The 72,089-nt window shown below is 38.2% G+C and overlaps 4 protein-coding genes across 6 annotated transcripts; 3 read left to right on the top strand and 1 right to left on the bottom strand.

Moving 5' to 3' along the window:
* Window positions 1-15,941: 15,941 nt before the first annotated feature.
* LOC104106207 (uncharacterized) lies at window positions 15,942-54,840 on the bottom strand. 3 transcript variants are annotated; one of them, XM_070177342.1, is made up of 6 exons: window positions 54,449-54,818; window positions 53,916-54,157; window positions 53,574-53,675; window positions 52,748-52,889; window positions 52,574-52,620; window positions 15,942-16,396 (listed from the first exon to the last, which is right to left on the bottom strand). In XM_070177342.1, exons 2-6 carry the CDS (start codon window positions 53,919-53,921, stop codon window positions 16,178-16,180), a joined length of 516 nt encoding a protein of 171 aa, XP_070033443.1. In that variant the 5' UTR covers window positions 53,922-54,157; window positions 54,449-54,818; the 3' UTR covers window positions 15,942-16,177. The 3 variants fall into 3 exon arrangements, with proteins under 3 accessions (XP_070033443.1, XP_070033444.1, XP_070033442.1); XM_070177343.1 differs by having other exon boundaries at window positions 53,916-54,094; XM_070177341.1 differs by lacking the exon at window positions 53,916-54,157 and having other exon boundaries at window positions 54,449-54,840.
* On the top strand, window positions 30,769-32,157 carry LOC104114544 (uncharacterized). Its single transcript, XM_070177339.1, has 3 exons — window positions 30,769-31,435; window positions 31,523-31,641; window positions 31,727-32,157. Exons 1-3 carry the CDS (start codon window positions 30,793-30,795, stop codon window positions 32,135-32,137), a joined length of 1,173 nt encoding a protein of 390 aa, XP_070033440.1. The 5' UTR covers window positions 30,769-30,792; the 3' UTR covers window positions 32,138-32,157.
* Window positions 40,469-41,414, top strand: LOC138893312 (uncharacterized). The gene is made up of 2 exons (XM_070177340.1): window positions 40,469-40,548; window positions 40,629-41,414. Exons 1-2 carry the CDS (start codon window positions 40,509-40,511, stop codon window positions 41,339-41,341), a joined length of 753 nt encoding a protein of 250 aa, XP_070033441.1. The 5' UTR covers window positions 40,469-40,508; the 3' UTR covers window positions 41,342-41,414.
* Window positions 46,249-48,078, top strand: LOC138893451 (uncharacterized). Its single transcript, XM_070178059.1, has 3 exons — window positions 46,249-46,647; window positions 46,769-47,375; window positions 47,456-48,078. The coding sequence occupies exons 1-3, from the start codon at window positions 46,336-46,338 to the stop codon at window positions 48,076-48,078; spliced, it is 1,542 nt and encodes a 513-aa protein (XP_070034160.1). The 5' UTR covers window positions 46,249-46,335.
* Window positions 54,841-72,089: the final 17,249 nt, after the last annotated feature.

The following is a 72,089-nucleotide window of genomic DNA, read 5'->3' as shown; positions in this document are numbered from 1 at the left end:
ATAGTTGAAAAGAAAAAACGCACCTCCTAATCTTACTAATTCGTGCTAGTGGAGAAGTAGAAGTGCTTAATTGAAGAAAGGGCTATGTTTTGTATAGTTTGTGGCGAGTGAATTGGTTGAGAAGAAAATGTGCTCGATTCTTGAGTCTAGTGTATTAAAGTGCTTAGGAGGGTTAGTCACTATTCCTAAATGTATCCTACCTGTCTCTTAGCCTACATTACAACCCATAAAGTCCTAATTGATCCTAGGCTTGGCTAGCTTAGATTAGTAGAGATGTACACTACGGGCAAGCTTATGGTACGACCATGGGATGCACATTAATTCTCTATGAGAGTGAGTGAATTTTGTTCAATTGTGTGATGTCCTTAATTTATGTTCAAAGTCATATTTGAATGTGTGGACTATTTCTATATTCATTGTCTTGTTTGTTGGTGAGGGCACATGATCTCATGACGGATTGGTAATATTGTGAACTTCTCTTGTTGGGTGAGTGCGCGAGTTGGGGATGCTTAGTGGTAACGAGTCGGCTCTTGAGGTAGGGTGGTTATGGATAGGTTGTTTGAATTAGTTAAATTGAATGTTTATACTTGGTCATGTGTAAAACGGGGAGAATGTGAAATTCGTATGTTCATGCTTGATTGCCAGTATCGATCATAGTCCAAGGTATTGTGTATGATTGAAAAATTAAATCTCCTCCATGGTTGTGTGTACGTTGTTGGGGTGTATTTTATAGTTCCATTGCTCGAGGGAGAGCAAGAGTCTAAGTGTGGGGTGTTGATATTCGGCTTAAAGTATGTATATTTATATGCATATTGCTTTGAATTTTACTCATGTTTCGTAGATTTCGGATGTGTAATGTAATAATTTGTGCTAATACGTGGTATTTTTATGTGTAGGAATCATCCGATGGCAATGTGGGATGAAGGTGTGTGATTTAAAGCAAAAAGGGGACGAAATGGAAAAAGGGCCAGAAAGTAGCGCTCAGTCTCGCGTGCGGCGCTACATGTGGCGCAGAAGTCAGCCTATAAAATTTTCCAACGTCAAGGCTAGCGCCCCATGCTACCCTGGGCGCTGGTGACGGGAACTTGTCCTATTTCGTTCGGGACTTGGTTATTTCCACCCAAGAAGCCCCCAACTCGTATAAAGCAATCCTAAACATATTTTAGAGGGGGAGACGTCACAATGAGAGAGAAACACAAGTACGCAACATTCGGGAGCACGAAATTCATCGATTCTTCCGTCCTTCATCTAGTATTCGTAGCTTTTATGTTTAAAATAATATTTTGATTATTGTTATGAACATGAGTGGCTAAGAATCTCATTATTCTGGGTTTATGGGACGTTCTTGACTATTGTAATTTGATGGTTGATTATTTTTCTTGATTTTATCATATTAATTATTTTGTTTAATCTTGCACTTAATTATTCTATTGCGTAGTTAACAATAGAGTACTATCTAGGAATTTATAGTTGAACGCAAAAGTGGGAACTGCAGACTGCATATATGTAACACCCCGAAAATATTTCGAAGTGTTTTAAGACCATTAAGAAAATTGGCGGGTGCTAATAATATTAATTCGGGTATGAACAAGACAGATAATTTGAGTGATATCAATTGATGATGATAATATATGTATGATGTGCATTAAGAATGGTGTATGGTCTAAGAAGAGCCCTAAGGCTAAGTCAAGTTGAAAATTATATGATGGGATAAAATTTCAAGTGAGTTTGCACAAGATCTAACTTCAAACGAACATAACTCTCATGTTAGGACGAGTTATATGGTTTATAACATATCAATTAAAACCCATTGAATCTAGTTTCCAACTCTTCAAACCGTTCGTCATTTGGATATGTATACAGAAAGTTATGGCCATTTTACTGGACCTGTATCAGATGCACGGCCAAATCCGCGGCCGTGCATATTTGAGAGTTTCTGCCTCCAATCCATGGCCACGGAAGTGGGAACTCATTAAATAACCCCAAGGCAGGGAATTGATAGGGGTTAAGTCATTTTGGCCAAATCTGATATTTTTAGAGTGAGAAAGAGTGTGTCCTAGAGTGAGAAGGTGTTCTTCAACAAATTTTCCTCTCATTCTTGCTCAAATCTTTGGAGATTAACAAGGAAAACTCACTAGATCTTCATCCTAGAGGTAAGAATTTACACCCTAACCCTCAATTCCGAATTTTGTGTAAAAATGGATAATTAGCAAGATAATATCTGGGCATGAGGGTTGTTTATTTTACATGCATATGTTATCAAAGAGTGTAGGAAGATTGTTGAGCTAAAAATGGTAAAGATTGGGTTGTGGGATGATGGAATCCTCCATTAAAGGACCTTGAAACCTTAATGCATAGCTAGTGTTTGATAAAATGCTCAAATGAGCTAGAACCATGATCATCTTCCTAATTTTGGTTCAATTTATTATATTTCTAAAATAGATTGAAGTTGCTAAGAATTCCGGGACATTTAGAGTGTAAGGAAGCTCAAGTGAGGTATGTTGGCTAAACCCTTCTTTAAGAATTGGAATTCCCATTATCCTTGTAAATTCCGAGATGTTGATTATATATTGAGTATTCCGATAAGTTCTGTGATGAAGATATATGTTCAATCCGTGTTTCAAATGCTCTGATCATATTGCATTATAAATTGAGGATGTGTTCCAAACTACGGATTATATATCCACATGTTATAATTTCTAGTCATGATTTATGTGAAAGTTGTTATGCCATGTTGTGTAGAGATTGTAATTGTGATACACCTCCACCCGCATACATTGGAGTGAGGCGGCATGACCGCTTTTTGTGGGGATTATGATATAGAGATTGTGATTGTGATACACCTCCACCCGTATATATTGGGGTGAGGCGGCATGACCGCTTTGTGTGGGGATTATGGTATAGAGATTGTGATTGTGATACACCTCCACCCGCATACATTGGGGTGAGGCGGCATGACCGCTTTGTGTGGGGATTATGGTATAGAGATTGTGATTGTGATACACTTCCACCCGCATACATTGGGCTGAGGCGGCATGACTGCTTTGTGTGGGGATTATGGTATAGAGATTGTGATTGTGATACACCTCCACCCACATATATATTGGGATGAGGCGGCATGACTGCTTTGTGTAGGGATTATGGTATTGTGGGACTGCACCTCCACCCGCTTATATTTGGGCGAGGCGGTACGACCGCTTTGTGTATAGTTTTGGTATTGTTTTGGCACCACCACCCGCATACATTGGGGTGAGGTGGCATAGCCGCTTTGTGTAGGTTCTTGGTACTGTGGTTATACATCCACCCACATACATTGGGGTGAGGCGGCAGGGCTGCTTGATTAGAGTTATGATATTGTAGGTACACCCCCACCTACATACATCGGGTGAGGCGGCGGGGCCGCTTTGTGTGAATATGGTTACAGAGGATCTCATATTAAATGCTATAAATGTTATTGATAGCTTTTAATAAGCTTGCTATGGTTTAAACGGTTATCTATATTATTCTATTGCCGCCCTGGTTTATCATATTCATCTTGTATTTCTGAATTCTTAGATTGGTGTTTAGTTTTCATACTAGTACTATTCGACGGTGCTAACGTCCCTTTTTCTGGGGGCGTTGCATATTTAAATGGATGCAGGTGGTTCTACAGCAGGATATATTGATCAGTGATAGCAGTACACGTTCTTCCAGCTGACTTGGTGAGCCCCACTTCATCCTGGGGTCATGTATCTTTTATTCTTTGTGTATTCTGTTTGAGGTATAGCCGGGGCCTTGTTGCCAGTATTTTCATATTACTCTTCTATTCTACTTAGAGGCTCTGTAGACAGGTTGTGGGTTGTGGTTGATGTTGGGGAATTGAACTAGAAATGTTGGTATTTGGAAATCATGTTTTTCATTAATTCTATAAACTCGTAACATTTTGGAAATTATGAATGAAGCTGCTAATGGGAATGTAAAGGAAGTTGCTAATAAAATCTTTTCAGTGTTTGATTAATGAAGTACATCTCCTCTTTATTCATGGATGAGTTTGGGTAGAAGGAAATCTAACAGTCTTGCTCGGCCGGGTTCTCTCGGTTGAGCGCCGGTCGCGCTCCTCGGTTTAGGAGCGTGACAAACTTGGTATTAGAGCTTATGGTTTTAAAGTGTCCTAGGATGTCTCGGAGCCGTGTCTAGTAGAGTCCTTATTATCGGTGTGTTGTTGACCACATCTATAATTAGGATACTACATGGGCATTTAGGAATAATACCCTTCTTTGATATTCTGAATCGTGCGATGAAACTGGTTGTGAAACTGTTCTTCCTCCAACTCATGCGTTGAGGTTCAAGGTAAGTTTAAATGCTATTTTGGTTTATTCCATGAAATGTTGTCATGTGACATGACAAATGGGTAAAGGCATGAATATTAAACAGATGGCACATGTATCATGTTGAATGAATGGTATGGCCATATGAGACAAGTATATAGTGCCATGAGCATAGTTTATATGAGAAGAGAGCTAGAAGTGATTCCCCACCTCCAAAGAGGCATTGACGTGATAAATGAGACCTAAGCTTAACTAGTACAAGTGGATAGTGTGGGAACCATGTGTATGATTCTAAGATATAAATTTGTTATATAGGCACGTGATATATGAAAGGCATGGCTTGGAGAGTAATGATAAATGTGTAGGTATCTCACGGGAGACAAAAAGTTATGGAATGAGAGTCAATTGAATCCACAATGAGAAGATCCTAGCACTAGGAATGTTATAAAAATCTCAGGAATGTGCGAAGTTGTGATACACTCCAAAAAGGATATTGACACAAGGGATTTGGATCCCAGGTCTGTGTGGCTGAATAAGAGTAGAGAACTTATGAGGTTAATACCATGGGGACTTAAATATCCCTAGTAGTCAATCATATACAGGAGGACTAGAGATGTGGGACTTGTGTTCCTCAAATTGCTAAATTCAAAAGTTGTGTCGAAATGTGAAACATTCACCCCAAGTGGGGAGGGAAGGGCCATGGTGAGGCTACTTAAGTTCAATGAAATGAGAGTTAGGCCATGTAACTATGATGTTTGGATATTTTGTTGAAGACATGTGTAGTCTATAAAAGTGGTAAAAGGTAACATGCTTCTCTGAGAGGATATGCAGATGATAAACCACTAGTACGAAAATAATGTGGAAGGTTAAGAAATGTAAATTCTTCGTGTGTGACAATAGACATGACATGGTCAACAATACTAGAAACTAAGAGTAAGGTTTGCAAAAAGGTTTTTATACTTGTTAGAAAGTCAGGGACAATGGAACCCAAGAAAGTACGACATGTCAAATGTGAAAGGCTTGCGAGTTCTTAGAATGAGTTAATCACGGATTTGCGATTTAGCTAAAATTCCAAGGCTTTAAGAAAGACAGAACGAGTGGGGGGATAAATGTGATGTTATAATAACCCAAGAGTGCATCGGGACTTGATGGAGAGTCTCTTAAGAATCTTACAAGCAAAGAAGTGTTAAGTGATACACAGATGAATACACTTTCCCACGGATATCCCCACAAGTGTCAAGAGGCGAGAAGAATTGGAAGAAAATCTATAAATTGAGATGGTCATGGTTATCGCAAAATAGTTCGTATCAGAAAGTGGACTCGCCTATAGTCCAAGTGTCAATAGAGGATATAAAGGATCAACTATAATGCAGCCGACTTGAGTGACACTGAATATCGACTAAAAGATTTAGAGGGAGTTCATGTCTAAATATTACATTGGTAAGTGAGACTACTGGTGATGAAGTGGTGGTGTGATAAACTCAACAAACCAGGCACAATGATACTACGAGTTCATGGGAGGCAGACAAGTGTGTAGCACAATGAGGTTGTCAACTATGCATTAAGGGGAAAAATGGGGTGGGAGTGAATGCTCCAGTCACGAAGGAAGTATAGTACTAACATATTGTCTAGACCAAAGGGTAAATGTTTGAAACAGATTGAGAGAGGATGAACACTTGTTACGAACCAAACATGTTTAATATGATAGCTCTTAGGCTGCAATACCAGGAAACAATATTGGTGACTACAATACTAGGAATAAGGTGAGTTACTCACCGAGGATGGAATCAGGTGGACTAAGTCCTACACTTATAAGGAAACAAAAACAAGAAGTCGGCGTTGAAGAATGTAGGAGGATCTCAAGTTTCAGAAAAGGCCCTGTTCGGGCTAAATATATATATATATATATATATATATATATATATATATATATATATATATATATATAATGAAAGGTGTCGATATGTGTTTTGGGAAGTGTTTAGCAGTAAAGAGAAATCGTGAGAATGTTCACGAGGGAAGTAGAGTGGTTTCTTAAAATCCTATAAGACTTATAATGAGGAAAAAGGGTGGCTAAGAAAGATCTGAGCACGATGTTACTTCACATATTGAGGCAATGCCATGCAGGTTGATGTTATCAGGGTGTGCGCGCAAGCTAGTAGATGTTATTCATTTGAAACAGATGGTCCCATAAGAAAACTGAACTAGTAATGTCTTTTGTTGAGAAATTTGCGAAAACAAGTTGCAAGTACTAATAATATTGTAACCGTATCAAGGAAAGTTTTGTAGAACTCAATTCCTAGGAGGTCATATGAAAGAGAAATTGGATATAGATGTTCCCCTAATGATGGAATATGGCAAGATAAGATGATCATTTATGCCTCTAGGCAACTCAAGAATCATGAGAAAAACAATCCAACACATGACTTAGGACTTGCGGCTATGATGTTTACATTAAAGATTTGGCGTCGTTAATTGTATGGGGTCCAGGTGGACATATTCACGGACCAAAAGATCTTTCAATATATTTGCAAATAGAAAAAATTGAATCTAAGGTATAAAAGATGGCTTGAGTTACGTAAGGATTACGACATCAATATTATATATCATACGGGGAAGCCAATGTTGTGGCGGATACTCTTAGCCAGAAATCTATGGATAGTTTGGCTCACTTGGAGGCATGTCAAAGGCCATTGGCCAAGGAAGTTCACCGATTGACTAGTTTGGGAGTTCGTCTTGCGGATTCTAGTGAAGGGGGGGTAATTGTGCAAAATAGGGCTGAATCATCACTTGTTGTGAAAGTCAAAGAGAAACAATACAACGATCCATTGTTGGCGCAATTGAAAGAGGGGATTCATAAACATAAGACCATGGCCTTTTCTCTTGGCATGGATGATGGTACACTAAGGTACCAAGGGCGACTATGTGTTCCAAATGTAGATGGTCTCCGTGAAAGAATTATGACTGAAGCTCGCACCTCTAGGTATTCCGTACACCCAAGTTCTACAAATATGTATCATGATCTTAAGGAAGTCTATTGGTGGAATAATATGAAGGGGAATGTGGCGGACTTTGTGGCAAGATGTATGAATTGTCAGCAAGTGAAGGCCGAACACCAAAGGCCCAGTGGGTTGGCACAGAATATAGAAATTCCAATGTAGAAGTGGGAAATGATTAATATGGACTTTGTGGTAGGATTACCTCGTACCCCTCGTAAGTTTGACTCAATTTGGGTGATTGTGGATAGACTCACAAAGTTAGCACACTTTGTGCTGGTTAAGTCTACCGACACAGCGGAGCAGTATGCTCAGTTATATATCAAAGAAATAGTCAGGTTGAATGGCACCCCACTTTCCATCACTTCTGATCGGGGGGCACAATTCACTGCTAATTTTTGGAAGAAATTTCAGCAAGGCTTGGGTACTCAGGTGAATCTTAGTATAGCCTTTCACCTGCAGACTTACGGGCAGGCAGAGCAGAATATTCAGACACTTGAGGATATGTTGCGTGCTTGTGTTCTAGACTTCAAAGATAGTTGGTATAATTTGCCTACAACAATAGTTATCATGCTAGCATTCAAATGGCACCGTTCGAGGCTTTATATGGAAGGAGATGTAGATCTCCCATTGGGTGATTCAAAATTGGGGAAGCAGAGTTGATAGGGCCAAACCTCGTACATCAGGCTATGGAAAATGTTAAAATCATTAAGGAGCGGTTGAAGACTACTCAGAGTCATCATAAATCCTATTCGGATGTTCGTCGTATGGATTTGGAGTTCAAAGAAGATGATTGGGTATTCTTGAAAGTTTTGCCCATTAAAGGCGTAATGCGATTTGGTAAGAAAGGGAAATTGAGTCCGAGGTATGTCGGACCGTACAAAATCATTCAGAGGATCGGTGAGGTGGCGTACAAGCTTGAGCTACCACCTGAGATGTCATTAGTATACCCGGTGTTTCATGTGTCTATGTTAAAGAGAGTAGTTGGAGACCCGACAGTCATTGTTCCGGTTGAGACTATGGAGGTTAATGAAGAATTGACTTATGAAGAAATTCCAGTTTCTATTATTGATCGGCAAGTCCGAAAGTTGAGAAATAAAGAAATTGCCTCCGTGAAAGTGCTATGGCGAAACCAACGGGTTGAAGAGGCTACTTGGGAGGCCGAGGAAGATATGAAGAAAAAGTACCCTTATTTGTTTGAATAGCTATGTAATCATTCTGTGAAATTGTTCCCTATGAATTACGTATCATTTGTACATCTTATGTTAAAGGTGTTCCTTTTGGTAGTATACTGCTCATGAGGCCACGGTTGGCATTGTTTTAATGGTATTTTGCATAATTGTTTAATGTATATGTTGTTAGGACTGGTTTTGGTGATTCTCTGACAGGTGGTTAGGCCCAATTGCAGAGGATACTCTACCGAAATTTCTAAAACTTTTGGGAATTAGCCAAATTTTGGGGCCTTAAGGAAGCTGAAATGTTGGAAGAATATCTAAGATCTATATGAAGTCAAGAAGGATTAAAGATAATGGTTAAGGTGAAAGGAGTATAATACTGAGCCTAATAATGACTTGTAAAACATTCGAGGACGAATGTTCTTAAGTGGGGGAGAATGTAACACCCCGGAAATATTTCAAAGTGTTTTAAGACCATTAAGAAGATTGGCGGGTGCTAATTATAGTAATTCGGGTATGAACAAGACTGATAATTTGAGTGATATCAATTGATGATGATAATATATGTATGAAGTACATTAAGAATGGTTTATGGTCTAAGAAGAGCCCTAAGGCTAAGTCAAGTTGAAAATTATATGATGGGATAAAATTTCAAGTGAGTTTGCACAAGATCTAACTTCAAATGAGCATAACTCTCAAGTTAGGACGAGTTATAAGGTGCACAACCAATCACATTAAATTAATTGAATCTAGTTTTTAACGCTTTAAACCGTTCATCATTTGGATATATATACTGAAAGTTATGGCCATTTTACTGGACCTATGTCAGATGCGCAGCCAAATCCGCGGCCGTGCATATTTGAGAGTTTCTGCCTCCAATCCGCGGCCAAATCCGTGGCCGCAGACGTGGGAACTCATTAAATAACCCCAAGGCCGGGAATATATATGGGTTAAGTCATTTTGGCCAAATCTGATATTTTTAGAGTGAGAGAGAGAGTGTCCTAGAGTGAGAAGGTGTTCTTCAACAAATTTTCCTTTGATTCTTGCTCAAATCTTTGGAGATTAACACGGAAAACTCACTAGATCTTCATCCTCGAGGTAAGATTCTACACCCTAACCTTCAATTTCGAATTTTTTGTAGAAATGGATAATTAGCAAGATAATATCTGGGCATGAGGGTTGTTTATTTTACATGCATGTGTTATCAAAGAGTGTAGGAAGATTGTTGAGCTAAAAATGGTAAAAATTGGGTTGTGGGATGATGGAATCCTCCATTAAAGGACCTTGAAACCTTAATGCACAGCTAATGTTTGATAAAATGCTCAAATGAGATAGAACCATGATCATCTTCCTAATTTTGGTTCAATTCGTTATATTTCTAAAATAGATTGAAGTTGCTAAGAATTCCGGAACATTTAGAGTGTAAGGAAGCTCAAGTGAGGTATATTGGCTAAACTCTTCTTTAAGAATTGGAATTTCCATTATCCTTGTAAGTTCTGAGATGTTGATTATAAATCAAGTATTCCTATAAGTTCTGTGATGAAGATATATGTTCAATCCGTGTTTCAAATGCTGTAATCATATTGCATTATAAATTGGGGATGTGTCCCAAACTATGGATTATGTATCCACATGTTCTAATTTCTAGTCATGATTTATGTGAAAGTTATTATGCCAAGTTGTGTAGAGATTGTGATTGTGATACACCTTTACCCGCATACATTGGGGTGAGGTGGCATGACCGCTTTGTGTGGGGATTATGGTATAGAGATTGTGATTGTGATACATCTCCACCCGCATACATTGGGGTGAGGCGGCATGACCACTTTGTGTGGGGATTATGGTATAGAGATTGTCATTGTGATACACCTCCACCCGCATACATTGGGGTGAGGCGGCATAACCGCTTTGTGTGGGGATTATGGTATAGAGATTGTGATTGTGATACACTTCCACCCGTATACATTGGGGTGAGGCGGCATGACCGCTTTGTGTGGGGATTATGGTATAGAGATTGTGATTGTGATACACCTCCACCCACATATATATTGGGGTGAGGCGGCAAGACCGCTTTGTGTAGGGATTATGGTATTGTGGGACTGCACCTCCACCCGCTTATATTGGGGTGAGGCGGTACGATCGTTTTGTGTATAGTTTTGGTATTGTTTTGGCACCACCACCCGCATACATTGGGGTGAGGCGGCATAGCCGCTTTGTGTAGGTTCTTGGTACTATGGTTATACATCCACCCGCATACATTGGGGTGAGGCGGCAGGGCCGCTTGATTAGAGTTGTGGTATTGTACGTACACCCCCACCTACATACATCGGGTGAGGCGGCGGGGCTGCTTTGTGTGAAGATGGTTACAGAGGATCTCATATTAAATCCTATAAATGTTATTGATACCTTTTAATAAGCTTGCTATGGTTTAAACGGTTATCTATATTATTCTATTGCCGCCCTGGTTCATCATATTCATCTTGTATTTCGAAATTCTTAGATTGGTGTTTAGTTTTCATACTTGTACTATTCGACGGTACTAATGTTCCTTTTGCCGGGGGCGCTGTATCTTTAAATGGATACAGGTAATTCTACAGCAGGATATATTGATCAGTGATAGCAGTACACGTTCTTCCCAGCTGACTTGGTGAGCCCCACTTCATCTCGGGGTCATGTATATTTTGTTCTTTGGGTATTCTGTTTGAGGTATAGCCGGGGGCTTGTTGCCGGTATTTTCATATTACTCTTCTATTCTACTTAGAGGCTCCGTAGACAGGTTGTGGGTTGTGGTTGATGTTGGGGAATTGAACTAGAAATGTTGGTATTTGGAAATCATATTTTTCATTAATTCTATAAACTCGTAACATTTTGGAAATTATGAATGAAGCTGCTAATGGGAATGTAAAGGAAGTTGTTAATAAAATCTTTTCAGTGTTTGATTAATGGAGTACATCTCCTCTTTATTCATGGATAGTTTGGGTAGAAGAAAATCTAACAGGCTTGCTCGGCCGAGTTCTCTCGGTTGAGCACCGGTCGCGCTCCTAGGTTTTGGGGCGTAGCAATATAGGATTGAACAGAGTAAGTTCTTGAATCCGGAAATCGGAGAATACATTCGCGATTAGGATTGACATATTCTAGTTGCCTTACTTGGTTATTTTTGCAGGAAATAAACATGCATTCTTGTCAAGTTTGACTCTATAGGCATATAGTATTAGGTTAGCTTGAATAGGCGAGCGAAGCGTCGAAAGAACTTCGCGAGCATAAAAAACCTTGCTAATCAACGGATTAGATAAGTCAAGTGATTACATCAACCGAAAAAACGCAATAGGAGAGACGTTAATGCCATAACCCTAGAATATCCCAATCTCATTGAATTCTTTCTAAGTGTTTTTTGCTTTACTTGCGATCTTATTCTTCACACTTGAGCATTAATTATATAAATAGCTTGGATCGGACAATAATTATATATAGACATAAATTTCTCTTTAAATTCCATGAATTAGAGGTTAAATCTCATAAATAATCATGTAATATAATTAAAAATTAATCAAAATCACCTACCCAATGGTTGTATGTGAACATCCCTCCTCAAAATCGCCTCCTACCGAGTATAGGGTTCTAAAATATGAAAATGAGATTAATTCTCGTTTTTTCAGCCCTTTTGTTCTGGTGCAAAAGTCGCAATTGCGACCCTTGGTTCGCAATTGCAAACCCTCAAAAATGCAAACAATGACTCGCAAATGCGGCGTCTGACAACCCAGGGAAATGTTGCAAATGTGACCTTACCCAGCCTAAGTCTTTCTGCGCAAATGCGATCAACGTGTCGCAAATGCGATAGCTGAGACCCCACTACCATGTTCACAATTGTGATGTTGGTGCTCACAATTGCGATAACTGGAGCACCAACACACCAGTAACCTGGAATGAGTTCAAACCAATCTGAAACACGTCTGAAACTTACCCTAACCTTCGGGGTTCCACACTAAACATCCACACAAGTCTAAAAATATCATACGAACTCGCTCGCAAGATCAAAACACCAAAATAACATCCGAAACCACGAATCGGACATCAAAACGCATGAAATTCAAAACAAATCTCAAAAATCTCTAAAATCACAACCAGTGTTTGATTCCTATCAAACCAACTCTGAATACACCAAATCTTGCAGACAAGTTCCAAATAGCAAACGGACCTATTTCAAGTCCCAAAAATAAAATCCAAACATGATAGCCATAAAGTCCACCTACGGTCAAACTTAAAGAAATCTCTAAACCTCAAATTTCCAACTTTCGGCAAAACAAGTCAAATCAACCTAGGGACTTCCGAAATCACGGTACGAATCTATCGGAGCCATCAAAATACCGTTCCGGAATCGTTTTAACAAAAGTCAAACCTAGGTCAACATTTCCAACTTAAACTTCTAAACCAAGAACCAAAGTGTCCAGATTATTTCAAAACCTCCACGAAAAGAAACTAGTCATCCCCGCAAGTCATAAAACCATAATTACACATACAGGAAGCTTCAAAAGGAGAAACGAAACTCAAATACACAAAACGACCAGTCGGGTCATTACATCAACTTGCATTGCGTTTGTTTTTGCGTTTTTGTAGATGGGATAGGTATGTATAAACTTGGGAAAGGCGGAGAATAAAAAATCACAAAAAATTCACGCCTGAATATCTATAAAAAAAAACAACATTAATGCTCGTTTTTTTTTTGGATCTGGGTCGAGTGATCTTGGGCTATACATTTGCAAACTTGTACTGGGCTATCCAGTTGCAACATCAGCTTATGGGCTATATTATTATGGCATTCCCTCAAATTAAAGTGCAGGGATTATTTATGCGAAAATAATAATAAAATAGTTCATTATTAGGTGATAAATAATTTTAAAAAATGTTACGTAAAGATTACTTGAAGTATATTTTTGTCCCTAGTACTTTTATTCCTATATTGCTAATAGGCCTATTCTTATCTTACATTCTATCTCTGCATAAGATAATACATAAACTTCCACGTAACTTTATACAAGTATTATTTTATTTTGCCAATCAAACACTACGTATCTATACTATATTAAAAATACGAAGGCGCTTAGCGAAATATCGTTCGTCATTTTTGCCCTTTAAAAATAGAGTTCATACTGTACAAAATAGTCATTTGACTATTTTTCTAATATATAGGAATAGTCATTCAATTATTTTTCTAATATTTAGGATTTTAAAGTTAACTAAAACTTTGAATATTAAAGTCATTCCTTAGTTGAACTGCATAAAAACTCCTAACATTTTGAAAAAAAAATTACTTTCGATCTTCTTACATGATAATTTCTTGTACTGATGCTTATTATAAGCTACAAATCTTGTAGCAGTTTGTAGTTTTCGGAAAAAAATACTCTCTCTGTTTCAATTTAGATGAGGTAGTTTGACTCAGCACGGAGTTTAAGAAAAGAAAATAAGACTTTTGAAACTTGTGGTCTTAAAAGCTTAAGGGGTAAAAGCTTTGTGGGGACATGACATTTGTATGGTTATAAACGCTTCTCATTAAGGATAAAATAGGTAAAATAAAAAGTTTAAACTTAAATTATTTTCAAATTTAGAAATGTGTCATTTATTTTGGAACATACTAAAAAGGAAAGTACCTCATCTAAATTGAAACAAAGGGAGTAGTTTGTATTTTTTGTTTAAGTTATAGAAGAAATAATAAAATAAAATAGTTTTGATATAAAGAAAGAGAGAAAAAGTGGTTCGTAAAAGCCAACAACACTAATTGTACAAACACAAAGCTTCATAATTAAACATTGATGACTTTTTAACTTTTTGAAAATAAGATTAAAATTTGGGATGCGCTAATATTAAGAGTTTGAAAAAAAAAATCTTTTTAATGTTGCTAACATATAAGTAAGTCTTTGAATGAACTATTTAGCAAAAGATTCAATTCATTTACAAATTCATCGTATTAGTAAAATTATTTGTAAAGTTGTCACAACTCTTAAGGGCCGTTTGGTTTAGAATCAAGTAATTATACGAATTAGTTATATCCCCACTAGCGGGGTCTGGGGAGGATAGTGTATACGCAAACTTTACCCCTACCCTAGGGTAGAGAAGCTGTTTCCGATAGACCCTCAGCTCCCTCCCTCTAGAACTCCCCACCTTACTCTTGGGTGACTCGAACTCATAACCTCTTGGTTGGAAGTGGAGGGTGCTCACCACCCGAGCAACCCACTCTTGTCCATGCTAAAGTCACCTAGAATATCCAAAATAGGGACATCACTCTTGAGCGGATTAGCCAAATTTTGAGGTTCTTTTTTTTTTCTACAAGTTTTTTTAGTGAGGTAAATGGTGGATAAGTATAAAAAGGCCATTTTATAATATTGGTAAAAAAATCATATTTTTCTTATTTAACCTACTTGTCATTTATATTTATCTTAATCAATCTAGTTACCCATATGTCTGTTATTCTAAAAGCACGAAATTTTTATGCTAAATATTCTCGATTTTTTTGCCTTTAGGAATAAATTTCACATTAGACAAAGTTATCATTTAGTTTTGAAAATTATATATGACTTTTAAATTAGCTGAAGTTTTGGCTATTAAATATATTTTAATTATTTGAACTATATAGAAACTTCAAATATTCAAGAATTTAAAGTCGCGTAAGATGGTAAGCTATAAAGGTTGATTTTATAGTAAGTTCATTTTTTATTTATAGTTTAAATTACAATTAGCAATCAAAACTCAAAATTCTATTTTCACACTTTATTTATCTATCAATATTTATACAATTACATAAGTACGAAACTTCAACACAAAATATTGATTGACTTTCTTACTCTCTGTAAGTAAATTCGATGTTGGACAAAACTGTAATTACAGTTAATTTTTAGGTCTTCATTATTTATTTTATTCGTTGTTTGGCCTTTCAGTGTCTCTTCCTCTAAATCATATTATTATTTATCGTTTTCAAGAATTTATAAATTCCTTTTTATTTCATCACACAATCAAATTATTTAATACTAATATTCATGTAATTTTCTTAAAATTATGTACTCAAACATAGTGTACACGCGCAAAACACTTATCTTAAAACTATATATATACCTACCTGACTTGATCTAATCCCTTCAATCGAAGAATACCAAATACTCTTGTAAATCTGGATAAAGAGAATCTTACCCTACCATTTAGATGGGAAACAAAATTCCATATATATGTGTGTGTATGTGTATATATATACCTACATGACTTAATCTAATCCCTTCAATCGAAGAATACCAAATACTCTTGTAAATCTGGATAAAGAGAATCTTACCCTACCATTTGATGGGAAACAAAATTCCATCTTCTGTACATCACTATATACCCAGTTTCATATTCATGCAAAAAGTACTTCACATTCCGCCATTTCCACTCCAGGGAAACAAGAAACTCCAAACTAGAAAAGATTCTTGCTAACACCATTAACATCAAAATGCATCGACATAATGGAATTAGTAAAATGCTAAATGCAGGCTTGGAATGTGAAAGTATTTCTACAATTGTTTTCGATACAGACATAGAATTTCATTTAAAACCAGGATACAAAACTCTACTTGAAGAACCAATGATCCTTGATTACACAATAGTAATAATAATAATAATCAATAAAAAGGATCTATCTTATCCAATGTCGACCAAGTACATGTCAACTGAGAAATTAGCTTTTCATGCTGCCAAAGAACCTAGACAGTGGCAAAGGACCATCAGCTTCTTCATCGTCACTGGTCGATTGCTTTGACTTCGACTGGTGCTTCTTTTCTTTCTTCCTTCTCTTGGACTTAGATCTTGATTTTCTGGATTCTCTATCATCATCGTCAGAACTTGAAGATTCAGAGGATGAACTTGAAGAGCTAGATTCGGAATATCTCCTTGAATGCTGAATTAGGTAAGTATATGTGTCATTGAGATGTTGACAATTTATTCAAATATAAATCGACAAGTCCACAGTAACTTGTAAATTCTTAAGCCAAAATGTACAAGTAATTAAGAAAAAGTTTGTGCGGTGTCTAACTTACAATAGCTCTACAAGCTAAAGCGCAGTAGACATTTCCATTATCTATTGTAATCTAGTGGAATAAAACATTGCGTTTAATTTCTCGTACTAATGTCTGCAAGTCTAAGATATTTTTCAGACTCAAATACCAATATAAGATTTAACTTTTCCTTTGTAATTGTTGAAGGTCAATACTTGTGAGGATAGAAAAAATGGAAAATACATCTGCCATTTCCTTCAATTGAGATCTTTTACACACAAAACCTTCAAGAAAAGAAAAACAAAATTCAAAATTTCAAAGCTTTAGTTCTTGTTAGTTAGTTAGTTGTTATGTAAATAAGCATAGTCCTACATGGACTATGCTTGTTTAAACGCAATGTTTTATTCCACTAGGAGAGCTACCATTTAAATGTCTTGGAGTGCCCTTGTCTTCTAAGAAACTGTCTATACAACAATGGATGCCATTGATTGAGAAGATCACTGCCAGACTTAACTGTTGGACAGACTGGACAGACTTAACTGTTGGACGGCCAAATTCCTATCATGCAGTGGAAGACTTCAGCTACTTAAGAGAGTGGTATTTGAAATGTAAACATACTGGGCGCAGGTGTTTCTATTGCCAAAGAAGATCATCAAATTAATTGTCACAGCCTGCAGAACTTTTCCATGGACAGGAAGCAGTGAACCATCTAGGAGAGCCTTGATAGCTTGGGATACAATTTGTATGCCAATGTCAGCAGGTGGGCTAAATGTTCTTGATATTTACTCCTAGAATAAGGCTGCCCTATGCAAGCTGCCGTGGGCTATAACTACAAAGAAGGATACTCTGTGGATCCAAGGGATCCATAGCTTCTACATTAAAGACCAAATAGTTATGGCTATGGGTACTCCTAAGTAGGCTTGTTGGCTCGTTAGGGAGATATTTGATACTAGGGACTGGTTCATCCAAAAAAGACCCACTGATGATTTGAGCAGCTACTATAAGCAAGGAAAATTCAGCATCAAGCAGCTCTATATTGAGACAAGGCCTCAATACCAGAAGAGTCCCCGGAAAAGATTAACCATAGGATCTAAAGCATTGCTAAAACATCAGTTCATTCTTTGGCTGGCATTACATAGAAGATTAGCCACAATTGATCGACTACAGAAATGGGGAATATCAGTAACAAGGGACTGTGTATTATGTGGAAAATACATTGAGGAGACAATGGAACATCTGATGTTTGAATGTGATTACTCCAGAATTATCTAGGCTACATTACTACAATGGATAGGAGAAAAACACCAGATAGGAAGTTGGGATGAGGAGATTGTATGGATAACAAGGAGGGCTACTACCAAAGTCAGAGGTGATATGCTAGTGTTTCTATTTGCAGCAGTGGTCTACTACACCTGGGCAGAGAGGAACCACAGAAGATTTCAAGGAAAGATGATAACCTGCACTCAGAGGATCAAAGATATTGTACTGGATTTGCACATCCGGGGCAGACAGAATTCAAATGGCAAAAAGAATTAGAAAGGCTACATAGCTTCCCTAGCTAGTTTAAATTGATTGCAAGGGTACACAACAAAGGCTAGGTACTCTTAGTAGCAGGAAAAAATGTTTGGTCTATTCTTTTTTTTTTAATCTGTTTTTTTATAGGTATTAGATAGGGTCTAGCTCTAGAGTCCAATTGAGCTAGCGGGTGTAAATACTTATACTTGGTTAAATAAAATTTGACAGTTTAACCAAAAAAAAAATAGTCCTACATGGAATAGGAGTAGCGTAGATATTGTGTATTGTTATAAATAGGAATACTTGTATTATAGTTAGGATACATCAATGACATAATATTTTCCCGTGTATTATTTCTCACATGGAACCAGAGTCGTGGTGGTGAGACACATGAGAACCAGAATACGGCAGAAAGTCATCGTGCCTCATTTTTCCGGTGACTTTTCACGACTGTCTAGCGTCATCTCTCTCCGTCAGTGTTGTGCAAAATCCAACACTACCACAAGATCGGTCATCATCCGGCGACCAAACCCCACTCAACCTCTCCGGCAGAAGTAGCCTCACGCGCCCTTACGCGCCGTCAGACGCTATGGTTCCGGCGAGTACGACTATTTCCAACCATTTTTTGGAGAAGTTCCTTGAGGACAGTTTGCTCGCCTACTAATTCCGACTCTACCCATTCATCACATTCCGACAACTTTTTTATTTTCCGACGATTGTTTCAGTTTCCGGCGACTACAGTGTATTTTTTCTGTTGCTTGTTCATTGTTTTTGTGACCTAACACAATTTTGGACCAACTTTGCCACCAATTTTGTGACTTCGTAATTATTTGATCCAATCATGTCTCTCGGACTTGATGCTTTTGGCTCCAAGAACAGTGGAGTTGGAAATTCAGCCTTTATGATTACTTCTCAACCCCTACTTGGAAGTTTAAATTATTTATCTTGGGCTTCGTCTTTAGAGTTGTGGTGTAAAGGTCAAGGTGTTCAAGATCACTTAACCAAAAAGGCTAGTAAGGGAGATGAAAAGGCCAAAGCACAATGGGAAAGATCGATGCTCAGTTATGTAGCATTTGTGGTGATCTATTAATTCCATATCGATGCCTTTGTTTCGTCCATTCCAAGTATGTCATTTAGTTTGGGAAAAGGCTCGTAGTTTATACACTAATGGCATATCTCATTTCTATGATGTGATATCGCGGATGACGAATTTGAAGAAACATGAATTGGATATGTCTACTTACTTGGGACAAGTACAGGAAGAATTTGAGAAGTTGATGCCAGTTTCTGCTAGTGTTGAAAAGCAACAAGAGCAACAACAAAAGATGTTTCTAGTTCTTACACTTGTTGGACTTCCTAATGACCTTGATTCAGTGCGTGACTAGATTCTGGCTAGTCCGACTGTCCCTACAGTTGATGAATTGTTCTCTCGATTACTTCGCCTTGCTGCAGTACCAAGTCACCCAATGATCTCATCACAGACACTTGACTCCTCTGTTCTTGCATCCAAGACAGTGGAAAATCGGGCATCTCAAACTATGGAGAATAGACGAGGAGGAGGTCGTTTTGGGAGATCTAGACCCAAGTGTTCTTATTGTCATAAACTTGGACACACTCGTGAAGTGTGCTATTCTTTACATGGTCGACCACCTAAAAATGCTTATGTTGCTCAGACTGAGACTAGACTACAGGTAACCAGGGATTTTCTTTATCTGAAGGGGAATATAATGAGTTCCATCCGTATCGAGCAAGTAAGCAAACATCTCTACAAGTAGCCTCGGTTGCTTAGACTGATACTTCTGTTGTTGGTAATTCTTTTGCTTGTATTTTCCAGTCTAGTACTCTTGGACCATGGATCATGGACTCAGGCGCTTCTTATCATATCTCTGGTAATAAATCACGTTTGTCAAATATTGTGTATTCACAGTCTCTTCCCATTGTTGCTTTAGCCAATGGGTTTCAAACTAAAGCAGAAGGAGTTGGACAAGCTAATCCCCTATTTTTTGTCACTCTAGATTCTGTTCTTTATGTCCCTGGCTGTCCTTTTAGTCTTGCATCTGTTAGTCGTTTGACTCGTGCTCTCCATTGTGGTACATAATTTATTGATGATTCTTTTATTATGCAGGACCGCCGTACGGGACAGACGATTGGCACAGGGCGCGAATCAGAAGACCTTTACTACCTTGACTCACTAAATCGCTCAACAGCATGTCTAGTTACAGATCCTCCAGACCTAATTCACAGACGTTTAGGACATCCGAGTTTATCCAAGTTTCAGAAGATGGTGCCTAGTTTGTCTAGTTTGTGAGTCGTGTCAGCTTGGGAAAAATACCTAAGCCTCTTTTCCACGTAGTGTTGAGAGTCATGCAGAGTTTGTTTCTCTTTTGTTCATTCTGATATATGGGGTCCTACAAGAGTTTGTTCAACCTTGAGAGTTCGTTATTTTGTTAGTTTCGTTGATGATTATTCAAGATGTACTTGGCTTTTCTTAATGAAAGATCGTTCTGAGTTGTTTCTAGAATTTTTGTGCTGTAATCAAAAATCAATTTGATGTTTCTATTCGCACTTTTCGTAGTGATAATGCCGTAGTATATTTATCCTCTCAGTTTCAACAGTTTATGACTTCTCAAGAAATTATTCATCACACATCTTGTATACCCCTCAGCAAAATAGGGTTGCAGAGAGAAAGAACAGGCACTTCGTTGAGACAGCTCTCACACTTCTTATTGAATCTCGTATTCCGTTGTGTTTTTGGGGCGATGCAGTTCTTACAGCATGTTATTTGATTAATCGGATACCTTCATCTCCCATCCAGAATCAGATTCTGTATCCAGTATTGTTTTCCCAGTCACCTTTATACTCTCTCCCCCCTCGTGTTTTTGGGAGCACATGTTTCGTTCATAACTTAGCCCATGGAAAAGATAAGTTAGCTCCTCGTGCTCTCAAGCGTGTCTTCCTTGGTTATTCTCGTGTTCAGGAGGGATATCGTTGTTACTCACTTGATCTTCGTAGGTAATTTATGTCAGTTGGCGTCACTTTTTTTGAGTCTAAACCTTTCTTTACCGCTTCTGACCACTTTGATATATTTGAGGTCTTACCTATACCGACCTTTGAGGAGTTTACTATAGCTCCTCCTCCACCTTCAGCCACAGAAGTCTTACCCATACCAACCGTTGAAGAGTCTAGTATTGCTCATCCTAGATCCCCAGTCACAGGAATACCACTCTTGACTTATTGTCGTCGTCCGCGCCCAGCATCAGGCCCAGCTGATTCACGTCATGCACCTGACCCTGCTCTTACTGCGGACTTGTCTCTTCCTAGTACACTGATTGCACTTTGGAAAGGTATACGGACTTGATCTTAATCCCCATTATGTCGGTTTAAGTTATCATCGTCTGTCATCACCCCATTATGTTTTTATATCTTCTTTGTCCTTTGTTTCCATCCCTAAGTCTACAGGTGAAGCATTGTTTCAACCAGGATGGCGACAAGCTATGATTGAAGAGATGTCTGCTTTACATACGAGTGGTACTTTGGAGCTTGTTCCTCTTCCTTCAGGTAAATCTATTGTTGGTTGTCGTTGGGTTTATGCAGTCAAAGTGGGTCCGGATGGCCAGGCTGATCGACTTAAGGCCCGTCTTGTTGCCAAAAAGTATACTCAGATATTTGGGCTCGATTATAGTGATACTTTCTCTTCCGTAGCTAAAATACCATCAGTCCGCCTTTTTCTATCCATGGTTGTTGTTCGCCATTGGCCTCTCTATTAGCTGGACATTAAGAATGTTTTTCTTCACGGTGATCTAGAGGATGAAGTTTATATGGAGCAACCACCTGTTTTTGTTGCTCAGGGGGAGTCTCGTGGTCTTGTATTTCGCTTGCGCCGGTTACTTTATGGTTTAAAGCAGTAACCTCGAGCCTGGCTTGGTAAGTTCAGCACAGTTATCCAGGAGTTTGGCATGACTCGGAGTGAAGCTGATCACTCCGTGTTTTATCGGCATTCTGCTTCAAGTCTCTGTATTTATCTAGTGGTCTATGTTGACGATATTGTTATTACTGGCAATGATCAGGATGGTATTACTAAATTGAAGCAACATCTTTTTCAATACTTTCAGATTAAGGATCTGGGCAGATTAAAGCATTTTCTGGGTATTGAGGTCGCTTAGTCTAGCTCAGGTACTGTGATCTCACAACGGAAGTATGCCTTAGACATTCTTGAGGAGACAAGAATGATAGGTTGTAAACCTGTTGACACTCCGATGGATCCGAATTCTAAACTTCTGCCAAGACAGGGGGAGCCGCTTAGCGATCCTACAAAATATAAGCGGATGGTTGGTAAATTAAATTATTTCATAGTGACTAGACTAGACCTGACATTTCCTTTCATGTGAGTGTTGTAAGTCAGTATATGGATTCTCCCTCTGGATAGTCATTAGGATGCAGTTGTCCGCATTCTTCGGTATATAAAAATTGGCTCCAGGAAAAGGGTTATTGTTTGAGGATCGAGGCCATGAGCAGATCGTTTGATACTCAGATGCTGATTGAGCAGGATCACCTTCAGATAGACGTTCTACGTCTGGATATTGTGTTTTAGTAGGAGGCAATTTGGTATCTTGGAAGAGCAAGAAACAGAATGCAGTTGCTCGGTCTAGTGCAGAAGCAGAATATCGAGCAATGGTTATGGCAACATGTGAGCTAGTTTGGATCAAACAATTGCTCAAGGAGTTGAAATTTGGTAAAATCAACCAGATGGAACTTGTGTGCGATAATCAAGCTGTCATCCATATTGCATCAAATCCGATGTTCCATGAGAGAACTAAACCCCCTCACTGGTCCATATTGCATCAAATCAACCAGATGGAACTTGTGTGCGATAATCAAGCTGCCATCCATATTGCATCAAATCCGGTGTTCCATGAGAGAACTAAACCCCCTCACTTCGTCAGAGAAAAGATACTCTGAGGAGATATTGCTACAAAGTTTGTGAAGTCGAATGAACAGCTTGCAGAATTTTTCACCAAGCCCCTCGCTGGTCCTCGTATTAGTTATATATGTAACAAGCTCGGTACATATGATTTGTATGCACCGACTTGAGGGGAATTGTTAGTTAGTTAGTTGTTATGCAAATAAGCATAGTCCTACATGGAATAGAAGTAGCGTAGGTATTATGTATTGTTATAAATAGGGGTACTTGAATCATAGTTAGGGTACATCAATAACATAATATTTTCCCGTGTATTATTTCTTACAGTTATGAACAGAGGTCCTTTCTATTTCTACTTAGCTACTTGTATAAATAGTTTTTTTAAAGGCATCATTGCTTTGTTAAAGTATAAAACTGTAGTTTGATAGACAAAAAAGCAGAACATGCACCTCCCTATGCATCATGGTTGTAGAGGTACCTTAAAGCAAATTGACCCTTCAGATGAAAGAAATGACTGGCAAGTGTTAAGTTAAACATGGGTCAAGTAACGAATAGTTGGGAGAACGGAATGTTGTGCAGAGGGCAAAATGGAGATAGTGAGATAGTGGATGAAAGAGAAAAATCAGGGACAAATCGGAGAAATAAGAAAATGCGCGACAGGAGGAACAAGAAGGTCGCAAGGGAGGGAGACGAAAGGAATAATTTATCAACATGAGTTCAGATGCAAATTCTTGTGTCCGGAATCTTCCGGATGGAGTTTGAGGGGTTTGAGAAAAGAGAAATAAAACTCTTATCTGACATAGAGCAACGAAAGTGAGAAGCAGGTAATGAAGGTATGGTGAAGGATAAAATAAAAGTGAAGGAACAAAAAGATTGGAATGCTCATCAATTATGAAACACGTGTTAGTCGTTATATGTGTGGAGGGCGTGGAATGAAGAGATTTGTGGGGGGGTCTCTTAGTGTGGTTGCAACTAAAAGAGGGGGAAATACCAGAATCTTTTGTGGGAAGTGTATGGAGAGTTGCAGGGTAGAAGACGGGCGGGAGATTCCATGGGTTATTGGCAGAGATCTGACAAATTTTTTATCTAGACAGAGTGGGAGGAGACAGTTCCAGAGACCATCCACGTACCTCTTCCTCGCTCACATTAGACCATATACCCATCTTGCTAGTGGTAGTAGGATGGAAGAGGTTGAAAACATTTTCAGATTTGAAAAGAAGTGGTCGCGTCACACAACTAAGGAAATAGCAGGTAATTGGTGGGGAAGTTGATTGAGTCCAAGTACACCCATACTTCTCTTTGGCAGGGGAATTATATCTGTTTAAAAATGAAGTAAGAAAGTGGAGCAGTAAAGTTTTTCGGAGGGTAGAAACAAAGGTGAGGTGTCTAATGAACGAACTCAGAGGAAGAAATGAAAGAGGGGAAGATGGATTTAAAAAGGGTAGAGAAAATGAAGAAGTGAAGGGGGAGTTACCAAATATGACAATTGGCAAACAGATAAAAAAAAATAACGGTGTTGCGACTAAAAAAATGTGACTGTGTCTGCCATGTTAATTTTGCATTGATTAGCTTACACTAACAGAAGAGATTTGTGAACATAATTGAGGTGGACAAATAAAGTAAGAGGAAAAAGAGGAAGTAAGAGAGCTATTAAGGTCTTCTACAGACAATTGTATAAAGAATTAGAGAAGATACCAAAACTAGGAGTGAATTTTAGCAACAAACGGGAGGAAATAAGAGTGTTCGGGGAGAGAGTTCACGAAAAAGGATTTGTAGCGTAGGTATTATGTATTGTTATAAATAGGGGTACTTGAATCATAGTTAGGGTACATCAATAACATAATATTTTCCCGTGTATTATTTCTTACAGTTATGAACAGAGGTCCTTTCTATTTCTACTTAGCTACTTGTATAAATAGTTTTTTTAAAGGCATCATTGCTTTGTTAAAGTATAAAACTGTAGTTTGATAGACAAAAAAGCAGAACATGCACCTCCCTATGCATCATGGTTGTAGAGGTACCTTAAAGCAAATTGACTCTTCAGATGAAAGAAATGACTGGCAAGTGTTAAGTTAAACATGGGTCAAGTAACGAATAGTTAGGAGAACGGAATGTTGTGCAGAGGGCAAAATGGAGATAGTGAGATAGTGGATGAAAGAGAAAAATCGGGGACAAATCGGAGAAATAAGAAAATGCTCGACAGGAGGAACAAGAAGGTTGGAAGGGAGGGAGACGAAAGGAATAATTTATCAACATGAGTTCAGATGCAAATTCTTGTGTCCGGAATCTTCCGGATGGAGTTTGAGGGGTTTGAGAAAAGAGAAATAAAACTCTTATCTGACATAGAGCAACGAAAGTGAGAAGCAGGTAATGAAGGTATGGTGAAGGATAAAATAAAAGTGAAGGAACTAAAAGATTGGAATGCTCATCAATTATGAAACACGTGTTAGTCGTTATATGTGTGGAGGGCGTGGAATGAAGAGATTTGTGGGGGGGTCTCTTAGTGTGGTTGCAACTAAAAGAGGGGGAAATACCAGAATCTTTTGTGGGAAGTGTATGGAGAGTTGCAGGGTAGAAGACGGGCGGGAGATTCCATGGGTTATTGGCAGAGATCTGACAAATTTTTTATCTAGACAGAGTGGGAGGAGACAGTTCCAGAGACCATCCACGTACCTCTTCCTCGCTCACATTAAACCATATACCCATCTTGCTAGTGGTAGTAGGATGGAAGAGGTTGAAAACATTTTCAGATTTGAAAAGAAGTGGTCGCGTCACACAACTAAGGAAATAGCAGGTAATTGGTGGGGAAGTTGATTGAGTCCAAGTACACCCATACTTCTCTTTGGCAGGGGAATTATATCTGTTTAAAAATGAAGTAAGAAAGTGGAGCAGTAAAGTTTTTCGGAGGGTAGAAACAAAGGTGAGGTGTCTAATGAACGAACTCAGAGGAAGATATGAAAGAGGGGAAGATGGATTTAAAAAGGGTAGAGAAAATGAAGAAGTGAAGGGGGAGTTACCAAATATGACAATTGGCAAACAGATAAAAAAAAATAACGGTGTTGCGACTAAAAAAATGTGACTGTGTCTGCCATGTTAATTTTGCATTGATTAGCTTACACTAACAGAAGAGATTTGTGAACATAATTGAGGTGGACAAATAAAGTAAGAGGAAAAAGAGGAAGTAAGAGAGCTATTAAGGTCTTCTACAGACAATTGTATAAAGAATTAGAGAAGATACCAAAACTAGGAGTGAATTTTAGCAACATACGGGAGGAAATAAGAGTGTTCGGGGAGAGAGTTCACGGAAAAGGAATTGTAGCGTAGGTATTGTGTATTGTTATAAATAGGGTACTTGAATCATAGTTAGGGTACATCAATAACATAATATTTTCCCGTGTATTATTTCTTACAGTTATGAACAGAGGTCCTTTCTATTTCTACTTAGCTACTTGTATAAATAGTTTTTTTAAAGGCATCATTGCTTTGTTAAAGTATAACACTGTAGTTTGATAGACAAAAAAGCAGAACATGCACCTCCCTATGCATCATGGTTGTAGAGGTACCTTAAAGCAAATTGACTCTTCAGATGAAAGAAATGACTGGCAAGTGTTAAGTTAAACATGGGTCAAGTAACGAATAGTTGGGAGAACGGAATGTTGTGCAGAGGGCAAAATGGAGATAGTGAGATAGTGGATGAAAGGGAAAAATCGGGGACAAATCGGAGAAATAAGAAAATGCTCGACAGGAGGAACAAGAAGGTTGGAAGGGAGGGAGACGAAAGGAATAATTTATCAACATGAGTTCAGATGCAAATTCTTGTGTCCGGAATCTTCCGGATGGAGTTTGAGGGGTTTGAGGAAAGAGTAATAAAACTCTTATCTGACATAGAGCAACGAAAGTGAGAAGCAGGTAATGAAGGTATGGTGAAGGATAAAATAAAAGTGAAGGAACTAAAAGATTGGAATGCTCATCAATTATGAAACACGTGTTAGTCGTTATATGTGTGGAGGGCGTGGAATGAAGAGATTTGTGGGGGGGTCTCTTAGTGTGGTTGCAACTAAAAGAGGGGGAAATACCAGAATATTTTGTGGGAAGTGTATGGAGAGTTGCAGGGTAGAAGACGGGCGGGAGATTCCAAGGGTTATTGGCAGAGATCTGACAAATTTTTTATCTAGACAGAGTGGGAGGAGACAGTTCCAGAGACCATCCACGTACCTCTTCCTCGCTCACATTAGACCATATACCCATCTTGCTAGTGGTAGTAGGATGGAAGAGGTTGAAAACATTTTCAGATTTGAAAAGAAGTGGTCGCGTCACACAACTAAGGAAATAGCAGGTAATTGGTGGGGAAGTTGATTGAGTCCAAGTACACCCATACTTCTCTTTGGCAGGGGAATTATATCTGTTTAAAAATGAAGTAAGAAAGTGGAGCAGTAAAGTTTTTCGGAGGCTAGAAACAAAGGTGAGGTGTCTAATGAACGAACTCAGAGGAAGAAATGAAAGAGGGGAAGATGGATTTAAAAAGGGTAGAGAAAATGAAGAAGTGAAGGGGGAGTTACCAAATATGACAATTGGCAAACAGAAAAAAAAAAATAACGGTGTTGCGACTAAAAAAATGTGACTGTGTCTGCCATGTTAATTTTGCATTGATTAGCTTACACTAACAGAAGAGATTTGTGAACATAATTGAGGTGGACAAATAAAGTAAGAGGAAAAAGAGGAAGTAAGAGAGCTATTAAGGTCTTCTACAGACAATTGTATAAAGAATTAGAGAAGATACCAAAACTAGGAGTGAATTTTAGCAACATACGGGAGGAAATAAGAGTGTTCGGGGAGAGAGTTCACGGAAAAGGATTTGTAGCGTAGGTATTGTGGATTGTTATAAATAGGGGTACTTGAATCATAGTTAGGGTACATCAATAACATAATATTTTCCCGTGTATTATTTCTTACAGTTATGAACAGAGGTCCTTTCTATTTCTACTTAGCTACTTGTATAAATAGTTTTTTTAAAGGCATCATTGCTTTGTTAAAGTATAAAACTGTAGTTTGATAGACAAAAAAGCAGAACATGCACCTCCCTATGCATCATGGTTGTAAAGGTACCTTAAAGCAAAATGACTCTTCAGATGAAAGAAATGACTGGCAAGTGTTAATTTAAAAATGGGTCAAGTAACGAATAGTTGAGAGAACGGAATGTTGTGCAGAGGGCAAAATGGAGATAGTAAGATAGTGGATGAAAGGGAACAATCGGGGACAAATCGGAGAAATAAGAAAATGCTCCACAGGAGGAACAAGAAGGTTGGAAGGGAGGGAGACGAAAGGAATAATTTATCAACATGAGTTCAGATGCAAATTCTTGTGTCCGGAATCTTCCGGATGGAGTTTGAGGGGTTTGAGGAAAGAGTAATAAAACTCTTATCTGACATAGAGCAACGAAAGTGAGAAGCAGGTAATGAAGGTATGGTGAAGGATAAAATAAAAGTAAAGGAACTAAAAGATTGGAATGCTCATCAATTATGAAACACATGTTAGTCGTTATATGTGTGGAGGGCGTGGAATGAAGAGATTTGTGGGGGGGTCTCTTAGTGTGGTTGCAACTGAAAAAGGGGGAAATACCAGAATCTTTTGTGGGAAGTGTATGGAGAGTTGCAGGATAGAAGACGGGCGGGAGATTCCATGGGTTATTGGCAGAGATCTGACAAATTTTTATCTAGACAGAGCAGTGTTATAAATAGCGCTCGCCTCAGCGCTAATAGCGTGAGGCGAGGCGAGGCGAGACAGTGTCGCCACAGAGCCTCTATTGCGTTGCGTTTTGAAATAGCGCTCGCCTCTGCCTGCGTGGCGAGAGGCGACAATGTCGCGAGAAGCGACCATAGCGTCGCCTTTTGTTTTTTTTAAAAAAAAAAGAAAAAAAGCAAAGACTCAACAAAAAGGGTCGTGATTAGGGCTTGACAACATATCTTCTTCAACTTGAACAAAACAACAGAGCTTCTTTGAGACTTTGACGTTCTAAACTCGCGAGCCATCGTCTTCTTCTTTCAGAAGCTTGAGGTTCCAGCCATTGAAAGTCCAGGTATGCTTCTTCTCCTTTCTTCTTTCTTCTTTTTTCTTTCTTCTTTCTTCTTCTTCTTCTTCTTTCTATTTTTTTTCCTCTGTTTTTTGTCGAAAAGAACAGAAACAGAGGTCTGTTTTCTGCTCTATTTTTCGAGCAAAATACAGAGGTTTCTTCTTCTCCTTTCTTCTTTCTTCTTTTTTCTTTCTTCTTTCTTCTTTCTCCTTTCTCCTTCTTCTTCTTCTTCTTCTTTCTATTTTTTTTCCTCTGTTTTTTGTCGAAAAGAACAGAAACAGAGGTCTGTTTTCTGCTCTATTTTTCGAGCAAAATACAGAGGTTTCTTCTTCTCTTAACAGAAAGAGAGGTCTGTTTTTGTGCTCTATTTTTTTTGGTTCTGTTTTGGCAAAATAACAGAGGTTTTGAAGCTCTGTTTTTGCAAAATTACAGAGGTTGTTTCGAAGCCCTGTTTTTGCAAAATAACAGAGGTTGCTTCTTCTCTTAACAAACTTTCTGTTTCTTTCAGGCCCCTTTTTTTTTTTTTTTTCAATTATTGACTTATAGTCTCTTATAGAGTAGAATTAATTGCATATTGACTTGATAATTTTTTTTTCAATAAAACAGCGTTGAAATGTCATCCGATAGTAATAAACGAAATGATATAGCTTGGAATTATGCTATACAAGGCTCATCAAGATCCGCAATTAAATGTGTGTTTTGTGAAAAAACATATAATGGTGGGATAACTCGTCACAAGCAACATTTGATAGGCGGATTTAAAAATGTAGTACAATGTCCCCTTTGTCCGCCCGAGGTTAGGGAGGAAGTAAAAGCGTTTGTTGATAAGAAAAATGTGACAAGAACTCAAATGAATTTTGAAGCATCGGTGAATCTAATTGATGAAGATGATGAAATGGATGAAGATGGTGAAATGAGACCTCCCCCCCCCACAAAAAAACTCATAAGATATCTTCAAATAGTTCTAGTGGGTCATCCACGACGGCACGTACAGTGACAAAAGGTCCTCTCAATCTTTATTTCTCGGCAAAACAACAAGAAAAGGGAAAAGGTGAAGAAGGTCTAGGTTTAGAAGCCAAGAAGATTTTGAGAGACCGCGCCGTAAGTGCCTTTGCAGCATGGATGTATGATGCAGGGCTTCCTTTCAACTGTGTTAACTACAAAACTTTTGATAAATTCATTGAAGCTGTAGGACAATATGGCCCAGGAATGAAGCCTCCTAGCTATCATGAAGTTAGAGTAACTCATCTTAAAAAAGAGGTGAAGAAGATAGACCAAATTATTGAGGAGCATAAAGTGGAATGGAACAAGTTTGGATGTTCCATTATGATGGATAAATGGACAGCACGGAATGGAAAAATGATCATAAATGTGTTGGTGAACTCTCCAAGAGGGAGTGTTTTTCTTGAATCTCACGATGCTAGCAACTCTTCTACGGATGGAAGCAAAATGTACAGCTTGTTTAGAAAGACTATTGATAAAATTGGAAAGGAAAATGTTGTACAAATTGTTACAGATAATGCTAGTGAGAATGTTAGTGCGGGTAGGATGATGGAAGCTATGTATCCACACATTTATTGGACTCCATGTGCTGCCCATTGTATCAACTTGATGTTTGGTGACATATTCAAGGAAAACCCATATGCTTCAGGTAACTTTAATATAGTTATTTATACTTATGTCCTATCCTATTAAGTATTAACTATAAAATTGTTATTGTTACTTTTACAGTTTTCACTAAGGCCATCAGGATATATTCTTACATCAGTCAGAGGCCGTTGTTGTTGAATTTGATGAGGAAATTCACAAATGAAAGAAATTTGGTGAGACCGGCCAAGACTAGATTTGCAACTGCTTTCTTAACTTTGCATAGTTTTTACTTGCAAAAGAAAAAATTGAGAAAGCTAGTTCTTTCAAATGAATGGAAAGATAATAGATATGCAAAGGAAGTTGCGGGAAAAGAAACTGCCAAAGTTCTTATTTCTCCATCATTCTGGAATGACGTCGTTCGGGCTCTTAAAGTTGGTGGTCCTTTGATTAAGGTACTTCGTATGGTGGATGGGGAGAGAAAACCACCAATGGGCTATCTTTATGAGGCTATGGATAGAGCCAAAGAGACTATTGCAGCGTCATTTGAGGGAGATGTTAGAAAATATGAGAAAGTTTTTGAGATAATTGATATCAGGTGGGAGAATCAACTCCATCGACCTTTGCATGCAGCAGGCCATCTTCTGAACCCGGGATTATTTTACAAGAACACTAGAGATGAAACTTTGGCTTCAGAGGTGTGGATTGGATACCATGCATGTCTTGAGAAGTTGGTCCCTAATTCAGCGACGATAGATCAAATAGGGGAGGAGTTTGGTAGGTACTCACAAGCAGAGGGCCTATTTGGTTTACAAGCGGCCATTAGAGCCAGAGACATAAGGTCGCCAGGTAACTAACTTTAATATAGATATCCTTATAACTTTAAATTAATTTATTTGATTTATACTTATTAACTTTTAAAATATTTTTCTATAGTTGAATGGTGGAAGCAATTTGGACATCAAACTCCAAACTTGCAAAAGTTTGCCATCAAAGTACTAAGCCTAACTTGTAGTGCATCTGGATGCGAGAGAAATTGGAGCGTATTTGAGCATGTAAGAAGTAGATTTATTATATTAATATATTTTATATTGTATTATTATTAGTATCGATTAATTAATCTAAACAACTTATGCGCAGATTCACTCCAAGAAAAGGAATAGGCTTGAGCTATCGCGTCTCAATGATCTAGTGTATATTAAATACAATAGAACATTGAGGCGACGTTATGAAGCTCGCGATACCATTGATCCAATTTTGTTGGACAACATTGACGAGGCAAATGAATGGTTAACTGGAGCCCCCCAAAATCATGAAGATGAACAAGTGTATGAAGGAGATGATCTTGATTGGGGTACTGTTTCTATGGCGATTGGAGTTGAGGAGAATATCTATGGTCTTAGAGGGAGTTCTTCAAGTTACAAGGGAAAGGGAGTAGCAAGTTCAAGCCGGTCCCTAATTGATGAAAACTCCGAGGATGAAGAAGATGATAGCCAATATAATGCTAACATTCATGAAGTTGTAGAATTTGAAAATCTTGAAGAAGAATAGACGTTGCTTGTTTTAGACTATTAGACTTTAGTTTATGAATCTACTATGAGTCTATGACTATCTATTGAGTCTTTAATTTTTGAATAATATATTTATTAATATACTATTGTTATTGAGTTTTTAGTTATATGTATATAATATTTTATGTTTTTGTATAAATTGTCGCTTCACATCAAAAAGGCGAGCGCTTCGCTACGCGCCTCTCGCCTCAGTGAAGCGGGCCCTCGTCGCTATTTGTCGCCGCCCGCTATCCAAAACACTGAGACAGAGTGGGAGGAGACAGTTCCAGAGACCATCCACGTACCTCTTCCTCGCTCACATTAGACCATATACCCATCTTGCTAGTGGTAGTAGGATGGAAGAGGTTGAAAACATTTTCAGATTTGAAAAGAAGTGGTCGCGTCACACAACTAAGGAAATAGCAGGTAATTGGTGGGGAAGTTGATTGAGTCCAAGTACACCCATACTTCTCTTTGGCAGGGGAATTATATCTGTTTAAAAATGAAGTAAGAAAGTGGAGCAGTAAAGTTTTTCGGAGGGTAGAAACAAAGGTGAGGTGTCTAATGAACGAACTCAGAGGAAGAAATGAAAGAGGGGAAGATGGATTTAAAAAGGGTAGAGAAAATGAAGAAGTGAAGGGGGAGTTACCAAATATGACAATTGGCAAACAGATAAAAAAAAATAACGGTGTTGCGACTAAAAAAATGTGACTGTGTCTGCCATGTTAATTTTGCATTGATTAGCTTACACTAACAGAAGAGATTTGTGAACATAATTGAGGTGGACAAATAAAGTAAGAGGAAAAAGAGGAAGTAAGAGAGCTATTAAGGTCTTCTACAGACAATTGTATAAAGAATTAGAGAAGATACCAAAACTAGGAGCGAATTTTAGCAACATACGGGAAGAAATAAGAGTGTTCGGGGAGAGAGTTCACGGAGGAGGATTTGTAGCGTAGATATTGTGTATTGTTATAAATAGGGATACTTGAATCATAGTTAGGGTACATCAATAACATAATATTTTCCCGTGTATTATTTCTCACAGTTCTGAACAGAGGTCCTTTCTATTTCTACTTAGCTACTTGTATAAATAGTTTTTTTAAAGGCATCATTGCTTTGTTAAAGTATAAAACTGTAGTTTGATAGACAAAAAAGCAGAACATGCACCTCCCTATGCATCATGGTTGTAAAGGTACCTTAAAGCAAAATGACTCTTCAGATGAAAGAAATGACTGGCAAGTGTTAAGTTAAACATGGGTCAAGTAACGAATAGTTGGGAGAACAGAATGTTGTGCAGAGGGCAAAATGGAGATAGTAAGATAGTGGATGAAAGGGAAAAATCGGGGACAAATCGGAGAAATAAGAAAATGCTCGACAGGAGGAACAAGAAGGTTGGAAGAGAGGGAGACGAAAGGAATAATTTATCAACATGAGTTCAGATGCAAATTCTTGTGTCCGGAATCTTCCGGATGGAGTTTGAGGGGTTTGAGGAAAGAGTAATAAAACTCTTATCTGACATAGAGCAACGAAAGTGAGAAGCAGGTAATGAAGGTATGGTGAAGGATAAAATAAAAGTAAAGGAACTAAAAGATTGGAATGCTCATCAATTATGAAACACATGTTAGTCGTTATATGTGTGGAGGGCGTGGAATGAAGAGATTTGTGGGGGGGTCTCTTAGTGTGGTTGCAACTAAAAAAGGGAAATACCAGAATCTTTTGTGGGAAGTGTATGGAGAGTTGCAGGGTAGAAGACGGGCGGGAGATTCCATGGGTTATTGGCAGAGATCTGACAAATTTTTTATCTAGACAGAGTGGGAGGAGACAGTTCCAGAGACCATCCACGTACCTCTTCCTCGCTCACATTAGACCATATACCCATCTTGCTAGTGGTAGTAGGATGGAAGAGGTTGAAAACATTTTCAGATTTGAAAAAAAGTGGTCGCGGCACACAACTAAGGAAATAGCAGGTAATCGGTGGGGAAGTTGATTGAGTCCAAGTACACCCATACTTCTCTTTGGCAAGGGAATTATATCTGTTTAAAAATGAAGTAAGAAAGTGGAGCAGTAAAGTTTTTCGGAGGGTAGAAACAAAGGTGAGGTGTCTAATGAACGAACTTAGAGGAAGAAATGAAAGAGGGGAAGATGGATTTAAAAAGGGTAGAGAAAATGAAGAAGTGAAGGGGGAGTTACCAAATATGACAATTGGCAAACAGATAAAAAAAATAACGGTGTTGCGACTAAAAAAATGTGACTGTGTCTGCCATGTTAATTTTGTATTGATTAGATTACACTAACAGAAGAGATTTGTGAACATAATTGAGGTGGACAAATAAAGTAAGAGGAAAAAGAGGAAGTAAGAGAGCTATTAAGGTCTTCTACAGACAATTGTATAAAGAATTAGAGAAGATACCAAAACTAGGAGTGAATTTTAGCAACATACGGGAGGAAATAAGAGTGTTCGGGGAGAGAGTTCACGGAGGAGGATTTGTAGCGTAGGTATTGTGTATTGTTATAAATAGGGGTACTTGAATCATAGTTAGGGTACATCAATAACATAATATTTTCCCGTGTATTATTTCTCACAGTTCAGAACAGAGGTCCTTTCTATTTCTACTTAGCTACTTGTATAAATAGTTTTTTTAAAGGCATCATTGCTTTGTTAAAGTATAAAACTGTAGTTTGATAGACAAAAAAGCAGAACATGCACCTCCCTATGCATCATGGTTGTAAAGGTACCTTAAAGCAAAATGACTCTTCAGATGAAAGAAATGACTGGCAAGTGTTAAGTTAAACATGGGTCAAGTAACGAATAGTTGGGAGAACAGAATGTTGTGCAGAGGGCAAAATGGAGATAGTAAGATAGTGGATGAAAGGGAAAAATCGGGGACAAATCGGAGAAATAAGAAAATGCTCGACAGGAGGAACAAGAAGGTTGGAAGGGAGGGAGACGAAAGGAATAATTTATCAACATGAGTTCAGATGCAAATTCTTGTGTCCGGAATCTTCCGGATGGAGTTTGAGGGGTTTGAGGAAAGAGTAATAATATTCTTATCTGACATAGAGCAACGAAAGTGAGAAGTAGGTAATGAAGGTATGGTGAAGGATAAAATAAAAGTAAAGGAACTAAAAGATTGGAATGCTCATCAATTATGAAACACATGTTAGTCGTTATATGTGTGGAGGGCGTGGAATGAAGAGATTTGTGGGGGGGTCTCTTAGTGTGGTTGCAACTAAAAAAGGGGGAAATACCAAAATCTTTTGTGGGAAGTGTATGGAGAGTTGCAGGGTAGAAGACGGGCGGGAGATTCCATGGGTTATTGGCAGAGATCTGACAAATTTTTTATCTAGACAGAGTGGGAGGAGACAGTTCCAGAGACCATCCACGTACCTCTTCCTCGCTCACATTAGACCATATACCCATCTTGCTAGTGGTAGTATGATGGAAGAGGTTGAAAACATTTTCAGATTTGAAAAAAAGTGGTCGCGGCACACAACTAAGGAAATAGCAGGTAATTGGCGGGGAAGTTGATTGAGTCCAAGTACACCCATACTTCTCTTTGGCAAGGGAATTATATCTGTTTAAAAATGAAGTAAGAAAGTGGAGCAGTAAAGTTTTTCGGAGGGTAGAAACAAAGGTGAGGTGTCTAATGAACGAACTCAGAGGAAGAAATGAAAGAGGAGAAGATGGATTTAAAAAGGGTAGAGAAAATGAAGAAGTGAAGGGGGAGTTACCAAATATGACAATTGGCAAACAGATAAAAAAAAATAACGGTGTTGCGACTAAAAAAATGTGACTGTGTCTGCCATGTTAATTTTGCATTGATTAGCTTACACTAACAGAAGAGATTTGTGAACATAATTGAGGTGGACAAATAAAGTAAGAGGAAAAAGAGGAAGTAAGAGAGCTATTAAGGTCTTCTACAGACAATTGTATAAAGAATTAGAGAAGATACCAAAACTAGGAGTGAATTTTAGCAACAAACGGGAGGAAATAAGAGTGTTCGGGGAGAGAGTTCACGGAAAAGGATTTGTAGCATAGGTATTGTGGATTGTTATAAATAGGGGTACTTGAATCATAGTTAGGGTACATCAATAACATAATATTTTCCCGTGTATTATTTCTTACAGTTATGAACAGAGGTCCTTTCTATTTCTACTTAGCTACTTGTATAAATAGTTTTTTTAAAGGCATCATTGCTTTGTTAAACTATAAAATTGTAGCTTGATAGACAAAAAAGCAGAACATGCACCTCCCTATGCATCATGGTTGTAGAGGTACCTTAAAGCAAATTGACTCTTCAGATGAAAGAAATGACTGGCAAGTGTTAAGTTAAACATGGGTCAAGTAACGAATAGTTGAGAGAACGGAATGTTGTGCAGAGGGCAAAATGGAGATAGTAAGATAGTGGATGAAAGGGAAAAATCGAGGACAAATCAGAGAAATAAGAAAATGCTCGACAGGAGGAACAAGAAGGTTGGAAGGGAGGGAGACGAAAGGAATAATTTATCAACATGAGTTCAGATGCAAATTCTTGTGTCCGGAATCTTCCGGATGGAGTTTGAGGGGTTTGAGGAAAGAGTAATAAAACTCTTATCTGACATAGAGCAACGAAAGTGAGAAGCAGGTAATGAAGGTATGGTGAAGGATAAAATAAAAGTGAAGGAACTAAAAGATTGGAATGCTCATCAATTATGAAACACATGTTAGTCGTTATATGTGTGGAGGGCGTGGAATGAAGAGATTTGTGGGGGGGTCTCTTAGTGTGGTTGCAACTAAAAGAGGGGGAAATACCAGAATCTTTTGTGGGAAGTGTATGGAGAGTTGCAGGGTAGAAGACGGGCGGGAGATTCCATGGGTTATTGGCAGAGATCTGACAAATTTTTTATCTAGACAGAGTGGGAGGAGACAGTTCCAGAGACCATCCACGTACCTCTTCCTCGCTCACATTAGACCATATACCCATCTTGCTAGTGGTAGTAGGATGGAAGAGGTTGAAAACATTTTCAGATTTGAAAAGAAGTGGTCGCGTCACACAACTAAGGAAATAGCAGGTAATTGGTGGGGAAGTTGATTGAGTCCAAGTACACCTATACTTCTCTTTGGCAGGGGAATTATATCTGTTTAAAAATGAAGTAAGAAAGTGGAGCAGTAAAGTTTTTCGGAGGGTAGAAACAAAGGTGAGGTGTCTAATGAACGAACTCAGAGGAAGAAATGAAAGAGGGGAAGATGGATTTAAAAAGGGTAGAGAAAATGAAGAAGTGAAGGGGGAGTTACCAAATATGATAATTGGCAAACAGATAAAAAAAAAATAACGGTGTTGCGACTAAAGAAATGTGACTGTGTCTGCCATGTTAATTTTGCATTGATTAGCTTACACTAACAGAAGAGATTTAGGTGGACAAATAAAGTAAGAGGAAAAAGAGGAAGTAAGAGAGCTATTAAGGTCTTCTACAGACAATTGTATAAAGAATTAGAGAAGATACCAAAACTAGGAGTGAATTTTAGCAACAAACGGGAGGAAATAAGAGTGTTCGGGGAGAGAGTTCACGGAAAGGATTTGTAGCGTAGGTACTGTGTATTGTTATAAATAGGGGTACTTGAATCATAGTTAGGGTACATCAATAACATAATATTTTCCCGTGTATTATTTCTTACAGTTATGAACAGAGGTCCTTTCTATTTCTACTTAGCTACTTGTATAAATAGTTTTTTTAAAGGCATCATTGCTTTGTTAAAGTATAAAACTGTAGTTTGATAGACAAAAAAGCAGAACATGCACCTCCCTATGCATCATGGTTGTAGAGGTACCTTAAAGCAAATTGACTCTTCAGATGAAAGAAATGACTGGCAAGTGTTAAGTTAAACATGGGTCAAGTAACGAATAGTTGGGAGAACGGAATGTTGTGCAGAGGGCAAAATGGAGATAGTGAGATAGTAGATGAAAGGGAAAAATCGGGGACAAATCGGAGAAATAAGAAAATGCTCGACAGGAGGAACAAGAAGGTTGGAAGGGAGGGAGACGAAAGGAATAATTTATCAACATGAGTTCAGATGCAAATTCTTGTGTCCGGAATCTTCCGGATGGAGTTTGAGGGGTTTGAGGAAAGAGTAATAAAACTCTTATCTGACATAGAGCAACGAAAGTGAGAAGCAGGTAATGAAGGTATGGTGAAGGATAAAATAAAAGTAAAGGAACTAAAAGATTGGAATGCTCATCAATTATGAAACACATGTTAGTCGTTATATGTGTGGAGGGCGTGGAATGAAGAGATTTGTGGGGGGGTCTCTTAGTGTGGTTGCAACTGAAAAAGGGGGAAATACCAGAATCTTTTGTGGGAAGTGTATGGAGAGTTGCAGGATAGAAGACGGGCGGGAGATTCCATGGGTTATTGGCAGAGATCTGACAAATTTTTATCTAGACAGAGCAGTGTTATAAATAGCGCTCGCCTCAGCGCTAATAGCGTGAGGCGAGGCGAGGCGAGACAGTGTCGCCACAGAGCCACTGTTGCGTTGCGTTTCGAAATAGCGCTCGCCTCTGCCTGCGTGGCGAGAGGCGACAGTGTCGCGAGAAGCGACCATAGCGTCGCCTTTTGTTTTTTTAAAAAAAAAAGAAAAAAAGCAAAGACTCAACAAAAAGGGTCGTGATTAGGGCTTGACAACATATCTTCTTCAACTTGAACAAAACAACAGAGCTTCTTTGAGACTTTGACGTTCTAAACTCGCGAGCCATCGTCTTCTTCTTTCAGAAGCTTGAGGTTCCAGCCATTGAAAGTCCAGGTATGCTTCTTCTCATTTCTTCTTTCTTCTTTTTTCTTTCTTCTTCTTTCTTCTTCTTCTTCTTTCTATTTTTTTTCCTCTGTTTTTTGTCGAAAAGAACAGAAACAGAGGTCTGTTTTCTGCTCTATTTTTCGAGCAAAATACAGAGGTTTCTTCTTCTCCTTTCTTCTTTCTTCTTTTTTCTTTCTTCTTTCTTCTTTCTCCTTTCTCCTTCTTCTTCTTCTTCTTCCTATTTTTTTTCCTGTTTTTTGTCGAAAAGAACAGAAACAGAGGTCTGTTTTCTGCTCTATTTTTCGAGCAAAATACAGAGGTTTCTTCTTCTCTTAACAGAAAGAGAGGTCTGTTTTTGTGCTCTATTTTTTTTGGTTCTGTTTTGGCAAAATAACAGAGGTTTTAAAGCTCTGTTTTTGCAAAATTACAGAGGTTGTTTCGAAGCCCTGTTTTTGCAAAATAACAGAGGTTGCTTCTTCTCTTAACAAACTTTCTGTTTCTTTCAGGCCCCGTTTTTTTTTTTTTCAATTATTGACTTATAGTCTCTTATAGAGTAGAATTAATTGCATATTGACTTGATAATTTTTTTTTCAATAAAACAGCGTTGAAATGTCATCCGATAGTAATAAACGAAATGATATAGCTTGGAATTATGCTATACAAGGCTCATCAAGATCCGCAATTAAATGTGTGTTTTGTGAAAAAACATATAATGGTGGGATAACTCGTCACAAGCAACATTTGATAGGTGGATTTAAAAATGTAGTACAATGTCCCCTTTGTCCGCCCGAGGTTAGGGAGGAAGTAAAAGCGTTTGTTGATAAGAAAAATGTGACAAGAACTCAAATGAATTTTGAAGCATCGGTGAATCTAATTGATGAAGATGATGAAATGGATGAAGATGGTGAAATGAGACCTCCCCCCCCAAAAAACTCATAAGATATCTTCAAATAGTTCTAGTGGGTCATCCACGACGGCACGTACAGTGACAAAAGGTCCTCTCAATCTTTATTTCTCGGCAAAACAACAAGAAAAGGGAAAAGGTGAAGAAGGTCTAGGTTTAGAAGCCAAGAAGATTTTGAGAGACCGCGCCGTAAGTGCCTTTGCAGCATGGATGTATGATGCAGGGCTTCCTTTCAACTGTGTTAACTACAAAACTTTTGATAAATTCATTGAAGCTGTAGGACAATATGGCCCAGGAATGAAGCCTCCTAGCTATCATGAAGTTAGAGTAACTCATCTTAAAAAAGAGGTGAAGAAGATAGACCAAATTATTGAGGAGCATAAAGTGGAATGGAACAAGTTTGGATGTTCCATTATGATGGATAAATGGACAGCACGGAATGGAAAAATGATCATAAATGTGTTGGTGAACTCTCCAAGAGGGAGTGTTTTTCTTGAATCTCACGATGCTAGCAACTCTTCTATGGATGGAAGCAAAATGTACAGCTTGTTTAGAAAGACTATTGATAAAATTGGAAAGGAAAATGTTGTACAAATTGTTACAGATAATGCTAGTGAGAATGTTAGTGCGGGTAGGATGATGGAAGCTATGTATCCACGCATTTATTGGACTCCATGTGCTGCCCATTGTATCAACTTGATGTTTGGTGACATATTCAAGGAAAACCCATATGCTTCAGGTAACTTTAATATAGTTATTTATACTTATGTCCTATCCTATTAAGTATTAACTATAAAATTGTTATTGTTACTTTTACAGTTTTCACTAAGGCCGTCAGGATATATTCTTACATCAGTCAGAGGCCGTTGTTGTTGAATTTGATGAGGAAATTCACAAATGAAAGAAATTTGGTGAGACCGGCCAAGACTAGATTTGCAACGGCTTTCTTAACTTTGCATAGTTTTTACTTGCAAAAGAAAAAATTGAGAAAGCTAGTTCTTTCAAATGAATGGAAAGATAATAGATATGCAAAGGAAGTTGCGGGAAAAGAAACTGCCAAAGTTCTTATTTCTCCATCATTCTGGAATGACGTCGTTCGGGCTCTTAAAGTTGGTGGTCCTTTGATTAAGGTACTTCGTATGGTGGATGGGGAGAGAAAACCACCAATGGGCTATCTTTATGAGGCTATGGATAGAGCCAAAGAAACTATTGCAGCGTCATTTGAGGGAGATGTTAGAAAATATGAGAAAGTTTTTGAGATAATTGATATCAGGTGGGAGAATCAACTCCATCGACCTTTGCATGCAGCAGGCCATCTTCTGAACCCGGGATTATTTTACAAGAACACTAGAGATGAAACTTTGGCTTCAGAGGTGTGGATTGGATACCATGCATGTCTTGAGAAGTTGGTCCCTAATTCAGCGACGATAGATCAAATAGGGGAGGAGTTTGGTAGGTACTCACAAGCAGAGGGCCTATTTGGTTTACAAGCGGCCATTAGAGCCAGAGACATAAGGTCGCCAGGTAACTAACTTTAATATAGATATCCTTATAACTTTAAATTAATTTATTTGATTTATACTTATTAACTTTTAAAATATTTTTCTATAGTTAAATGGTGGAAGCAATTTGGACATCAAACTCCAAACTTGCAAAAGTTTGCCATCAAAGTACTAAGCCTAACTTGTAGTGCATCTGGATGCGAGAGAAATTGGAGCGTATTTGAGCATGTAAGAAGTAGATTTATTATATTAATATATTTTATATTGTATTATTATTAGTATCGATTAATTAATCTAAACAACTTATGCGCAGATTCACTCCAAGAAAAGGAATAGGCTTGAGCTATCGCGTCTCAATGATCTAGTGTATATTAAATACAATAGAACATTGAGGCGACGTTATGAAGCTCGCGATACCATTGATCCAATTTTGTTGGACAACATTGACGAGGCAAATGAATGGTTAACTGGAGCCCCCCAAAATCATGAAGATGAACAAGTGTATGAAGGAGATGATCTTGATTGGGGTACTGTTTCTATGGCGGTTGGAGTTGAGGAGAATATCTATGGTCTTAGAGGGAGTTCTTCAAGTTACAAGGGAAAGGGAGTAGCAAGTTCAAGCCAGTCCCTAATTGATGAAAACTCCGAGGATGAAGAAGATGATAGCCAATATAATGCTAACATTCATGAAGTTGTAGAATTTGAAAATCATGAAGAAGAATAGACGTTGCTTGTTTTAGACTATTACACTTTAGTTTATGAATCTACTATGAGTCTATGACTATCTATTGAGTCTTTAATTTTTGAATGATATATTTATTAATATATTATTGTTATTGAGTTTTTAGTTATATGTATATAATATTTTATGTTTTTGTATAAATTGTCGCTTCACATCAAAAAGGCGAGCGCTTCGCTGCGCGCCTCTCGCCTCAGTGAAGCGGGCCCTCGTCGCTATTTGTCGCCGCACGCTATCCAAAACACTGAGACAGAGTGGGAGGAGACAGTTCCAGAGACCATCCACGTACCTCTTCCTCGCTCACATTAGACCATATACCCATCTTGCTAGTGGTAGTAGGATGGAAGAGGTTGAAAACATTTTCAGATTTGAAAAGAAGTGGTCGCGGCACACAACTAAGGAAATAGCAGGTAATTGGTGTGGAAGTTGATTGAATCCAAGTACACCCATACTTCTCTTTGGCAGGGGAATTATATCTGTTTAAAAATGAAGTAAGAAAGTGGAGCAGTAAAGTTTTTCGGAGGGTAGAAACAAAGGTGAGGTGTCTAATGAACGAACTCAGAGGAAGAAATGAAAGAGGGGAAGATGGATTTAAAAAGGGTAGAGAAAATGAAGAAGTGAAGGGGGAGTTACCAAATATGACAATTGGCAAACAGATAAAAACAAATAACGGTGTTGCGACTAAAAAAATGTGACTGTGTCTGCCATGTTAATTTTGTATTGATTAGCTTACACTAACAGAAGAGATTTGTGAACATAATTGAGGTGGACAAATAAAGTAAGAGGAAAAAGAGGAAGTAAGAGAGCTATTAAGGTCTTCTACAGACAATTGTATAAAGAATTAGAGAAGATACCAAAACTAGGAGTGAATTTTAGCAACATACGGGAGGAAATAAGAGTGTTCGGGGAGAGAGTTCACGGAGGAGGATTTGTAGCGTAGATATTGTGTATTGTTATAAATAGGGGTACTTGAATCATAGTTAGGGTACATCAATAACATAATATTTTCGCGTGTATTATTTCTCACAGTTCTGAACAGAGGTCCTTTCTATTTCTACTTAGCTACTTGTATAAATAGTTTTTTTAAAGGCATCATTGCTTTGTTAAAGTATAAAACTGTAGTTTGATAGACAAAAAAGCAGAACATGCACCTCCCTATGCATCATGGTTGTAAAGGTACCTTAAAGCAAAATGACTCTTCAGATGAAAGAAATGACTGGCAAGTGTTAAGTTAAACATGGGTCAATTAACGAATAGTTGGGAGAACAGAATGTTGTGCAGAGGGCAAAATGGAGATAGTAAGATAGTGGATGAAAGGGAAAAATCGGGGACAAATCGGAGAAATAAGAAAATGCTCGACAGGAGGAACAAGAAGGTTGGAAGGGAGGGAGACGAAAGGAATAATTTATCAACATGAGTTCAGATGCAAATTCTTGTGTCCGGAATCTTCCGGATGGAGTTTGAGGGGTTTGAGGAAAGAGTAATAAAACTCTTATCTGACATAGAGCAACGAAAGTGAGAAGCAGGTAATGAAGGTATGGTGAAGGATAAAATAAAAGTGAAGGAACTAAAAGATTGGAATGCTCATCAATTATGAAACACATGTTAGTCGTTATATGTGTGGAGGGCGTGGAATGAAGAGATTTGTGGGGGGGTCTCTTAGTGTGGTTCCAACTGAAAAAGGGGGAAACACCAGAATCTTTTGTGGGAAGTGTATGGAGAGTTGCAGGGTAGAAGACGGGCGGGAGATTCCATGGGTTATTGGCAGAGATCTGACAAATTTTTATCTAGACAGAGTGGGAGGAGACAGTTCCAGAGACCATCCACGTACCTCTTCCTCGCTCACATTAGACCATATACCCATCTTGGTAGTGGTAGTAGGATGGAAGAGGTTGAAAACATTTTCAGATTTGAAAAGAAGTGGTCGCGGCACACAACTAAGGAAATAGCAGGTAATTGGTGTGGAAGTTGATTGAGTCCAAGTACACCCATACTTCTCTTTGGCAGGGGAATTATATCGGTTTAAAAATGAAGTAAGAAAGTGGAGCAGTAAAGTTTTTCGGAGGATAGAAACAAAGGTGAGGTGTCTAATGAACGAACTCAGAGGAAGAAATGAAAGAGGAGAAGATGGATTTAAAAAGGGTAGAGAAAATGAAGAAGTGAAGGGGGAGTTACCAAATATGACAATTGGCAAACAAATAAAAAAAAATAACGGTGTTGCGACTAAAAAAATGTGACTGTGTCTGCCATGTTAATTTTGCATTGATTAGCTTACACTAACAGAAGAGATTTAGGTGGACAAATAAAGTAAGAGGAAAAAGAGGAAGTAAGAGAGCTATTAAGGTCTTCTACAGACAATTGTATAAAGAATTAGAGAAGATACCAAAACTAGGAGTGAATTTTAGCAACAAACGGGAGGAAATAAGAGTGTTCGGGGAGAGAGTTCACGGAAAGGATTTGTAGCGTAGGTACTGTGTATTGTTATAAATAGGGGTACTTGAATCATAGTTAGGGTACATCAATAACATAATATTTTCCCGTGTATTATTTCTTACAGTTATGAACAGAGGTCCTTTCTATTTCTACTTAGCTACTTGTATAAATAGTTTTTTTAAAGGCATCATTGCTTTGTTAAAGTATAAAACTGTAGTTTGATAGACAAAAAAGCAGAACATGCACCTCCCTATGCATCATGGTTGTAGAGGTACCTTAAAGCAAATTGACTCTTCAGATGAAAGAAATGACTGGCAAGTGTTAAGTTAAACATGGGTCAAGTAACGAATAGTTGGGAGAACGGAATGTTGTGCAGAGGGCAAAATGGAGATAGTGAGATAGTAGATGAAAGGGAAAAATCGGGGACAAATCGGAGAAATAAGAAAATGCTCGACAGGAGGAACAAGAAGGTTGGAAGGGAGGGAGACGAAAGGAATAATTTATCAACATGAGTTCAGATGCAAATTCTTGTGTCCGGAATCTTCCGGATGGAGTTTGAGGGGTTTGAGGAAAGAGTAATAAAACTCTTATCTGACATAGAGCAACGAAAGTGAGAAGCAGGTAATGAAGGTATGGTGAAGGATAAAATAAAAGTAAAGGAACTAAAAGATTGGAATGCTCATCAATTATGAAACACATGTTAGTCGTTATATGTGTGGAGGGCGTGGAATGAAGAGATTTGTGGGGGGGTCTCTTAGTGTGGTTGCAACTGAAAAAGGGGGAAATACCAGAATCTTTTGTGGGAAGTGTATGGAGAGTTGCAGGATAGAAGACGGGCGGGAGATTCCATGGGTTATTGGCAGAGATCTGACAAATTTTTATCTAGACAGAGCAGTGTTATAAATAGCGCTCGCCTCAGCGCTAATAGCGTGAGGCGAGGCGAGGCGAGACAGTGTCGCCACAGAGCCTCTATTGCGTTGCGTTTCGAAATAGCGCTCGCCTCTGCCTGCGTGGCGAGAGGCGACAGTGTCGCGAGAAGCGACCATAGCGTCGCCTTTTGTTTTTTTTAAAAAAAAAAAGAAAAAAAGCAAAGACTCAACAAAAAGGGTCGTGATTAGGGCTTGACAACATATCTTCTTCAACTTGAACAAAACAACAGAGCTTCTTTGAGACTTTGACGTTCTAAACTCGCGAGCCATCGTCTTCTTCTTTCAGAAGCTTGAGGTTCCAGCCATTGAAAGTCCAGGTATGCTTCTTCTTCTTTCTTCTTTCTTCTTTTTTCTTTCTTCTTCTTTCTTCTTCTTCTTCTTTCTATTTTTTTCCTCTGTTTTTTGTCGAAAAGAACAGAAACAGAGGTCTGTTTTCTGCTCTATTTTTCGAGCAAAATACAGAGGTTTCTTCTACTCCTTTCTTCTTTCTTCTTTTTTCTTTCTTCTTTCTTCTTTCTCCTTTCTCCTCCTTCTTCTTCTTCTTCATTCTATTTTTTTTCCTCTGTTTTTTGTCGAAAAGAACAGAAACAGAGGTCTGTTTTCTGCTCTATTTTTCGAGCAAAATACAGAGGTTTCTTCTTCTCTTAACAGAAAGAGAGGTCTGTTTTTGTGCTCTATTTTTTTGGTTCTGTTTTGGCAAAATAACAGAGGTTTTGAAGCTCTGTTTTTGCAAAATTACAGAGGTTGTTTCGAAGCCCTGTTTTTGCAAAATAACAGAGGTTGCTTCTTCTCTTAACAAACTTTCTGTTTCTTTCAGGCCCCGTTTTTTTTTTTTTTTTCAATTATTGACTTATAGTCTCTTATAGAGTAGAATTAATTGCATATTGACTTGATAATTTTTTTTTCAATAAAACAGCGTTGAAATGTCATCCGATAGTAATAAACGAAATGATATAGCTTGGAATTATGCTATACAAGGCTCATCAAGATCCGCAATTAAATGTGTGTTTTGTGAAAAAACATATAATGGTAGGATAACTCGTCACAAGCAACATTTGATAGGTGGATTTAAAAATATAGTACAATGTCCCCTTTGTCCGCCCGAGGTTAGGGAGGAAGTAAAAGCGTTTGTTGATAAGAAAAATGTGACAAGAACTCAAATGAATTTTGAAGCATCGGTGAATCTAATTGATGAAGATGATGAAATGGATGAAGATGGTGAAATGAGACCTCCCGCCCCCCCCCAAAAAAACTCATAAGATATCTTTAAATAGTTCTAGTGGGTCATCCACGACGGCACGTACAGTGACAAAAGGTTCTCTCAATCTTTATTTCTCGGCAAAACAACAAAAAAAGGGAAAAGGTGAAGAAGGTCTAGGTTTAGAAGCCAAGAAGATTTTGAGAGACCGCGCCGTAAGTGCCTTTGCAGCATGGATGTATGATGCAGGGCTTCCTTTCAACTGTGTTAACTACAAAACTTTTGATAAATTCATTGAAGCTGTAGGACAATATGGCCCAGGAATGAAGCCTCCTAGCTATCATGAAGTTAGAGTAACTCATCTTAAAAAAGAGGTGAAGAAGATAGACCAAATTATTGAGGAGCATAAAGTGGAATGGAACAAGTTTGGATGTTCCATTATGATGGATAAATGGACAGCACGGAATGGAAAAATGATCATAAATGTGTTGGTGAACTCTCCAAGAGGGAGTGTTTTTCTTGAATCTCACGATGCTAGCAACTCTTCTACGGATGGAAGCAAAATGTACAGCTTGTTTAGAAAGACTATTGATAAAATTGGAAAGGAAAATGTTGTACAAATTGTTACAGATAATGCTAGTGAGAATGTTAGTGCGGGTAGGATGATGGAAGCTATGTATCCACACATTTATTGGACTCCATGTGCTGCCCATTGTATCAACTTGATGTTTGGTGACATATTCAAGGAAAACCCATATGCTTCAGGTAACTTTAATATAGTTATTTATACTTATGTCCTATCCTATTAAGTATTAACTATAAAATTGTTATTGTTACTTTTACAGTTTTCACTAAGGCCGTCAGGATATATTCTTACATCAGTCAGAGGCCGTTGTTATTGAATTTGATGAGGAAATTAACAAATGAAAGAAATTTGGTGAGACCGGCCAAGACTAGATTTGCAACGGCTTTCTTAACTTTGCATAGTTTTTACTTGCAAAAGAAAAAATTGAGAAAGCTAGTTCTTTCAAATGAATGGAAAGATAATAGATATGCAAAGGAAGTTGCGGGAAAAGAAACTGCCAAAATTCTTATTTCCCCATCATTCTGGAATGACGTCGTTCGGGCTCTTAAAGTTGGTGGTCCTTTGATTAAGGTACTTCGTATGGTGGATGGGGAGAGAAAACCACCAATGGGCTATCTTTATGAGGCTATGGATAGAGCCAAAGAGACTATTGCAGCGTCATTTGAGGGAGATGTTAGAAAATATGAGAAAGTTTTTGAGATAATTGATATCAGGTGGGAGAATCAACTCCATCGACCTTTGCATGCAGCAGGCCATCTTCTGAACCCGGGATTATTTTACAAGAACACTAGAGATGAAACTTTGGCTTCAGAAGTGTGGATTATGGTGAAGGATAAAATAAAAGTGAAGGAACTAAAAGATTGGAATGCTCATCAATTATGAAACACATGTTAGTCGTTATATGTGTGGAGGGCGTGGAATGAAGAGATTTGTGGGGGGGTCTCTTAGTGTGGTTGCAACTGAAAAAGAGGGAAATACCAGAATCTTTTGTGGGAAGTGTATGGAGAGTTGCAGGGTAGAAGACGGGCGGGAGATTCCATGGGTTATTGGCAGAGATCTGACAAATTTTTATCTAGACAGAGTGGGAGGAGATAGTTCCAGAGACCATCCACGTACCTCTTCCTCGCTCACATTAGACCATATACCCATCTTGCTAGTGGTAGTAGGATGGAAGAGGTTGAAAACATTTTCAGATTTGAAAAAAAGTGGTCGCGGCACACAACTAAGGAAATAGCAGGTAATTGGTGGGGAAGTTGATTGAGTCCAAGTACACCCATACTTCTCTTTGGCAAGGGAATTATATCTGTTTAAAAATGAAGTAAGAAAGTGGAGCAGTAAAATTTTTCGGAGGGTAGAAACAAAGGTGAGGTGTCTAATGAACGAACTTAGAGGAAGAAATGAAAGAGGGGAAGATGGATTTAAAAAGGGTAGAGAAAATGAAAAAGTGAAGGGGGAGTTACCAAATATGACAATTGGCAAACAGATAAAAAAAATAACGGTGTTGCGACAAAAAAAATGTGACTGTGTCTGCCATGTTAATTTTGCATTGATTAGCTTACACTAACAGAAGAGATTTGTGAACATAATTGAGGTGGACAAATAAAGTAAGAGGAAAAAGAGGAAGTAAGAGAGCTATTAAGGTCTTCTACAGACAATTGTATAAAGAATTAGAGAAGATACCAAAACTAGGAGTGAATTTTAGCAACATACGGGAGGAAATAAGAGTGTTCGGGGAGAGAGTTCACGGAGAAGGATTTGTAGCGTATGTATTGTGTATTGTTATAAATAGGGGTACTTGAATCATAGTTAGGGTACATCAATAACATAATATTTTCCCGTGTATTATTTCTTACAGTTATGAACAGAGGTCCTTTCTATTTCTACTTAGCTACTTGTATAAATAGTTTTTTTAAAGGCATCATTGCTTTGTTAAAGTATAAAACTGTAGTTTGATAGACAAAAAAGCAGAACATGCACCTCCCTATGCATCATGGTTGTAAAGGTACCTTAAAGCAAAATGACTCTTCAGATGAAAGAAATGACTGGCAAGTGTTAAGTTAAACATGGGTCAAGTAACGAATAGTTGGGAGAACGGAATGTTGTGCAGAGGGCAAAATGGAGATAGTGAGATAGTGGATGAAAGGGAAAAATCGGGGACAAATCGGAGAAATAAGAAAATGCTCGACAGGAGGAACAAGAAGGTTGGAAGGGAGGAAGACGAAAGGAATAATTTATCAACATGAGTTCAGATGCAAATTCTTGTGTCTGGAATCTTCCGGATGGAGTTTGAGGGGTTTGAGGAAAGAGTAATAAAACTCTTATCTGACATAGAGCAACGAAAGTGAGAAGCAGGTAATGAAGGTATGGTGAAGGATAAAATAAAAGTAAAGGAACTAAAAGATTGGAATGCTCATCAATTATGAAACACATGTTAGTCGTTATATGTGTGGAGGGCGTGGAATGAAGAGATTTGTGGGGGGGTCTCTTAGTGTGGTTGCAACTAAAAGAGGGGGAAATACCAGAATCTTTTGTGGGAAGTGTATGGAGAGTTGCAGGGTAGAAGACGGGCGGGAGATTCCATGGGTTATTGGCAGAGATCTGACAAATTTTTTATCTAGACAGAGTGGGAGGAGACAGTTCCAGAGACCATCCACGTACCTCTTCCTCGCTCACATTAGACCATATACCCATCTTGCTAGTGGTAGTAGGATGGAAGAGGTTGAAAACATTTTCAGATTTGAAAAGAAGTGGTCGTGGCACACAACTAAGGAAATAGCAGGTAATTGGTGGGGAAGTTGATTGAGTCCAAGTACACCCATACTTCTCTTTGGCAGGGGAATTATATCTGTTTAAAAATGAAGTAAGAAAGTGGAGCAGTAAAGTTTTTCGGAGGATAGAAACAAAGGTGAGGTGTCTAATGAACGAACTCAGAGGAAGAAATGAAAGAGGGGAAGATGGATTTAAAAAGGGTAGAGAAAATGAAGAAGTGAAGGGGGAGTTACCAAATATGACAATTGGCAAACAGATAAAAAAAAATAACGGTGTTGCGACTAAAAAAATGTGACTGTGTCTGCCATGTTAATTTTGCATTGATTAGCTTACACTAACAGAAGAGATTTGTGAACATAATTGAGGTGGACAAATAAAGTAAGAGGAAAAAGAGGAAGTAAGAGAGCTATTAAGGTCTTCTACAGACAATTGTATAAAGAATTAGAGAAGATACCAAAACTAGGAGTGAATTTTAGCAACATACGGGAGGAAATAAGAGTGTTCGGGGAGAGAGTTCACGGAGAAGGAAATATAAGGGTAATTAGCAGCAATGCAGGGGACAAAGTACACGCCTTGACGATTTTACAACTTCTTTTATCGAAGTTGGAACATAAATAAAGAAAATATCATGACATTTCCATTGTAGAAGAAAATTTGAGAAGAGTACCAATGCTTCTTTAATGACAATTATCAAAGTTGGAACATAAATAAAGAAGAAATCATGAGTGCAGTAAGACATTTCCGTTCTAGAAGAAAATTTGAGAAGAGTAGTAATGCTTCTTCTTTAATTACAGTTATTGAACAAGGCAAACAGTATCAAGGATTTCAGACCAATAAATCTAGTGGGTAACATCTACAAGATCATCTAAAGGTGTTCTAGGTTTCAATGTTGACACTTCTCTCTTTTTTGCTTCCATTGTACAAGGGAGGCACTCCATTTGTTTCTAGTACAAATTTTTAGTATATATTCAACATGGAGATAAAAGTATACAGACTATTTGACAATTGCTAAGCTATTCTTCATGGAAATTCATTTAGTTCAACTGCTACTGCATGTTCAACATTTTACAGAGACACCAATTAGAATAGAACATTGATAACTGATAGCTAGAAAGATTTAGTAAGTTCAAATTTTTGGTCAAGCAATTACCTGTTCAGACGCTTATTGAAGTACATAAGAAGCTCTCAATTGTTAGTTTTAAAGATTAGCATGCGTTACTTCTTATCTCATCAAGTCAAATATATGTTAGCTAATTTTCCCAATTTTAATCTTTCCAGGTTATTTATGTTTTTGACATTTCTTTCATTCCAAGCACATAGATCATCTAATAACCCTTGTCTTATAATCATATCCTTTCTCTCAACATGTTTTTCTTCTTGATGACCAAGAAATCCATATGGGGCCAACCTCTTAGGACCAACCGCCGCCTTCAAAACTCGGGGATAATGCGACCCCTTTACCCTTCAACACTTAAATACCAGGCTTAGTTTGCATGGCACAGGGCTCGAATCAGTGATCTATGTCACAAGACCCTCAACCTTTGCCACGTGAACTAACCCTAGGGGGCAATGTTTTGTTCCTACAACATAATCGGTCACTTTAAGACGTGAGAAATGACAACCAAGAATCAGGACTAAATCATTTTTTCGGTTGATTTGGTAAACCCCCTCCCCAGGGAATTTAATGGTGTTCTCCCACTTCCCCTATATTTACTCGAACTCCCAACGTTTTGGTTGGAAGAGGAGGGGCTCATCCGCGGGAGTAACTCTCTCTTGTCAAATTGAACCAATTCAGATTCAATCTCTCACTTTGAAATTTCATCTTACCATATATAGGTGGAAATTGTAAGCATAAGCATGCTATATTGAATTTTCTTATAACATGCACACACAGCTCAGGTTAACATATAATAGACAGACCTCAAAAGTCCTTTAAATCTCATCAATAAGTCTAATGATCAAGGATTCATTCAGCAGCAAGTGAAAGCAATGAGAACCGCAGAAAATCTTTATCTCACCTGAAACTAAAAATTCTCCTCTTTTTGTTTTCATCGGCTACAGCATAGTTAAGTTAGATGGCTTAGAGAAAATCAAAAGTTGCTACTAGGAAGCTCAAAACTGGCAGGAGGACCTGGCCATGATATGGAAGTACAAGACCCCAATCACCAATGCCGCCATCCACAAACCCTTTATTGGAGAATCTGATTCTAAGTTTCTAAGACCAGTGAAACCCCTAATCGACCAAAAATTAGATCAATTAATTTCTCACCGAAGATACAAATGGGTATTTGCACCTTTTTACTAGGGGTGTCACTGTTTTCAGTTACATAACTTTTTCTCTATTTGAACAATTATAAAATAAGTTCTAGCCCAAAAAATAATATTTAGTTTCATCTAAATGCAATGCAAATGATATGGTATTAAGCAAGATGATTCAGGTAGCTACAACTTGCCACTTTAGGATAGAAAACCAACAGCACTAAAAGATCTTTAAACATGTTTATTTCATGGTATAAAAAGACAACCAAGCTTAACCTAAGTAAGATTATCGGCAACTTTTCATTCTCACAAGCAAAGGAAAGAGGTCTAGATTGAACAAAATCTTCACCTTTCTCTTTTTGCTTTTGTGTTTCTTTGTATCTTTGTCCTTCTTATCTGCAACAATGAATTTCACCGTCAAGGAAGAACTGATTAAGACATTAGAAATTTAACACACTAAAGATATAACTATAACTAAAAGAACTAGAAAATTGTCCCATTCTGCAATTTCAGAACACTTTACCCTTTTTACGGCTGTGTTTACTGCTGGAATGGTTCCTCCCCTGAGAGAGCTTGATGGCCCTTTCAGCATCTAGCTGAGCTCTGTATTCCCTCATCATTTTATCTTTGTCTGCTTCTAGCTCGCCTTTTCTCATTTCTTCTTCCTAAAAGAGTATCATTAGTATTATGCATCTCCAGAATAAGACACAGAGAGTAAGAAAGAACAGCTATATTATCAGGAAACAATAGAAATAATCTTCTTTTTTTCCTATAAGAAAATAATACTAGTAGTCATCCACAAAATGTAGAAGTTCTACAAGAACCAGGTAGTTAGTAACAGCTAAAAATATTCAACCTCCAAATGTTCATGCAATTACTTGCTAGTTGTACAAAACAACATAGTGATTAAAACAAGGCCATCTAGACACATTCTGCATATTGGAGTTGTTCCTCAGTATGTAGGGCTAGTGGTGTCTGCAAAAAATATCCAGCACTAATATACCATAACCAAGCATACTTAGTTCCTCTTTTCGTATCTTTCTTCAAGGTTCGCTTCTTAAGTGTTCTCACTGTACCTACATGTAGGTATGTTTACTTTCATAGTTTCATTTAAGACAATCACAATGGTGTTTATTAAGCAAATTTAACCATGTTTTCTTATATAACTGTACTTCGATGTAACAACCTAATACATCAACTAACATTTTCTTTCTATTTTCTCCCTAGCTTCAGAAAGCAACACACTGATCAAATTTGAAGACATGCAGTCCAAGTAAGCAAAAACTGCAAACTACAAACAAAGAATATGTACACTCTCCTATGACCATCAAGGTGGCTGAGTATGTTACCTTCTGTTTCTTTTTGAACTCTTCCCAGGTAACTGTATGAGAAGTTTTAAGGCTTGCCAAACGAGCAGCATGCCACTCTGGTGTATGAAAAGAACCATCCACCTGCGACAGTCCTCATCAGACAAAGCACAAAAACAAGGAACAGAAAATTCTCCAACGTACTAAATAGAAAAAGTTAGCTCAATTATATAAACTTTAAGGAAAAAAATTGAAGAAAAACATAAGCATCACAAATACAAACTAAAATAATTAGAGTCTAGAGATAGCGCTACTCAGAATTAATTAGACTTTAATTGTCTTATACAATCAATGAAATGAGTAATTGTTTTTCTTATCTTTTACCTTCATGAAGCTTGATCCAATACTTCCGGTGACAATTTTTCACATAGAAAATCGTTTCCTCACACTCCCAATGTCTGGAGAAAATGATTTTCCTCACATATCGGTAAGGCTGCGTACAGTAGACCCTTGTGGTGAGGCCCTTCTCCGGATCCCGCACATAGCGCGAGCTTAATGCATCCCTTTTATTGGCACAAGTCATTTTACACCAAAATATTTTCAAAAGACTATTCTTATACCTTATCCTACACATCGTATAATTACCATATGTCACCACTGGAAATAGAAAATGATAAAAAAAAAAATCTGCCACACCGGACCAAGCTGAAGCAGATAATTTTACACAATTAATCACAACGTCAAAGATAATATAATATCTTGAAAATCTTACCATACGCAAAAGCAGCACTAAAATTATTAAGTCAACAATAATTTACAACCAAATAAAAATCTAAAACAAATATTCAAAAGATGAAACCACAAAAGTAAAATGAATGAAGTTGAACTGAAATAGAATAGTGTGAAAAGGGACGAACCATTCCATCATCAACATCTTCAGGTCCGGCTGAGCTAGAACCAACCCTCGCTCGCTGCATAGCTTTGTAAGCTTGATTTTTTCCCATTCTTTTAAATTTTGTTTGCCCAAATTAAAACTCAGTTTTAGAATTTGAAGAGATTTAAATGACAGAGTACTTGGAATATATAAAGCGAGAAAAAAGGGTGAACTTTGTGTTATTATCACATACACGATAATAAAAGATAGTATAGTATAGATCTTGTTAGAAGAATGGAAACCGCGACCGAATTGTATTTGGATAGAATTTATTTTGATTGTTTTCGGCTTGGGTATGGATATCGGTTTATGGGTTTCAGTTTGGGTGTTTTTTAGGCTTTCTGTGGCCACTGCCCACTATGTACAAGAAATTATGATAGATGGACCTCTTTTAAACTATGGTTTATATTTTGATCCAGTTAAGAAATATTTTAAGAAAATTATCCCGCCCTAAAATTTTAAAGTATGCTCCTGATTTTCTAAATCAGATCAAAGCATACTTCTGATGATCACTAGAATTTGTGATAAATTTCTATCGATTACTATAACTTATTATTAAGGAAAATCCAACTCAGCATGAGAAAAAGTCTTGCCCATATTTTTCTCAAACTTTTTTTACCATAGATAAAAAAAATTAATAGTAACACAAAAGTATCATATTTGTGCAAATAACCCCAATATGTACCTCTAGTATGTGAAAAATGAAAGATTGTTGTTTCGCTTTAGGGTTTTGCGAAAGAATAAGTAAAAATATTTTTTAAATTATAAGTCCGTAATTCAATTTTAAGTTCAACTTCAATAAAAAGGAAGTTTGGTGCATTAATATACGGGGGAATGGAAACGTCGAGCCTCGCAGAGGAATGTTTTCACATGTTATATGCCCTATGCGGCTCACTATATTCCAGAATTAAAACAACTTATCGGTTATGTAACAATCACAAGTTGACAAGTAATATGATTCCATATAACTCAGCAAGCACTCAAAGAGACGCTTGTAACATAAGAACAGTGAGATCTGATATGTATTCCTGTAGGTTGTTTCATAGCTTTCTGATGTATTTAGACGATCATATTTCAGTTGTCTCTGTTATGAGCCTTTGTTCCTTTATTATTATTTGGTTTGTCTTATATACGAGTACAATTGCATCCGTACTCACGTCTGTTTTGCCGAGGGCGGTATATTCATGTTGTATGTTCAGATACTCAGGTTGGCAAGCCTCCCCAGTAGGCAGTTACAGGCGTTCGACGAATGTTCGGTAAGCTCCATTTCTACCCGGAGTTTGGCGGAGTCTAGTCATTTTATAATGTGCATATGTATAGACTTTATGGGTAGGTCGGGGTCGTATTCCGATAGTAGTACTGTTGTCAAACACTCATAGAGGCTTCGTAGACTTGTGTAGTTTGTATTGTTAGTCATGTACAGGTGTTAATTCAGTACTCAGGTGTCGGATTGTCGACATGTGTTACGACCACGGATCCCTATATGTATATATCTCTTTTGCGTTGGAAGTAATCGATGTAATCATGTTTCCTCTATTAGCATGTTTTCATGTGTTATGTGATTCCGTATACACCAAGTTCATAAGTCTTACAAGTGTCACGCTCCGACATTGGAGAGCGCGACCGGCGCTCAATTGAGATATCCCAGTCAAGTAAGCCTACTCGATGCCTTATACCCGACCTTACCCATAAATAAAGCGAAGATGTATACCATTAGTTAGGCAATGAGAGGATTTCATGTACAATACCAATTTCATTACCATTAATTACTTCATTCACGATTTTAAAAATATATTACACATTCGTAGCTTATAAGTGGAAACATGTGTTACAAGTACAACATTTCTAGTTTAACGTACCCAAATCAAAATACAACTCATACTATGTCTACGGAGCCTCTAATTGATACAAAGAATAATATGATAGTGTCGGCGACAAGGCAACGGCTATACCTCCAAACACTATACACATAAAGCAAAAGACTATTGACTAGCATTGCAGCTACCCAGTCCAGATGGCATCATATAGGTCCTCAGGGTGACGATACGGGTTGTAGGATTCGTGATTTCCTCAGATTAGAGCCTCCAGTTTTCACTGTATCTAGTACAACAGAGGATCCCTATGATTTTCTAGACAGAGTAGCCAGATCCCTCAGAGTTATGCATTTCACAGATAGAGAGTCAGTTGAATTGGAAGCATATAGATTACAGGATCTAGCAGTAGGTTGGTATACCACTTGGGAGATGTATAGGGGAGCAAATTCTGATCTAGTTGCATGGCGGGAGTTCTAAGAGGAATTCCTCCTCAATTACTTACCTACTGATACACAAAGAGCACGATTGGATCAGTTCCTAATATTGAGACAAGGGTGTATGAGTGTTGCAGAATACAACCTCTATTTTAATTCATTGGCGAGGTTTGCTCCTGCACTTTTATCAGATATGGAGGACATGGTACACAGGTATGTAGCAGGACATGGTCCTCACTTAGTAAATAGGTGTATGACTGTTTCTATGTAGACGGGTGTGGACATTGCATGTATTTAGTAATTCGCCTTAGCACTTGAGGAAAGGAAATAAAACCAGAGGGCTGACAGAGATAAGAACTCAAGCAAGAGAGACAGATTTTCAGGTTCGTTTGGTGAGACATCTGCTGCTAGTAGATAGCAGAGTGTCAGGCAGCCGGCAGGTAGTACTCCATCATGATTTTAGGGGCCGAGATCTGATCGACCCCCACAATCTAGAGTTAGTCAGGCATCACGGGCTTCATGGTCCTAGTATCGAGGTGTTTCTAGTCAGGGTGGTTCACTTTACCCTAGGTGTTATGGTTATGGTAGATGCTATTTGGGATGATACCAGTCTGGTGTAGATGTATGTTATATTTGTGGCGAATCAGACCATTTTATGAGAGGTTGCCCGCCTAGGGGTGGTAGCAGTGTAGCTCAGCTAGCGAGATCAGTTGCAGCTTCTTCAGCACCAGCACACCCACAAGGGCAAGTTCCTCAGACACAAGTGGGTCATGGTACATGCCGAGGTGGAGCTCCTACTACAGGCGGCCCCCAGAACCGTACCTACGTTCTGGTTGGTTGTTAGGATCGGGAGGCTTCACCAGACGTGGTTACATGTACTTTATTCGTGAATTCTCATAATGTGTATGTGTTGATAGATCCTGGTTCTACACTATCATATGCTACTCCCTTTGTTACTACTAAATTTGGGAAAGAACTAGAAGACATTAAACCTTATGAGGTAGCCACCCCAATTGGTTATTCAGTAGTAGCAAGGCGTGTTTTTAGAGGTTGCACTATTGTGATCGGCGACCGTAGTAATACAACTAACTTGATTGAGTTAGAAGTGGTTGACTTTGATGTTATACTTGGTAATGGTTGGTTATCTTCCTGCTATGCTAATGTTCACTGTAGAGAGAGTACAGTCCAGTTCAATTTTCCAAAAGGGTTAGTTGTAGAATTATTTGGTACCTTAAGGCGTGGAAGAAGATAGACAAGGGATGCTTATATCATATAGTTTATGTTCGAGACATAGATAAGGGAATACCGACTCTTCAATCAGTTCCAGTAGTGACTGAGTTCCCTGACGTATTTCCAGATTAGCTTCCAAATCTTCCTCCAGAGCGGGAAATTGACTTTCCCATTGATATAGTGCCAGGTATGCAACCAATATCTATTCTTCCTTAAAGGATGGCACCACAATAATTAAAGGAACTTAAGGAGCAGTTGAAAGATCTGTTAGATAGTTTCATCAGAACCAACACTTCTCCTTGTGGAGCATCAGTCTTATTTGTGAAAAAGAATTATGGCTCCCTACGTATGTGCATAGATTACAAACAGTTGATCAAGGTCACGATCAAGAACAAATATTCTCTTCCCATAATTGATGACTTGTTCGACCACCTGCAGGGTGCCAATTGCTTCTCGAAGATAGACTTGAGATCAGGCTACTGTCACGCCTCTCCCTCGGGGAGCGCGACGGCACTCAACCGAAATACCTCGGTCAAGCAATCCTATTGATGCCTTCTACCCAACCTTACCCATGACCAATATAAGAATCAATAATAGGAGATAAACATGAAAAGAGTAATGAGTACCACATTCTTTTTCCCATTACTCATAGGAGCTTCATTTACAATTTCCAAAATATTACAAGTTCATAGTTACGAGGGAAAAACATGTTTGCCAAATACCAACACTTCTAGTTCATTACCATAAATTGAACACTACCTACAACATGTCGACAGAGCCTCTAAGTATAACAGAAGAGTAGTATGGATGTGCCATAGACAAGGCCCCGGCTATACCTTAAAACACTATGTACAACGTAAAGGAACATAAGGCTCGGAACATAATAGGGCTCACCAAAACCTGCTGAGAAAAGGGTAACTGCTAACAAGGATCAAATCTGCTCGTTGACGAACCACCTGCATCCATTAAAGATACAACACCCCGGCAAAAGGGACGTTAGTACATATGGAATATTACAATTATGTAGAACTAAATATCCTCTCATGAAATAGAATTCCAATATAATAATGGAATAACCATGAAAGCAACAAGTAACAACCAATGATATCCAAATACCAAGTTAAAACATAACAATTTTTCAAAATAAGAAATTAGCATTTTTGGTTGGGAGATCATTAGCCTCCGATCATCACACCATACATGAGGCATGGAGTCTGATCACAAACCTGATCGGCTCAGCCATCTCTCTACAAATCAATATGGATTGACATGGTGATGCAAATAAAAGGTGATACCAAGAGTGAGCAAGCACCATGCACTGGACATGGCGTCCGATCTCCACCCGATCGGCTAGCCCGTCTCCCCACATATGCTGTATGGGTCAACATTCCAATCCAGAGCTAACATCAATCTCATCCTAATTAAAGGGAATAATCTCATTACATCAATCTAATCCCAATTAAGTGGAATAATCTCAATCCATTCCTACAGCGGAACGTGTAGTTTTGGGTGTGGGCCGTTACAACCCGCCCTTCCTCGGCTCGCTAATGATACTCCCAAAAACATTTTGTTTTGCAAAGCAAAGGAAACATAAATACAAATGCATTCACCTCATAACCTTTTCCACCATATATAGCTTCATTAGTACTTTAAACCACTCAGAACATCATTATTTTATTGGCTCTCTTGGCCACACATATGATTCTTCATTCATGGCACGATGGTCGTATCTCATATTCCACACTTTCATTTTCTTTACATTCAAGAATCATCATTAACATATAGAATATTCCGGAAATCATAACTTTAAGTTTATCAGTAAATATGGCTTTAAACAGAATGTGTTTCTTTCCAAAGAAATGGAACAAAATGACTGGCAATCGAAGCACAAGTAAAATCATAAACGAGTAATATACCATTTATTTTTGAAAAACTTTTCCCAAAGGGCAATAAACAGTCTCAACTCAAGAGTATGTAAGAACTCAAAATACATTGCAATTACTTGCAAAGCAGAGCATGGTGATTTACGATTGAATCATCGGTTCAAATCATATGCATCAGTTACAACAACCATATTTGAATAATTTCCCACTAAGTGGAGCATAATGTGCTACGGATAGTTTAAACATGACTTGAGTACGTAAACCTTTAAGCAATTCTATTTTCAAAATCAATTCGGAACAGTTGAGTTAATTCTCACTTCGTAATCTTTCACACATCATTTCATTTCATTGGCACTATTGGCCACAAGTACAATTTCCATTCCTTGCATGGTGGCCACACTTTATATCTCATACTCACTTCTTTTACTTTCAAGCATCTTTATAGATTATCAACAATAAGAGAATTTGTAATGAAGACCTTAAGTGTGTATAGGAGCAACAGAAATCTTAGGCACATTGTGTTTTCTTTCCAAGTTAAGCATAATAGACTTTCATTTGAATCACGAATTGAAGTCATAACATTTTAATACATAAACCTTACTTGAACACATTCTCTAAAGAGATCATGATAAGATAAGAGCAATTGGAACACATTTTGAGTATATGCATCTTTCAACACAATGCTTACTTGGGATAATCGAATTCATTAGGAACAACTCGGAACATGGGAATTAGGTACCTAGGCCAAACTTACTTGAAACTTACGGGAACATCATGGAATTCGATTCTAAGAGAGAAGTTTAGCCAACATACCTGAAATTTGCCCCTTATTAATAATACGATGGTCCACCACACTTAACAACTTCAATCTACAACAATGCAACACAATTGCACCAATATTAGCAAGATTTCTATACTTTAACTCATTTAGACTTTTTATCATACATCTAATGTGCATATTTTTGTACAAGCTCCTTCAATTGAATTTCTTCACTTAACAACCACCTTCCACACCAATGATTCACCTTACAATCATCTCAAGGCCATCCACAACTTCCATTAGCACATACATGCCCAACAATTCACTCCCAACCCATCAATCTCATCAATTAAACCATTTTACAATCTCTACAACACCAACACAACCTACGTTAGGAACTTATGGCTTCCAATCACCATCCCATAAGTCATAACACATATTTCATACATAAATAATCACCATAGATTAGTTAGAGATGGTAGACATACTTCTTATAGTGAAACTCTTAAGAATCCCAACTTTTAGTGTTCTTGACCAATTTGGGGATTTGAAAGGAAATCAATGTATTTTCAAGATTAATCCTTCATAATATAAGTGTTTAGGAGTAGAAATCAACTCACAATACTCCAAAAATATTACCTTGGTTCATGGGAGGGAAGTATAGTGTCACGACCCAAACCAATGGGCCGCGACGGACACCCGGTGCCTTACTCAACCGAGTACCAACGTAACATATCTTTCGTATCAAACTATCATAGGTAAATGAACCAGAAAGGCTGTCATGAGATCACTAGAATAAATCATGAGGGAATACTCGACATAGGATGACCCAACATGATATACCAGCTTATACATATGACGTACGGGCCTATAAGGCCAGCATGATCCTGTATATACTCAAAACATTGGCCGACAAGGCCATAAAAGTATCCATATACATGACATATATCTACAAGCCTCTAAGAGTAGATAAATATCATAACGGTTAGGACAAGGCCCCGCCATACCAATCAATACATGTCCACATCATACTGACCAAATGGGCAACTCCGGAGCAAATGGAGCGCACCAACACCTTCCGCTGAGCTGATAGCCTACTTGGAGGACTCTCAACCTGTCTATCGGAACATGCGGGCATGAAACACAGTATCCCCAGGCAAAAGGGACGTCAGTAAAAATAAAGTACCGAGTATGTAAGGTAGGAAAAGCCATATACAATAGACATGAAAGAAACATGGGGTAAAAGTCTCAACCTGTAAGTCTGAATAGCTCCGTGAATCATGAAACATTTATAATATCATGCATATATGTATAAATGTCATACCATGCATAGGTATATGCGTACATAACATCATAAAGCCTCTGAGGGCATCCCATCATATCATCTCGGCCACTGTCGGCAGAATCATCAACGTATACCAGCTGATCAGGTGGTGGTGCGTATATAACGCTATAACCTTTTACCATATCCCATATACATATAATATACACGTATATAACGCCATCTGGTCATGGGTCAATATACATGTATAAATGAATGCGATGCATAATGAAGTAAGTTAGTAAGATCTTTCGGTATGTCATAAGATCAATATGCCTTCGATTAATATCATGACATAAACTTTATCAACTTACATATTTTCTGAGACCCATAAACAAAAGATATAATATTAAGACACATGGGGAATCAAGAACATAGGCACCTCTAGTACTTCTATGAATAGAGTCATTTATGAAAGTTGTGCATTTGCTCGTTTTGTTTGTATCGTATGGATCATGCCAAAAGGAAAGAAGGAATAGTCTTAACATACCTGATCCGATTCTCTTGACAATCCTTCCAACACATGTCAAACGCGACAAAACATGTAACGGCGAGATCGAAGTAGGAAAAAATTCATATGATATTCTTGAGAAAGGCTATACCGTGCTCCCTTAGAACTGCAAGTCACATTACTATTATATAATTTAAAATTGTGTTGCTGCTATATACATGGAAATCACGTTAATACTAATCCAAAAGTGAAATTATATGATTTCATATGCATTCTTTTTGTGGCTCCAATATATATATATATATATATATATATATATATATATATATATATATATATATATATATATATCACTCTTAATGAGGTATGGAGGTCTCTTTATCATAGTAGGTTGTGGGCCCCACTTTGTGTGATTACTTTGCCAACTAGTTCCCTAAATATGCCACCTAGCTACGTAAATTATCTAGTCACTATTAGGCTTGATTAATACTCCCATTGGCTGCCACATGGAGATGGTATCTCCACTAATTTCTTAGGCACAAATTCCTAATTAGTTTGTTAATCTTCCACTAAAACTATTAATTAACTCATTACCCACATAATTAAATAATATCCTAATTTACTTAAAATACTAATCACTTTTAACATACTTTATATACCTTACTATCATGGTCATGTGGTATAGTACTAGTCCATAGATACGAGGTATTATAGCTTGGACCGTATTTTATCTCAAAATGTCAAACTTCGATGAAATTCATTTTCTTTGATTCGCTTACCCTCTCACCTTCACGAATTTACTTATCACCTGTTTGAAATAGCATAATACTTATAACCTCAAAATAATCTTGTCCTTGAACTGTCAATTATCTTAAGACAAATCCAGTGTACAATACTATGGGGTGTAACATCGTCGTAATACTGCGGAGTGTAACATCGACATAACACTGTGAGGTGTAATATCATTCCCCTATTTGGAACATTCGTCCTCGAATGTTGACTGATGCACTTATCTGTCTCATAACCGGATAGCTCTTACGAATGGTTTTAATACTGTCCTTGCCATTTAGGCACATGTTCTGTGAATAAATCCAAAGTCCAGGGCATTCCCACCTTTAGGCCTCTTTCTCACACCACGACCTGTGGTCGGAATTCTTCCAATCTCGTAACTCTTGCTACCTTTTGTCATGCAGCCTGTACGACTATTTTCTTGTATGTACGCCCATGAGACTCTTTCCTCCAGCTTTTAGCCAATCTCTTGGCCTCACTTTGGGAAAAATACAGAACTTGACAAGATGTCCCTCTAGGCATCTATAGGTATACTGAAGTTCTTCGCTCGGTACTTTGTCGAACTTATGACTATTGCTATATCTTGTTTCATAGCCTTGGTTTTCTATCCTTATGGATTTACTACATCTAGGTAGGTCATACTATATCCTAACTCTTACTTTGATTTATTATTATCGAGGTCTGTTACCTAACTCCAGATTACTCTCTCGCTGCTTATCATATATGCATAAATCTAAGTCCTTTAATGCTTCCTCATTACTGTTCATCTTAAGAACGACAGCCTGATCTCATCTCATACTGTTGAACTTTTATCCATCTATTGTTGATTCACCTTAATGTTGATATATAATATACCACTGATAACTTGACCTCTTATGTAACACTGCCGCTAGGGCTCACGTTTTATCGGGAAGCATCTGAAGTGATTAGACTGATCCACCTAGGGGCGATACTATACTTCCATAACCGTATTTCATAGCATCCCAATGTGATTCACCTTACGTGGGTATTTTAATACTATACAATTCATGAAATCCCTTTTTTTTTCTTCAAATTGTTACTCAATCGAAGGCCCAAACATCAACCTTTATCTATCACAATTACACCCTCATTCTACTACCAGGGCAACATTCCGTCTCTTTTAAATGCTACTAGTCTTAGACTCCTTTGAGTTTATTTAGGCTATACTGAGCTATATGTAACTTAGAGAAACCATCCGCTCTCTTGTTTTCATGGGCTTAATCCTGAGGACTTATCCATTCTCGTCACCTTCTCACTCGCCTTTTCTTATCCTTACTCATGTCTTCCTAAAACCTTGTCGCTCTACCATACTTTAGCTTGCGACCTACACATATTTATTTATACTACTTGCAACCTTCCTTCAACTTGTTTGCACCATAGATTTCCTTATGTTATTCTAGAACATTAAGCGAGACATTACATCGTCTCTAACTCTTCTTTACTCTCTTATCTAGACCTCTCGGTACCTAGAAACCATAGGCTGAAAGATATGCCACTAATGACACCGATATCATTCCTGGATACTGAATCCCAGCACTTCTAACCCTCTATATGAAGTATGGATTATTCAAAACCTTCTGCACCTGAGTATCTCGTATGTTGTTCACCTTTACCTTACTTACCTTAACATCTCACATCGTATCTAATATTTCCTTCATAACCCCCCTTCCACATAGGTATAATTCACATCCACAACTTGAAGCTCTGTTATAATACTTGCACCTCTAGTGGATACACAATTTGGTGGGAGCTCTATACTGACTTCTTATGAGGCTGGTACTCTTCTAACTGGCTTTATCTTAGTTCCCACGCATGCCGAAATTTTTGTGCAACTCATATGATCTCGAATATTACTTTTGGTTTCACTTCCCGCTTATTAGCCACGATAGGTGCCACTTTCTTATCGAGTGCATACAATATTGTAGTGAGACTGCTATTACAAGACCATTTCTTCTTCAAGTTACAATGCTTAGGTTGAAGCCTTCTTCCTTATTTCCTTAGCTAATCTTTTGTTTTAGTACTTGGGGGACACCCTCCGACTCTTGTAAAGTTACAAGCTTATTAAATCGTTTACCAGACGGAATATTTTTTTTTTGATGTCCTTCCTCGCCTTTAATTATTCTTAGTTACTTACCTCCACGCTCATGTGCTCGTAGGGTTGCTTCTGAACTGAAATTTTGACTGTCTTCCCAGTGGGACTCACTTTTATTTCCGTAACACTCATACGGTACCTTTAACTACCCCAACTCTTATCTGAATATTTCCCAAGGTTCACAATGTCATATATGCGAGACTGAATTCCCTATGATGGGGTTCACTAAGTTTATCTTGCATGATCGGTTCATTTATCTGTAACCTCTTGTCTAGCCATAACTAGACTCTTCCTGAATCAACTACTAACTACTCGTTGGTCCATTATCATATCTATAATCCGTGTAATCTCTCTTGGGTTATTTTCTTTATCTTAACTTACCTCTCGCACCAGCTCCTTATGTATCAAGTGTTCATTCACACTTATTTATCAATAACATCCTGGGGGAAACCCTTACTGCCTTTCCCCGGCGTTGTACTTACATAATGTTTTGGATTCGTAACATATCTGTAGGACTTGTATAAGTACAATCTCATTCGTTTTTCATTTTTATGGCATTCTTCCTTTATCATTCCATAGTTACTAGAACCACTTAACTCCGACTTAATGCCACATCACTCCATATTCGCCCCTTTAGGGGAGTACTAAGATTTAGTGTTACGATGATCTACCTATAGATGTTTTACCTCTTCATCTTTGGCATCTTTTCACATCATCGATGGCCCTTACTCGCCTTGCGGTAATCCTTCTGTACCAAGGTTAACAAAATTCCTTATTCACAAGGGTGACACCTAGTGTAACTGGCACACAGAGTCCCTTAAGCTTAACTTTGCTCACATTGCTTGCTTCAGGGAAGCGTCTTCCTGAATGACCTTTAAATTCTTCTGTCGTCCATTCTATTATCTCCAGAACGCAATCTCTGAAATTCTCATGATGTTGACTATTATCAAATCACTTAGTCCCTAATTGATGTTTAGTTTATCTTGTTCACCAGCCCATACTGATTTCTATTACTCTAGGGTCTAACTTTTCCTTATGGTAGTCTCTTTGGAGTCACGAACTTATTTCTCGAAATGAGGATATGATTATATGGCCTATACTCCTTTGTTGTCTCAAGGACTGTCACCTCTCGTCTTTTCCTTCACTTGACTATAGACTCTGTAATACTGTCATTTTTTTGATCTACCATTGTCATCCATGTATCACATCTTATTCTTAATGCTTCATTATCTCTCTTCTTATTTCCCTGCTAAAATTTCTGTCTATCACTTTATTATGAAAACTTCAACAAGACATTCTTTTGCTTTTAGCTACCCTTGTTCCATCCACTGGCTCTTCGGGTTGCCTAACATTCTCTCTTTACTAGGGACGGGAGCCACACTAAGATAATATTTATCCCTTTCAAGCTTCTAGTGCCTATCTTTGTAATTATTTTTTTGAGCATTCTAGTATTCATATCTAACTATACTATTCTAGAGTGCACCATCTGGGTGTCTCACAAGGAGATCTATTAGCACATTTGCAATATCCTTCGGAAATGTCAACTAATGCAAACAATCCATCCACCATTTTGGGTTACTCTAACCCGAGCCGGATCCTGATATCCTGTCCTTCGGAAATGGGTGTGGCCGATTGTACATACATCTGTTACTGTTGAAGGTAACTCAAAATGCTTATATTTCTCTGCCTGAATTGTAAATACTGATAATCTTCATTAACTGAGTGCCTCGTACCCTTCTTCACCTTGCTTCTTTTACTTGTTGAAACTTGTATCTACCTTCTGAATCTCTCATTTCTTTTCACCATGTGGGTGGATAAATATTATTGCCTTAAGGCTCCTTATCAAGAAGCTTACACTTCTTAGTACACACATGTTCTACTGAAGACCTCACATTTATCCATCATAAGAATGATGCAAAATCGAGTTCCTCTAACTCAACTCTTCCACAACCACATGCAATCTCTTAACAACTCTCTTTTGGATGTAGGTATCGTCTTTTTACGAATATAATAGAATTTAGGAGTTTGAATTCTTACAAGTGAGCTCTACCACACGATCTAGAGTAAGAATAAAGAGTGACATTCCTAAATGCCCTGTAGTCTCCTGCTTATAAGTGTGGTGCACAACACACCCATAAACATAACTCTACTAGACACGGCTTGTAAACTCCCTAGGACAGAACTGCTCTGATACCACCTTTGTCACGACCCAAACCAATGGGCCGTGACGGGCACCCGGTGCCTTACTCAACTGAGTACAAATGTAATGTATCTTTCGTATCATACTATCATAGGTAAATGAACCAGAAAGGCTGTCATGAGATAACTAGAATAAAGTATGAGGGAATACTCGACATAGGATGACCCAACATGATATACCTACTTATACATATGATGTACGGGCCTATAAGGCCGGCATGATCTTTTATATACTCAAAACATAGGCCGACAAGGCCATACAAGTATCCATATACATGACATCTATCTACAAGCCTGTAAGAGTAGATAAATATCATAATGGTCGGGACACGGCCCCGCCATGCAAATCAATACATGTCAAAATTATACTGAATAAATAGGCAACTTCGGAGCAAATGGAGCACACCAACACCTTCTGCTGAGCTGATAGCCTACTTAGAGGACTCTCAACCTATCTATCGAGACCTGCGGGCATGAAACATAGCATCCCCAGGCAAAAGGGATGTCAGTACAAATAAAGTATCGAGTATGTAAGGCAGGAAAGGTCGTATACAATAGACCTGAATGAAACATGGAGTAAAAGTCTCAACCTGTAAGTCTGAATAGCTCTGTGAATCATGAAACATTTATAATGTCATGCATATGTGTATAAATGTCATACCATGCATAGGTATATACGTAAATAACATCATAAAACCTTTGAGGGCATCCCATCATATCATCTCGGCCACTGTCGGCAGAATCATCAACGTATACCAGCTGATCAGGTGGTGGTGCATATATAACGCTATACCCTTATACCATATCCTATATACATAAAATATACACGTATATAATGCCATATGGTCATGGGTCAATGTACATATATAAATGAATGCAATGCATAGTGAAGTGAGTCAGTAAGATCTTTCGGTATGTCATAAGATCAATATGCCTTCGATTAATATCATGACATAAACTTTATCAACTTACGTATTTTCTGAGACCCATGAACAAGAGATATAATATTAAGACACATGGGGAATCAAGAACATAGGCACCTCTAGTACTTCTATGAATTGAGCCATTTATGAAACTTGTGCATTTGCTCGTTTCGTTTATATCGTAAGGATCATGACAAAAGGAAAGAAGGAATAGCCTTAACATACTTGAGCCGATTCTCTTGACAATCCTTCCAACACACGTCAAACACGACCAAATATATAACGGCGAGATCGAAGTAAGAACAAATCCGTATGATATTCTTGAGAAAGGTTATACCGTGCTCCCGTAGAATTGTAAGCACCCCCATCCCCATTAGAAAGGTAATTCATGGGGATGGGGGTGCTTACTTTCCATGTATGTGTTCCTAAGGTATGTGGGAATATTGTGAGCTAAGAATAATAGAGAATGGGTTGGGGAAAGATGGAATCTTCCACAAAAAGGGGCTTAAAACATTGATGCACACCTAGTGTTTGATAATATGCTCAAATGAGCTAAAACCATGTTCATCTTCCTAATTTTGGTTCAATTTTGTTATATTGCTAAAATAGATTGAAGTTGCTAATAGTCCGGAACATCTTAGAGTTTTAAGAGGCTCAATTTAGGTATGTTGGCTAAACCCCCTTCTTCTTAGAATCGAACCCCACAATGTTCATGTAATTGGAGTAAGCCCTTGATCATAATAGAATTGGCGATTTCTAATGTGGTTGTGTTGAAGGATGTAAGTTCAATCTTTATTCTAAATGCTTCATCATGATATCTCTTTATTTGAGGATGCATTCAAAATGTGGAATATGTGCTAGCAATGTTAAGACTTCATGTCAAGATCAAAATAAAGGTTGTTATGCCAATTTTATGAAAGACCTCTATGTGCTTGAGACTCCCAAATTGCTCATATGTAAATTTAACATCTTGGATGGGAAACCTTATTGTTGTTGATAATAAAAATGTTGGAATGTGGAAAAAGAACTTGAATTATGAAATACGTCCTAGCGCCGAGAATAACTTTATAATTGGGGCCACTCATGCCATTGTATTGAAAGTATGGAAAAGAAATATGAATTGAGATGACTGATTGAATATGGATGATGTCTCAAATGAGATGGCATAGCCGATCGGGCCGAGGTCTGATTCCGTGTAAGAACATGGTGGTATTATGGATGAAATTGTGAAAATGGTTAATGTCTCAAATAAGATGGCCTAGCCGATCGGGCCGTGATCGGACGCCATGCCGCACACATGGTGGCACTGTGTTGGAAATTATAATGAAATTATGGTAATGTCTCAAATGAGATGGACTAGTCGATCGGGCCAAGATCGGACTCCGTGTAAGAATGCAGAGGTATTATGAATTGCGGAATATCGGTACTAAGGGTCACCCAACCTAATAATATGAAAATTGTCTTCAAAACGTATATGATTCTTAACTTGTTGTTTTACTATTAGTTGAAGCCCTTATTGAATTCTTTAATGTTCCTCTTGTATTATTATTCGTTCTATTGAGTTGGTGTTTAGCTTTACATACTAGTGCTATTCGATGGTACTAACGTCCATTTTACCGGGGGCGCTGCATCTTTAAATGGATGCAGGTGGTTACATAGCAAACAATGTTGATCACAGATAGTGCTGCATCCTCTTCTCAGCGGACTCGGTGAGCCCCATTTCATTCCGGGGTCATGTATTGTACCTTTTGTTCATATTATAGTCACTGTTTGAGGTATAGCCGAGGCCTTGTTGCCGGCACCATCTTTACTCTCTTTTGTACTTTTAGAGGCTCTGTAGACACTATATGGGTTGTATATGGGTGTTGGTAATGTTAAACAAGTATATGTTGTGTTGATCATTTGTTCCACTTAGACTATAAGAAACGTGTATTTTGAGACTTAAAGGCGCAATGTCTAATGAAACAATTTAGGATTGTATGAATGAGCTTCCTACCGTATAATTAATGAAATCATGTCTTTTCTTGATCATGGGTAAATTGGGTAGAAAGTATCTAACAGGCTTGCCCGGCCGGGTTCCCTCGGTTGAGCGCCGGTCGTGCTTCCCGAGGTTGGGGCGTGATAAACTTGGTATCAGAGTCTAGGATATCTCGGAGCCATGTCTAGTAGAGTCCTTCTTATCGGTGTGTTGTCGACCACATCTATAAGTTGGAGGCTACTTGGACATTTAGGAACAATACCCTTCTTTGATATTCTGGATCGTGCGATGAAACTAATTGTGCAACTGTTCCTCCTCTAACTCGTGCATTCCTTTAAATTTCAGTATATGGCACCTAAGAAGTGAGCAAGAACTGGCCAGGAGCCAATGCCGCCTTAGGAGTGGTAGTGGACCCTTTATTTGATGATGCGAGTGAACACCCGAGGGGTCTGGGTAATCCCCCGACTACCTACACTACCTGATTCCACTACACAGGCCCAGGCCACACCTGTTCCTACACCAACTGAGGGTGCGATGGTTCCTCCACCTGATTTTCCGATCCCACTTCCAGCCCCAGCTTCCGGTTCTGGTATTTATGATGGGGATCTTAGGAGAGCTATTCAGATGCTGACTCAGATAGTGGCTTCTCAGGCCCAAAGGTCGAATGTTGCGCCCACTTCTTCTAGCCAACAAGGGGATTCTAGTGGTTCCAGGGTGAACAAGTTTCGGTTGTTAGATCCTCCAATATTCATGGGTGTTAATCCCGAGGAGGACCCACATGACATCATTGATGAGATGCATAAGACTCTCCAGGTTATGCGCGCTACTGAGACAGAGGGAGTGGAGTTGGCCGCCTACCGCCTGAAAGGGTTGGCCTATTCTTGGTTTGAGTTATGGGAGGACTCCCGAGAGGAGGGGAGCCCTCTAGCGAGATGGAGTGAGTTTGCTGATGCCTTTATATACCATTTCTTGCCTACCGATACTAAGGCAGCCCATGCCGCAGAGTTTGAGAATCTTAAGCAAGGGAGTAGGAGTGTGTGGGAGTATCACATGGAGTTCGCGCGCCTATCAAAATATACTATTCACATGTTGCCTACTATAGAGGCTAGAGTGGGCCGGTTTGCGCAGAGCCTTAGCCCCTTGGTTATCAATGAGGCCGCTACGGCTGCCTTGAATTCAAACATGAACTATGGGACATTGGTAGCATTTTCTCAAGCTACAGAGGACCGCAAGTTCCGCGAGCAACTTTGGGGAGTCATTTGGTGGGGGGAGATCAGATTTCAGGGGAGGGTCATCAGGGACACCCCGGAAAAAAAATTCGAAGTACTTAAGTGTAAAGCCCCGTAAAATTTTGCAAAAGAAAGTAATGTTTCATGGTGCAGAATTGCTTCTCAGACTTTTTGGGTTGAATAATGCACAGGAAAGTAAAGGAAAATTTTTGCCGGAAAAGTGCGTTTATGCGGTCCATTATGTGACCGTATAATCACTCTGCGGGCCACATAATGGCCGCATAAGTGAGCATGAGAGGGCTATTCTGGAAGCAGCTATACGGTCGACTATGCGACCGCATAACTGTTATGCGGACCGCATAGTGACCGCATACACAGGCAGTTCTTTTGGCTATTTTGTAACCAATTATGCGGTCTGCATAACCATTATGCGGTTGCATATGCGACCGCAGAACCTGTTTCGGAGCTCCATTTTTGGGGTTTTAAAACCCGACCCTATT

This window comes from Nicotiana tomentosiformis, chromosome 6 (assembly GCF_000390325.3).
Source record: "Nicotiana tomentosiformis chromosome 6, ASM39032v3, whole genome shotgun sequence".
Lineage (NCBI taxonomy): Eukaryota > Viridiplantae > Streptophyta > Magnoliopsida > Solanales > Solanaceae > Nicotiana > Nicotiana tomentosiformis.
This window is presented reverse-complemented; position numbering and strand designations above follow the sequence as displayed.

Coding starts and splice junctions, on each gene's coding strand:
- LOC138893451 (XM_070178059.1), top strand. CDS start 46,336: ATGTCATCCGATAGTAATAAACGAAATGATATAGCTTGGAATTATGCT. Junction 46,648..46,768: donor ATGGTGAAATGAGACCTCCC/GCCCCCCCCCAA, acceptor CAACAAAAAAAG/GGAAAAGGTGAAGAAGGTCT. Junction 47,376..47,455: donor GGAAAACCCATATGCTTCAG/GTAACTTTAATA, acceptor TTACTTTTACAG/TTTTCACTAAGGCCGTCAGG.
- LOC138893312 (XM_070177340.1), top strand. CDS start 40,509: ATGTTTGGTGACATATTCAAGGAAAACCCATATGCTTCAG. Junction 40,549..40,628: donor GGAAAACCCATATGCTTCAG/GTAACTTTAATA, acceptor TTACTTTTACAG/TTTTCACTAAGGCCGTCAGG.
- LOC104114544 (XM_070177339.1), top strand. CDS start 30,793: ATGAGGAAATTCACAAATGAAAGAAATTTGGTGAGACCGGCCAAGACT. Junction 31,436..31,522: donor CAGAGACATAAGGTCGCCAG/GTAACTAACTTT, acceptor ATTTTTCTATAG/TTGAATGGTGGAAGCAATTT. Junction 31,642..31,726: donor ATTGGAGCGTATTTGAGCAT/GTAAGAAGTAGA, acceptor ACTTATGCGCAG/ATTCACTCCAAGAAAAGGAA.
- LOC104106207 (XM_070177341.1), bottom strand. CDS start 54,535: ATGGGAAAAAATCAAGCTTACAAAGCTATGCAGCGAGCGAGGGTTGGT. Junction 53,676..54,448: donor AAGATGTTGATGATGGAATG/GTTCGTCCCTTT, acceptor GGACTGTCGCAG/GTGGATGGTTCTTTTCATAC. Junction 52,621..52,747: donor TAAACACAGCCGTAAAAAGG/GTAAAGTGTTCT, acceptor TCATTGTTGCAG/ATAAGAAGGACAAAGATACA.